At 38.7% G+C, this 72089-nt stretch overlaps 1 long non-coding RNA gene across 1 annotated transcript; it reads right to left on the bottom strand.

Annotated features, from left to right (window-relative positions):
• Nucleotides 1-23513: 23513 nt before the first annotated feature.
• On the bottom strand, nt 23514-45537 carry LOC117400096 (uncharacterized). Its single transcript, XR_004544177.2, has 3 exons — nt 45078-45537; nt 30541-30605; nt 23514-29585 (listed from the first exon to the last, which is right to left on the bottom strand). It is a non-coding gene; the product is annotated as an uncharacterized LOC117400096 (long non-coding RNA).
• Between the last annotated feature and the right edge of the window lie 26552 nt (nt 45538-72089).

The following is a 72089-nucleotide window of genomic DNA, read 5'->3' as shown; positions in this document are numbered from 1 at the left end:
GGCAAAACAAATTAACAGCTACTGAAACATGTGAACTGCTTTTTTGGTGATTGCTACATTTTTCAGTTGTCTTTTTCCAATTTCGAGCAAATACAGACAAACTGTATATGAAAAATACATCCTATTCAAAAAGACAATGTACAGCATTCTTATTTTTAACTCAAACATCTGTTCATAGTAAATAGTAATTATTGGACTAAAAAAATATTCTTTGAAGTACTGTAAGAGCTTTTCAGATTAAAGTGATCTTCTTCACTGTGTCTGCTAAGCATGTGTGTCTGATTGAGAAACCGGAACTTTAATTAAAATGGTGGAACTGTTGTTTGATGCATGAATATTAATATAATTGCTGTTGGTTTTCTGGACTTGTTTCCTTAAAATCAATGTCCTTCTTTAAGCCAGCCTTTAAATACATTAACAACCCATATTGTATTTTGTTGGTGTTTTTTTCTATTTCATTTGAATACCTATGTTGTTCTCTCTGTACCATAAAAACGTTTCCATAATTGTTTTGGTATGTCTGCTTTGCACTTGTGTTACTTAAAAATGTAATTTAAATCAATGTGCTTTACGTCACAGACTAATTTAATTTAAGCACAGAGGTCAGCACTTAAAACAGGAAGTCAAAGTTCCCAGCAGTGTAACTGTCTGTGACTACTCAAATGTTAATTGAGATGCTTAAAGTCAATCCTGGGTAGCCAGTCTTATTTCCAGATTTGAGCAGGCCATTCTTTTTCATTTCTTTTTTTTCTTTTTTTTTTTTAATTAAAAAATGTAGTGGTCGCCAATTATTTTGATTGTTTTCTCACCAATTTAGTAATGTCCAATTATTTTTTTTAGGATCAGCCCACCGCTACCACCCCTGCGCTGACTCGGGAGTGGCGAAGATGAGCACACCCTGTCCTCCGAAGCGTGTGCCGTCAGGCGACCGCTTTTTTACACACTGCAGACTCACCATGCAGCCACCCAGAGCTACAGCGGCGGAGGGCAACGCAGCCCTGGGCAGCTTACAGGCAAGCCCGCAGGCGCCTGGCCAGACTCAGGGGTTGCTGGTGCGCGGTGAGCCGAGGACACCCTGGCCAACCTAGCCCTCCCTTCCCTCGAGCGACGCTCGGCCAATTGAGCGCCGCCCCCTGGAAGCTCCTGTCCTCGGTCGGCAAAGGAATAGCCTGGACTCGAACTTGTGACGTCCAGACTATAGGGCACATCCTGCACTCCAAGCGGAGCACCTTTACTGGATGCGCCACTTGGGAGCCCCTTATTCTTTTTAATTTCTAATAATAATAGTCTTACTTAAGTTTCAAAGACAAGGTATTACTTTTATGGTATTGTGGCAAAGTGGGTTGCAGTGCGCAGGGGTAGAGGTGATGTGATTATGACACAGAAGTCAGACAAAGAAACGTTTATTTTATAATCCCAGTCAATGCACAGCAATGTGTACTGCACTGTTTCAAAACAACTGGTTACAGTCCCGAAAGAATAAACACAGTAGAACACACACAAAGACACACACACGATCACAACTCCAGAGTGAGGGCTACAGTGCAAGTGGTGAAATACAATTTATTAGTGTACAGTTGTGAAGTGTTGTCCGGGTTTGGTGCTAGCCTTAAACGACAGATCCGGATCGTGTTAGCCGTCTAACAAGAACAAACAAGTATAATTAGACAAGACAAACAAGCAAAACACTCACGGTACGTTTATAGTTTTTCCTTTACCGGTTTGCCCTTAACAATAACAAAGGAACAGATCACCTAGCCACATCCCCTTTTGTACTGTCAGTCACACCCCTTGGTTAGCGAGTGCAACCTTTTCTCCTCCAGTCCGCGGTTGCCACATCACTTCCCTTCTGGGGCGATGACTTGGTGTACTGTAGCTCTGCCACCTTTCTAGATGGCTGACATTCACCTTTCCCTTGGAATGAATTGTCAGACCATCCAGTCCGGGGCACTCTGTTGCCTTTACAAAGTGCCCTCACAGGTCGGGAGGGAGATTTATAACCAAGATTCATTCTTTCTCTGTCACAGGTATCTAGGTAGAAGAATACTAGCTACATCCTCCTGATACATTGGTTAAGCTGCAGTTTCTGAGTTTGCAAGGCCTAGGGCAGCAGTGTGGAGTAGTGGTTAGGGCTCTGGACTCTTGACCGGAGGGTTGTGGGTTCAATCCCCAGTGAGGGACACTGCTGTTGTACCCTTGAGCAAGGTACTTTACCTAGATTGCTCCAGTAAAAACCCAACTGTATAAATGGGTAATTGTATATAAAAATAATGTGATATCTGTATAATGTGAAATAATGTATAATGTATAATGTGATATCTTGTAACAATTGTAAGTCGCCCTGGATAAGGGCGTCTGCTAATAAATAAATAATAATAATATAATAACAACATATCACTTATGCATATGTGAAAATGTAAGACTGGACCAAGTACCTTCATTAGATTAGAGGTAAGAGATGATTATTATGTTAACTAGGAATAAATTGGGTCGAGCTATTTCTATTAAAACAACAGGTCTATTATACACGCAACATTTTCTCTATTCTCAGTGTAAAGAATTATGTATCTACTGTAGTTCTTCTCACACATTTAGGCTGTTCTTAAAGAAGGCAATAGAGCCAAAATTTTGACTTCTAGAGTAATCTATATTTAACTTTTTTGATTTACATCATGGATGAAACTATGTCTATTTCCAGCTTGCAGGCTGATGCAGCACCCCACCTTATAAAGTTATTTGCAAGTAACTGTATTTAGTTTTTAATCACTAGTCACTTCTTCCAAACAACATATTGTAATATTCTGCATTTATTCATGGCAGTTACACCCTAGGCAAGTAGTTAAGTACAAAAGCCTGATGCCAAATTGCAAGTGTACATTTTATGTACATCTGTGAAATTTCCTTTATGTACACAAAATAATTCCTTAATATTTTGAAACACAGTTCCTATTAGAATCCAAGCTATTATTATTATTATTATTATTATTATTTTTATTATTATTATTTATTTATTAGCAGACGCCCTTATCCAGGGCGACTTACAATCGTAAGCAAATACATTAAGTGTTACAATACAAGTAATACAATAAGAGCAAGAAATACAATAACTTTTGTTCAAGCAAAGTACAAGTGTGACACACTTGGCAGATTACAGTATTCTGAAGTACATGATTAAATGCAGTAAAATAGGGGGCAGATAAGAGCAAAATAAAGCACATTTAAATGAAGGGTGATAGTGTCCCAGGATACAAACAGAGGAGTTCTACAGGTGCTGTTTGAAGAGGTGAGTCTTAAGGAGGCACCGGAATGTGGTCAGCGACTGGGCAGTCCTGACATCTGTAGGAAGGTCATTCCACCACTGCGGAGCAATGGTGGAGAAGGAGCGGGCTCTGGAGGCAGGGTAGCATAGCGGAGGTAGAGCCAGTCTTCTAGTGCAGGCGGAGCGGAGAGGTCGAGTGGGGGTGTAGGGAGAGATGAGGGTCTGGAGGTAGCTGGGTGCAGTCTGGTCAAGGCATCTGTAGGCTAGTACAAGAGTCTTGAACTGGATGCGAGCGGTGATCGGGAGCCAGTGGAGTGAGCGGAGTAGTGGAGTAGCGTGGGCGAAGCGAGGCAGAGAGAACACCAGGCGGGCAGCAGAGTTCTGGATGAGCTGGAGCGGACGGGTGGCGGACACAGGGAGGCCGGCCAGGAGGGAGTTGCAGTAGTCTAGGCGGGAGAGTACCAGGGCCTGGACCAGGAGCTGGGTAGCGTAGTTGGTGAGGAAGGGTCGGATTCTTCAGATGTTGCTCAGGAAGAATCGGCAAGTGCGTGCCAGAGTGGAGATGTGCTGGGAATAAGAGAGGCAGGGGTCCAGGGTGACTCCGAGGTTCTTAGCGGAGGAAGAGGGAGAGAGTGTGGTAGATTCCAGAGGAACAGAGATAGAGGGATCAGAGGAGGGGGAGGAGGAGGGAAAGAAAAGGAGGTCAGATTTAGAGAGGTTGAGTTTGAGGTGATGCGAGTGCATCCAGGAGGAAATAGCAGACAGACAGGTAGAGATACGGGAGGAGATGGTGGGGTCAGAGGTGGGGAAGGAGAGGAAAATCTGAGCATCATCAGCATAGAAATGGTATGAGAAACCATAGGATGCGATGAGGGGGCCCAGGGAGCGGGTGTAGAGAGAGAACAGGAGAGGACCCAAGACTGACCCTTGGGGGACTCCAGTTAAGAGAGGGTGAGGTGTGGAGGTTGCTCCATGCCAGGTTACCTGGTAAGTGCGGTTGGAGAGGTAGGAGGAGAACCAGGCCAGAGCAGTGCCAGAGATCCCCAGGTCAGCGAGAGATGATAGTAGAATAGAGTGATCAACAGTGTCAAAGGCAGCAGAGAGGTCGAGGAGAATTAGGACAGAGGAGAGAGAGGCAGCTCGGGCACACTTTAGTGAGTTGGTGACAGACAGGAGGGTGGTTTCAGTGGAGTGAGCAGAGCAGAAGCCAGATTGGAGAGGGTCAAGCAGAGAGTGGTTGGACAGGAAAGCAGAGAGCTGGCGGTGTACAGTCCGGTCGAGGGTTTTGGAGAGGAAGGGTAGGAGGGAGACAGGACGGTAGCTCTGGAGGGAGGTGGGGTCGAGGGCAGGTTTTTTGAGGAGGGGAGTGATGGAGGCTTTTTTGAAGGCAGAGGGAAAGATACCAGAAAGTAGAGAGGTGTTGAGGAGGGAGGAGATGAAGGGGAGTAGAGCAGGAGCAGCAGCTTGAAAGAGGTGAGTGGGGAGGGGGTCCAAGGCACACGTGGTGGGTTTGTGACCCTGGAGCAGGGAGGAGAGGTCAGAGTCTGAGAGGGGCAAGAAGGTGGAGAAGGAGGGCGAGTTAGTAGGGGATGTAGTGGGTGTAGGGGTTGGAGCAGGAGGGGGTGCGGGGGAGGGAGAGGTGTTAAAGAGTTTGCGGAATTGTACTTGTACTTTTTAATGTTCAGATTTTTAACACTAGAACAGCCAGATTTTCAAACTACCTAGAACTGCCACGTGGGTCACTTTGACCCATACATTTTTTAATTGCTTTGTTATGAAAATGAAAGACATACTATCGGATACTGAAAACTGAAAAGTTTTATTCATGAACATCATATCTAACATTTGCATCACAGAAAAGGCCTTATTTTTAAAATGAGCTCATATACAGCATGACTACAAACAGTGAAAAAATATAATAAAATATACATTTCAAAAGAAACGTGTATGTACAGTACATATACCCGTGTATGGTGTAAACGGGTATATGCACATACAAAACTATAAAACCGAAATCATTTTTTCTAATACTACATAAAAGAAAATACAGCACTATTTCGGGTATGACGGCTGCATTGTTCTCTATGGAGGAGCGTACGCGTCTGCCAGCTGACTGTGCCTGCATCCAGGAGCTGTGTTGTAAACACAGACGCAGTTCCATTGAACGCTATTGTGTAAAAACGTGTAAACTGGTACATACAAACCTGTAAAACCTAAATGTATTTTTTTTCTAAAAGTAATATAAAAAAAGAATATATAACACACGTTTCATATTAGGCACGTAAGTTGTTATCCTATCCGTCATTTCAGTTTGCTGTGTGCATATGAGTGCAGCTTGCCGTATTTCAATCAAAATGACTACTTTCAAGAGTAAATATTTCCTTCTGATATATTCCCAGTTGCATTTGTGGAACAAAACGAAGGATTGTTGTCTCCAGGTACATTGAAAAATAAGCAACTAGGCTTTTACTGAGTTTGCATCTTGACAAATCCACAATCAATGCAATCTCTGTCTCATAGTCAGTCTACAAACAAAGAAAGGCTTGAAATAAAAAAAATAAGTGTGCTAGGAGGAGGCAGTGTGTCTTGTTTGCTGCATTTACAAAAAAATAGAATATTTTACGTTTTATATAAAAAAAGTCATGTATTGTAATGCATGGGTCACATTGACCTCGTGGCGGTTCTAAGTAGAACTGTTTAACTTTTATAATTTTTGTGATTCTGGCTATCAAACGCCGTCTGGGTATTTAATTTGTATATTTAGCAAAAATGGACATACACATACGATTTACAACGGAAGAGTAATTATCATTTTAATTGCAAAATGGGTAATTTAACAGCATATTTCACAGATCCTGTTTAGCATAAACCTACCTAACTATAAGTAAGTCCAAGAACAGTGCTGGGGTTTGTGAACCCAGCTGAACCCTCTTTCAGAAAAGTGATGAAAATTGTACTTTGGAGTGAAGATCTTGATAAATCAAGCCTAATGTTTTACACTTCACTTATAATTAGACTTGCTACTATTTTTTTGCCAAATCAAAGATTAAAATCTAAGTTTATTTTTGAAAGAATTTACCATTTGTTCCTATCTTTATTTTTCAATTCAAGGAGAGAATGGGTGAAATCGACCTTTATGCTTTCAAAAAAAACCCAGACTTTTCAAGTGTCTTTCTCTTGTGCCCCATTTTTAAAACTAAATAATTGCATCGTACACATTAAGAAAAAGCTTTTATTACACGTTTCATATGTTAACCTGCTAATTTCGCAGAAGGAGCTTTGAATGACAGGTGCTGTAGCTGGCCAATGAAAGTGCAGTCGGTGCAGGTCTTGATGATTGACAGATATTTAAATGAATGAGAGAGTTCTAGCGCTGATTTAGACAACAAGATCTGTCCGACCAGGGTGAAATTACTGACGGTGAAGCCATTAGTGCCCACAGCTGTACGCACTTTACGTACTGTGTGTACAGTTGATATGCAAAATGCCATCTTCATAAGTAGGGACTCGTACGTAGTGGGTCCAGATAAGCTGTGTACCTGCTGTTTTTACGCTTTAAAAAATCCCAAATATGCAATCCATTTTTATTTAATGCGCACAAATGTGCATAGCTTGTCTGCCTCTCCTAAAACTTGCAATGTCTTCAGTTACTAGGAAACTGTGTACAATAAAAACCTGCCCAATAAAACATTATCCAATAAGAATGTAATGCTAAAATAGAAGTTCTGTTTCAGTGCTCAAGTCCCTCATATTGGCTTGGTCAATAAAGTGAATAAGAATCGCTCTTGTCTTTGATTTTATTTTAATACAAAGTTTTTTTACAGTAGTTCAAAGTAACATTGCAGTTAAAATGGAAGGCTCTTTTTTAATGCCTGCATCATACTATTAAAGATTGTACAATATTTGGGGCTCCCGAGTGGCGCATCCAGTAAAGGCACTCCACGTGAGTGCAGGATGCGCTCTATAGCCTGCAAGTCGCGAGTTCGAATCCAGGCTATTCCTTTGCCGATCGAGGACGGGAGCTCCCAAGGGGCGGCGTACAATTGGCCGAGCGTCGCCCGGGGGGAGGGAGGGTTAGGTCGGTCAGGGTGTCCTCAGCTCACTGCACACTAGCGACCCCTGTAGTCTGGCCGGGCGCCTGCGGGCTTGCCTGTAGCTGCCCAAGAGCTGCGTTGTCCTCCGATGCTGTAGCTCTTGGGTGGCTGCATGGTGAGTCTGCAGTGTGAAAAAAAGCGTCGGCTTGATGGCACACGCTTCGGAGGACAGCGTGTGTTCATCTTCGCCCTCCCGAGTCAGCGCAGGGGTGGTAGTGGTGAGCCGACCGTAATAAATAATTGGCCATTCCAAATTGGGAGAAAATAATAAAAATAATTGGCAACGACTAAATTAAAAAAAAAAAAAAAAAAAAAAAGATTGTACAATATTTACCGAGATTACTCATGACTTCAAGGTAACGTTGCATTTTACCCCCTGAAAATACATTTTACTCTCTCAGTGTTAAAATTAGAGGGTAAATTACTCCCAGACCCAAAGTAACTTCACAACAGCACACAAACTGGCAGTTTATGAAAATGACAACCAGATTTCAAAACGTTACTGATGATAACAAAGACGTGCTTGTTGAAAATCAGGAAAACGCTGCCACAAGAAAAAAGACGTTGAGTGATATAAATTTACTAAAACTTTTAGTAAAAGTGTAACTGGAAGAGAATTGAGAAAACAGGAAAATGTATCAAGAACAACACTTTGACAATATTACGGTATGTTGGGAAGTAAAGACAGGTATTTAACGTGACACAAATATGAAATCTCAATTTACTACGGTAATTAGACTTCACAAAAACAAAACAAATAAGTTTAGTGGCAAGACAAAAGCATTATAAAAAACAATGCAATGGAAATGGCCATGTGTGCTACTTTCTCAAGCTATTGCAAACGGCTACAACTAATTATAGCAAATAAAGTACAAGAAAGCAATGAAAACCCTGTAATTGTATCTCTGGCTTCTGGTGACATGGATTATCCACCTTTGGTCTTGTCATTTTGAGAGTTTATTCCTTATATTATTATTATTGTTATTGATGTTTTATTGTTTGAACTGCATGTTTTGTCACGTGTAACAAAAAAAAAAAAAGTTTATTATACACCATGCTTTGAGGATGTGTCATGATTAGTTATAGTGATTGTGAAAGTAAAATAATTAGAAATGGAACCAGCATAAAAGATTTGTGAGCTAGTTTTTCCCCTAGTTTAAGCCTGTATTTCAAATAGGTTTATTTGTAGCTTGTATTGTTGTTGTGGACTATTTGACTGTCACTGTTTAGTTGCTGTTCTGTCTCAATGGCAGCGTGCTGTATTTTTTCATTTTTAGAAAGGGAAACGGTGATGCAATTTGATTGCAGTTTTCTAATGTGACAGTGTAGAACGTGCTGTGAAATTCAGGAAAGAACAAAAATGCAGAACTGTGACTGGCTGAAACACTTTATAGCATGGTGATGCAGAGTTGTTATTGGCATGAGATGGGATGTTGGTGTGCTTCAGTTGTGCGCACCAGGTGAAAGATTTCTGGGGGCGCGCCTGGGTGAAACTACAATTCTAAGAGACCACTCAGATGACTGACAGTGACTACTGGCTATTCACAGCAGAATGGAGATGGGACAGACAATAAGTGTAAAACAACACAAAGTAGACATCATTTCAAAGTTATTATTTTTGTAAGAAAATAAAAAAAAATAAGAGTTGTTTTACCAACGGTTATCCTGTGTACATTTATTTCAGTTGAATTAACAAGCTTTACCAATTCAAATCAAAAAGTAGCAAGCCTACTTATAATTTAATTATTCTCAGCCTAAGGGTAAAACAAGCTATATAATGAGATATTTGTCCTATATAGATTAACATAATATCATATGCTATATTCAAAAGAGTTTAGTTAATAGCTCATCTGGATACCAAAGGAAAAATCTGACTTTCTGCTCATATTGAAATGCCCTGAGTCAGTGAAATCATCCCATTACTGTCTCATTATGAGCTTGTATCAACTGACTGCTTTAAGGGTTTTCACATGGTGGTTCAAAACAGGTTTTAATGACTTACCCCAAATCCAGAACATTCAAGAACAGCAGACGTGCTGAAAAAGAGATTGTCTAGCTTGTGGGCCTTGCTGTCTCATGTGAAGTTTACCTAGAGGTGAAGAAGCTAAAAAGATTATGTCATCAGCTTGATTGCAAAAACCACAGAAGGTAAAAAGGTATGGAACCAATAACAAGCAGTTGGTTCCCAGTCAGCCTCGAGGCAACAGAGGAAAAGAGTATCAATTATAAATAATGATGTCACTCACAGTTAATTTGAACTTGTGCATTCCAATTACTGTACAGCTTCCTTTTCAAACATCAGACCACACAGCAACAGGCAGCCGCCTCGTGCGAGAATCAGGTACAGCATGACAGCGCAGCCAGGTTTTAAATGGAACAAATAGAAGGAGGAAAAAGCCGACTACTGTAATATAACCCTTACAAAAATATACAGCTGTACTTCTGCAGTTTTACTGCAAAAAAAAACAAAACAGTATAATTAAGTATTTTGGACAAAGTAATTTTGTAATACAGTAAAATTATGTTATGAGTACTTAAATAATCCTTTAATTAAAATGTAATGTTATTATGTTAGTGTCCAAAATCAGTGAGGTAATATATATATATATATATATATATATATATATATATATATATATATATATATATATATTTATATATATTTAAATGTTCATAGAGGAAGGCTGGTTACTAATACAGAAACATAAACGTGCATGTGTGTATAGTACACTGTACTACATACTAGTACAGTGTATGGCGTTGAGGACATAAATTAGTGTGTGATTTTGACATAGCAGTTTGATGAAGCACTGTAATAATGCAATACGTTAGATATCTTTGAGCTGTGAGGTTCTGATTTTGACTCCTGGCTCTAAGCAGCCTCAGTCTAGACTACAGTGTGACATGAATAGTCTTGGGCAGGCTGTTCAGAGGGTGCAAGCAAATTCTGCTTGGCAAGGAAGAAATATCGCCATGGAGACCAGATTTGGCAGCTCCATCTCAATGATTCCAAAGGAGAAGGCTGCCTCCAGCTTTGAAAAGCCCTTTGAAACTGAGCACGTAAGACTGCTGACTGAGGCCTTTCACCTGAATCCTCAATTTTCAATGGAAGCCCAGAATGTTGCAGTGGGATAATCTTCTCAGGCTTGTTGCCTGTTCACACATTTACATTTTGCCTGGACAGTGAGAATAGAACATCTTTCCTTTTGTCCATGGTGTTCAGCTGGAAGTTCTGGTCTCCAGAACCTTAAGTCGCTCACTACTCTACTGCTTGGTATTAATATTTAATTGTATATTTCAGATGCCACATGCTGATTAGATATTGACAGACTAATATCATGTATGTGTTTATAATATATATATATATATATATATATATATATATATATATATATATATATATATATATATGTATTCCGTGGCACAAAATAGTTGAATGCAAAAATACAGGTAGCTTAATTTACTGGTCACAGCCCACTAGATTAGCCTTGACTCGTCATCGTTCACTGATTACAATATCAAGGTTTTACCCATGCAAACATTGGCACAATCAAAAGCTTTTAATCAGTGAAGGTAAAATGTATCTTATGTGCAGTTGTCAAGATTTTTGCCTCTCAAGAATTCATCCTCTGTATTGAAACTCCGACAGAGAGGGATGCAGGAACTCTGTAAATGCTCACAGCTTTAACCTCATGGGTCACAAGATGAGCTGAATGTGTGTGTCTCTTCTAAATTAAAATTCAGTCAGTTAGGGCCCCAGATGATGTAACTAATAGTTAAGTATTTCCTGTCGCATTCCAGACACTGTCATCAGCAGTATTGCAGTTACATTGTTACTGTATCCAAAATATTGTATTGTATTGCTGTTTATGGTATTACTGCAGTTTATTTTTATAACGGCAACAAATCCCAAAATATTATACTGTGTAATACATGTGCTGGTCATAAGAATTCAGAAATATTACACAATATAATCTACTGTAACTAAAGCTGAAAGATTCAATACAATATTGGAAATAAAACTGAAGTGCTCCCATGAAGGTATAATTTCTAATCCTTTAGGCTCAGAACATTCAAAAACAGTTAAATACCCAACTGGATGAGGGAATTCCCCTTGCCTGGGCAGAACTCACATTCTTAAGTACTGTATGACTTTGCAAAACAATATATATTCAATGACATCATTGGTTGCACAGCTTCATAAATTACCATGAGACATAGAGGTTCAATAACATGTTTTCTCACTTACTACTTATGGGTTGCAGAGTAAATATCATGGTTCAAAAGGAGAGGCTTTTTTCTGTCAGCTTAACAAACAAATAATACCTGTACTCGAGTCACTAAATGTCAGCAACAGAACATTATGGATTTTAAATTTACATTTTTTACTTTCATATGGCAATATTAAATGTCATTGAGACACGTTATATCTCTATGTTGAATACAAGCAAGTTAGTTCCAAAGGAGCTTCAAGAAAGCTGACCTAGAACACATAATGATGGTTTTCCTAATCAATACAATTCCACACCACAATCTATGAATCCAAGTAAACTTATGTTCTAAAATTTGATTTTACCATATGCAAACATGTCACTCCTTTTACAGAATAGCACCCTTTTATATTTAACTTCAGCTTCTACTATATATCCCTCTAGACACACATAACAGGATAAGATAGGGGTAGGTGCCAGGATTGTCCAACAGGGTCCTGCACAAATTGCACATCTGCATTGATGTAAAAAAATGTAAGTGTGACATATAGACGCACAGACAAACAGATAACTATACCCAGATTCTGAATACCCTTAACAAGTTTAATAGTAATTAGATAAGCAGTTCTCTAGATATATGTAAACCTCAAAAGTGTGACTTACATGCACATGGGTGCCTCCATTATCTCACTGTGGGCAGGGGGAAATAAGAGAAATAAAAGGATTTTAAAACTTGGTTAACATTCCTTAAAAGCCTTGGTCATCACACTTTCAAAAATGAAGTATGTGGGCATCATACATAGATATATATCTATAAATATTTAAAATAGCCTTTTGAGAAAAACAAGCTCATTTCAGATCATCAAGAGGCTGTGCAAACGCCCGTATGATATGTTCCTTTTCACAGGAGTGTTCTTTCTTGTAGATTTCACCTCTGTTTTAAATCGGGCACTCTGGCAGTTGCTGACTCAGCTGACAGAGAAATGAAAGCTCTTGGTTATTGGTGCATGTCTGGGTTAGATTTAACTGGTATCCAACTTGCAATATACAGTTCCTCTTCAATTTCTCCCTTGAATGTATGTGCAATGCTGAAATGCCACCTCCTTGGTAATAATATACAGTATAGTATATTTAAAATTAATTAATTAATTCATTCATTCATTACTTTTAGTCATATGTGTTTACCCCTAATTAAACATTCATTTTCTTGTGTGCATACACGTTATATGAACTGTGAGGCTAATTACCTCAAGTCATTAAACAACACAGCTTTATGTAATTGTATTAACAAGGTGTGCACAACAATCCCAGCAGTCACATGAAAAAGTGATGACCAAGACATAAACTCCTTGAGCCTGAGGATGTTCTCCACCACTGAGTTATCACTTTAATTCCACCGAATGGTACCATCGTGTGGGTTTGGGCTTACGTTTTTTTCTTTACCCTACCTCATATCAGTATTATCTTTACCCTGCCGAATTGCTGCCCTTGTTACATTTTAAATAAAGTCCATAATCCTTATTAGAAACCTCAGAACTTTCATCCATTAATCAGGAAGCAGCATTCCAGAGCACTTCCACAGAAGTGAACACAGAACTTTAATATAGAATGTCTAGCTTAAAAAAGGTGATATTGAAGGAAAGCAAAAAATGTAAATTGTAAATCAACCTGTAAAAAAAACAAAAAAACAATAAAATACATTGATTACCACTTTCTAATCACAATAAAATATATAAGCACATTCATTATTCTAATAACATAACCTGGGGCAGCAGTGTGGAGTAGTGGTTAGGGCTCTGGACTCTTGACCGGAGGGTTGTGGGTTCAATCCCAAGTGGGGGACACTGCTGCTGTACCCTTGAGCAAGGTACTTTACCTAGATTGCTCCAGTAAAAACCCAACTGTATAAATGGGTAATTGTATGTAAAAATAACACTGTGTAACAATTTTTTTTTTTTTTTTTTGTTCCTGGGTAGTAAGTGTTATTTCCTAATTGCTTATGCCTCCAAAGTATAGAAAATGGCTATTATTCCCCACAAACTTTGCTTTTGTGACCAGGACAGTGATATTTTGAAATTTACCTATTTTCCAGAACATTCCAGATAGATTCAGTGCTGAGTAAACTTGGAGTAACTTCTAGAACTTTCTAGAACTTTCCAGTAATATAAATAGTAGTATAAATACAGGGGCCTTAAGCCTACCAGTTCAGTTTAGTTCCAGCTGCCTAAGTGGACACATATCTGCATTTTTCTGAGATGGCAACAAGGTCATAGGAGACTTCAAAATGGTGGCATTTCTGATGGGTCTCCAAGGCGGTTTTACCAAGTTTCCCTGCTATCTTTGCCTTTGGGACAGCAGGGACACCAAGGCACACTACCACAGGCGGGACTGGCCACAGCGGACCGAGTTCTCTGTGGGGAGGAACAACGTCAAGTGGGAGCCACTGGTGGACCCCCGGAAGGTGCTGATGCCACCACTGCACATCAAATTGGGCCTTATGAAACAATTTGTCAGAGCTCTAGATAAGGAGTCGGCAGCCTTCAAGTGCCTTCAAGACTTCTTCCCTAAGCTGTCTGAGGCAAAGGTCAAAGCCGGTGTCTTCGTCGGACCACAGATAAAGAAGATCCTGGAGTACAATGAATTCCCCAAGAAGCTCACTAGTAAGGAGAAAGCGGCTTGGAACAGCTTTGTCGCAGTGGTTCGGGGCTTCCTGGGCAATCACAAGGCCGAAAACTATGTGGAGCTGGTTGAGACTCTGGTGAAGAACTACGGCACAATGGGCTGTAGGATGTCCCTCAAAGTCCATATCCTTGATGCTCATCTTGATAAATTCAGGGAGAACATGGGAGCGTACTCGGAGGAGCAAGGCGAGCGCTTCCACCAGGATATACTGGACTTTGAACGCCGCTACCAAGGACAGTATAACGAGAACATGATGGGAGACTACATTTGGGGGCTGATTCGTGAAAGTGATTTACAGTATAATCGTAAATCTCGAAAAACTTCTCACTTCTAAATCTTTTGTAGTCATTTTTGTATTACTTTAGTATAAATACATGTTAATTTGGATTCATATGTTGTTTTTTTCTGACTTTATGTGAACGAAAAGACACAAATTCGCCCTTTTTCTCATTGGAAATAGGTAAATTTCAAAATATCACTGTCCTGGTCACAAAAGCAAAGTTTGTGGGGAATAATAGCCATTTTCTATACTTTTGGGGCATAAGCAATTAGGAAATAACACTTACTACCCAGGAACAAAAATTGTGTTACATAGTGTAATGTGCAAAAAAAAATAATGTAATTGTATGTAAAAAAATAATGTGATATCTTGTAACAATTGTAAGTCGCCCTGCATAAGGGCATCTAATAAGAAATAAATAATAATAATAATAACCTTAATACTTCTCCACTAGAAACTGGACTGAAACAGCAGAGATAATTTTTACATAGGCTTGTAAAATGGAGAACTCTGTCACTGGTTCTTGCACGGATGAGTGCAGCTGAGACGCGTTGCTAGACATCCAACTGAGCAGGTAGGGTCGCCTAGCACTGAGCTGATCGAGAGGTCCAGATTGGCTGAGGGCAGCGTAAAAAGCTTGGTCATTGCTACACAGACGGGCGCTGAGCAAAAGCTTGCCTTGTTGACATTCAGGAGAAGAGCGTCCGCTCTGCAGGATAACTACTTCAACTGCAAGATAGAGCCTGTGAAGGCCCTGCCCAGCCAGGACCGTTGGAAAGACCCAGAGTCGCTGGGAGGCCGGGACTTCAGGAGCAACAGCAATAGGTTAGTTTAGGGGATGTTGATCACAACCAGTATAGCAAGGGTTTCGTAGTGTAGTAGGTTCCTGGAGCAGGACATTAGTGGTACCCTAGTGGCAGCACCTGTGTGTTTATTAAATCTGCGCGCCTGTGCAGCATGTCAACACCCAATGCTCTGTGTCTGACTCATTATTATTCAGTGATGACCCATGCAGGTATCAACCCCCTGATACACCTCCCCAAAGTAGCCATCACATGGGAACAGTTCAATCATCAAGAGAGAGAGATGAAAACCTTCATATCCTAAGAGACACACAAACTCTAACCCCACAACAAATCTAACTCTAACACAGACATGCTTCATTCTCTTGTGCAGGAATAAGTTGAGACAAGCCAGTGCTCAAAAGTTATTGGAGGAAATAATCTTTGTATTGACCTGGATGACCAAGATCCTGCTAGTCATTATTATTATTATTATTATTATTATTATTATTATTATTATTATTATTATTTATTTCTTAGCAGACGCCCTTATCCAGGGCGACTTACAATCGTAAGCAAATACATTTCAAGTATCACAGTACAAGTAATAATACAATTAAGAGCAAGATATTGTTTCAAGTATTGTTCTAAGAAGAAAAAAAAGCAAATTCATTAGTGCCGTGGGAATTCATCAAAGTAAAACAAGAGTCTTAGCCTAGTGTGATACAGCCTGTAGCTACACATCTACACAGCAATAACACTCCAGGCACTAGGTCAGCATATACCACACACTCAAGTGGCAAACATAAATTACTCAGTATGAGCTAATATTAAATTATGCTTTGTGTGCCATAAACTTCGGATATGAGTAACACCCCACTTGGACGTCAATCCTTCCTCTCTCTCAAGGACCAAGCATGTTACATCTGGATCCAGCAACACACGTTGTGACACCCGTCTATGCAATGAATGTCAGTGATGAAAGCAAATAGAAGATAGAGAAGAAAGGACTCCGTTAGCCATCATTTCCAGGATATTATTGCTTGTTATATATTAGTTTCCACCTTAATCTTTTAATGATTGCAACTTAGCTCAGAAATAACCAGTTAAACAGCTTAAGCTCTCATTGCAATTGCCCATTTTACAGGGAAAAACAATAAATTCAAGATTACACTGTTTAGGCTGCAACCCAACCCTCCACCCTTGTCTGTTTGATATTCAATACCAAGGTGATAATTATTGCTATAACCCTTCACGGGCCCATCAATATCTGTCAGCCTTACAGGATTACAGGAGTGTTTTAACAGCAGTAAGCCGGTAATTTAAAACCCATGCCTCCTAGTACTAAACCATGTTTTTGTGAATACAAGCAAATGTGCTTGGTTCTTCCCATACTTCACTGATAGATAATGCAGCCTGAACCCACATACTTAGTTTAAACATGTTCCCAGAGAATTACACAGTCAGACACCCACTTGCTTAGGCTCTACCCAGTCACCTGGCTCGTGTATGAAAGGGCAGGATGTTGACTGTGGGAAAGAAGCCATTTTACCAGCTCAGTCAGATGGCTGCAGCCTTTGATCTCATCTCCACTAGATGTTGTTGTTTCATGCTACTAAATGTTATTTGCACACAGAAAACTTTATTAAGGATTTCCTGACTTTATTATCACAAATAATTAAAGGAATCTCTGCAATCTGTTTAGTTTTTACCCTTTTATGGATGAACAAGGCCAATTATAGTAGCTATACTGACATTCCTCTTATGTAATGCAATGTATCACTGAATCCCTGGATTTTTATAATATTACCATATCAGAGTCATCCTAATCAAGGCCCTTAATCTAACATGGTACTAATATAGATCTATATAGAATCAATGTAGGGTCATTTTTCTGTTTAAGCTTGTTCTCAGTAAAACATGTTCATTTTATTCCCTTATTTTCATTTATTTTTTTTCCCCTGGTTGTAGTACTTATGCAACAAGGTTTGCTGTGACCAGAGTAGTATGTCCGGTGTCTAATATGTATAACACAACGACAGTGATGAAGCCGCTGATGTGGCAAAAGACTATTGGAATAGAAGGTCACAAGCTGGTTTGTGGTTGTTTCTGTGTTTCCTGTTCTGTTTATAAACAAAATGTTGTGTATTACCACCTTGCCAGAACTTGCGTGAAAATGGCAGATGAAATACTAGCTCTGTCTGATGTCTGGGATTAATATGTATACGACATACAAAACAGGATCAACACAGCTGCCCTTGACCCCTATTGAAAAGGTTTTGGCAGCAAGAAGTAAACAGTCTAGATTTGGATGCACACGCACCCCAAGCTGCCAAATAGTGATCTCTAACAGATAAAGTCTGAGTTTCAGATTTGGGAAGCGAGTCATAACCAGGGGGTACAGATGTAGGTATGTCACACCACATGCTTTCTAACACTGGCCCAACTTGCAAGGGAAAAGTTATGTATCATGATTAACATTTAATTTTTGTTTTATGTTGTGATTATATATTCTGTATGTGGAATGTAATAAATGAGAACCAAAACACTGAGTTTATTTTTCATTGTACAACGCCCCCTTTTCCACATTCATTTTATGAAATGTTTATTTGGGTTCAATTTGACAGTTTACACTTACTTTTTCAGCTAAAAATGCACAAGTAAACCTCAGTAATGCTATTACTTGAAAATGTGTTGTGAAGAAACTACAATGGCAGGGATTTAAAAAGAAAAAACACAGTTTTTACATCTGTACTATATTACATAATTTGCTTTGTAGTTAATTCAGTGGGGCTTTGTAATGAACATTTCATATTTGAGTAAAGTGCCATAAAAAATAAAAATGGATGTAATAATCTGTGATAAACATTTAATACTTGCCATGTCTTTCTGTACGTCTGATGCAAAGAGTGTAATTCAGTGTAAAGGTGTGATATTCTTTGTCAAAATAAAACAACAATCTGTCTGCTTCATTATTTTATTCACACATTGTGTTATTTTCCAAATTTACTTTGATTAATTTTAGGTTCACTTAGAAAATGTAGGACCATCAAAATCTCTGATGGACCACAAGGTTTTCTTGACTGATGGTCTAAGTGGTTACCTCCTCAAAAAGTTAATTTCTAACCCTGAATCTGAATTCTTGGCAAATTTGATCTGTTTATTACACTTTCAAAGGGTGCAGCTGCACAACTTAGTTGTCAGAGAGGCAGTTGATTTAAATGAGTTTGCATGTGTTTGCGCAACGTGCATATGCTTCTGGGATTAACTGAAATTTGAATGGAGCAGGGTTTGGCCAGCAGGAATTTCACTCATGACCGAAGTCTAAAGAATTAAACATTTCTAAACTTAAGCTATACTAGTTGCCTGACAACAAACATGAATACTTGCAAAGCTAAACCCATTCCATTTTACCACATATAGTGCAGGTAAACTCTATAGATTTAAACACCTGCAATGTTCCATAGAATCTGCAATGTACAAATAATTAAATTATCTCTACCCTGTCAAAGGGTGTCAACCTTGTCCTTCTTTTCAGTTTAAAGTTTTCATGAACGAGTTTAAGGAAAGTAGAGTGCTGTGCTTTTGCATGTAGATATTGGGCTTGGTGCTCTGACAAAACAGAGATCTGTTTGAACTGCTGTCACAGGAAAGCAGGATATGCCACTTGAAGGTGTACATTTCAAAGTTCACACTAATGATGAAAACTTATATAAATATATAAACAAAAAGATAAAATCTTCTTTAAAAAAACATCTCTAGCTGAAACGTTTTAGCTTTGAGGGGTAAATGAGTTGTGAGGTAAATCGTTTTGATGGGCCTGTGACAGCTTGAGGCTTCCACTGCGTTGTATGTTTTAGCGAGTCAGAAGACAAGAGAAACAAATGCATCTTTTTTTTTTTTTTTTTTTTTTTTGGCCGGATCAACCCACCACTTTACTGTAACAATAACAATAGAGGAATGAGCTTAGAAGAGGAGGGAACTGTACAGTGTGAGGTTTTGAGCTCCCGAATTAGGACATGGGAAAGTCAAATGGTGAAAAAACAAGCAGAGGGTGGGAAATTACTGGTTCCGATGCTGGCTGTAAATAATGCCAACTTTCCCATAACATGTTCCGTTGCCTCTATCAGAAATATCAGTTATTCCAGGAGCATGAACCACCACAATAAATTATCCCTCATCGTTGTGAACCTTGCAGCTCTGATCAGATAAGAAACTCCTTAGCCTTCGGTGTCGGTGTCTGCCAGAGTTTAAATACATACAGTGAAGTAATTCAAAAGTTTTAGCACTCCTCCATGTGCTTATTTATTCTGTCATTTCCTGCCTAATAATATCCCAAAGTGGGTCCTCTAATATTTGTTTTGGTCTCTGTATTTGTCACCTCCCGTTCCCCCTTTTTCAAACATCCTCCTCGAGATGGAAAAAGCAAACCTCTGACAGAAAAATCATGAACAGGACAAGTCCACCCAACTACAATCAGTATGTTGGGATCTGCATCTTCCGCAGAAGGGACTGATCATACGAGGAGAAGGAAGCAAATCAGACTGCAGGAATCCAGGTTCACTGGAAAGTTTACTAGGTCAGTTCAGCTGTGGAACGGAGCCAGCCAATTAAATACTGCTATGGTGTCTGGATGTACCAGTCTCTGCAAGGCAGTGTGAACTGCACTGAGACAACCTTCATGTGCCTGCCTGCCTGTGTATGAAAAAAGAGAGAGAGAGAGAGAGAGAGAGAGAGAGAGAGAGAGAGAGAGAGAGAGAGAGAGAGAGAGAGAGAGAGAGAGAGAGAGAGAGATGGCATGGAGGTACTCCCTAGCTTACTATCTGGGTGATTCTTTTAGATGTCACTTAAGGAACGCTGCAACAACATAAAAAAGCTAGATTGCAGAGCTTGATGCGTACACTACAGTACTTGTTCACAGTAATATTTACACTGTTCGTAAATATTTATGATGAGAAGGCTTCATAAAAGAAATATTTTTTTTATGTAGCAATTTGTTTAATCCATGTGTTTACTTGCTTTTAAGATGTGGATATCTGATTTATCAACACTACTCATACATATTTAGTTATAATACACCAGTGTCTGTTTTTATAAATAAAATAAAGCCTGATATGACTGTTCTTCTGTTAAAGAAATTGAAATAGTTCAGTCAAGTTGAAAGCAGTCCTCCTGTAATTTATTAATTCAAACTTGTTGGTGTCCACAAAGGAAAGATGAAGAAAGTTATGTTTCTTAATTGTTGTTGCTATTAACACCTTATGATGGGGACATGACTTATTACATTCATCCAGAACTTAATAAACATTAAAATCACAGGGTCACTAGTAAAAACTACAAATTGGGCAACATGGCCAGACTTTCACCACCCTTAGCAGATAACAATAGAAGTGAAGCAGTGAGATACTAGAAGACACACACACACACACACGGAAGAACCTCGTAAGATGAAACTTCTCAATTTAAAGAGTTTATAGTGATGTCAGCTGCAGTTTTTGTTTCACACATCCACCCCCTTGTGAATTATATAATGTGTTTGTCTGTAGAGTGAAGTTATATCCTTATACTCCCACATACATTTCACATCAATTCACATAATGTGAGCACAGGGAAAGCACAGCTATGCCTGGGGAACAAATGAGCTTCTGGAAAAAGAATCATTTTCGATCCAAGGCCCACAATTTCATTGATCTAAGTGCACTATTTTTTTCATTATCACAACCCACTTGCATATACTGCAAGTCTGGGGAATGTTCGTAGCACATGATTGATTTAAAGATTAGCATTACCCCCATTATCTTTCTGGATGTGTAAGAACGTGTGTTTATATTTGAAACTGTACTAGATACTGGCTGGTTCGATGTGAGATTAAAAAGAAAGAAAAAAATGTTATTTTTGTTCGTTCTTTTGTTTTTACAAAACATGTAGTGACACATGTTATGCAGTAAATCATGTTATATCATCAAGAGATTTGATACAATTGCATGTAGCCATTGGTACTATTGTATTGTCATAATGAAGAAACAGCCACTTTACCATTGTTTATTTCTTAGCAGATGCCCTTATCCAGGGTGACTTACAGTTGTTACAAAATATCACATTATAGAATATCACATTACAGATAAGAGCAGTTATAAAGTGCAGTAAAATCAGTAGAAAATAAGATCAATTTCAAATAAGAGCAAAATAAGGAATACAGTAAATACATTTAAGAGCGAGTTCGACTAAAAGCAGTTGAACCTATAGTAAAAATATTTGCTTATGCAAGTAAAGTCCAGTAAGAGCACATAGTAAATATGACAGTACATATTATAGTGGATATAATCATTTTGTTATTCGTATGCTGTATTAAAAAAGAAAGATTGTTCTGATTGTACTGTATTTCCACAATTGGAGATAACAGAATGTATCACACTAATACAAGATTTTATGGAGCATGTTAATGTGTATCTATATGTGTGTGTTTGTATGCAGGTTGTCACTGCTTTAAAAAACATTTTTAAAAAATTGTCTAGTGATTCTAAACATTTGATTGGTGTTATTTCATGTTACTTTGATCAATGTCTGGTATACTCCTTTTTTAAACATTTGGGCAACTTGAGTTACTTAACCTCCATTTTTGTGTTTGCAGTATAGCAGTCAATCTTGTACAAACATTACTTTTCTGAATCAGATACAAATACAATTTAAAATATGAAAACAAAAGCACCTAATGTAACCTAAGCACTAAACAAACAGACAGACAGTAAGTGTGTTAAAGCACCAAGTTGTTGGTGTGCACATGCAGTCATTGCCCCCCTACTGTATAGAGGGAATGACGGGCACACTCTAATTGGAGGACTGGAGATGTTATGTGATAATATGGTCCAGGACACTAAGAAACTAAGAAGTTGAATTCAAGGTTTGGAGCTCCAAATGTAGTTAACTATTATGTTAGAGTTCTATACATTTTGAAATTAGACACCTGCTAAACCAGTATATTACTAATTTTAAAGCCAGAAGGGGGGGGGGGGGGGATCACTGCAGTATTCAGAAACCTTACTAAATAATAAAATAAACAATTGCAGTGTTTGTTAAAAAAAAAGTGGCTTTCTCCTTTGAAAGTCACCATTAAGTAAGTAGCAGTCAAATTGCAGTTAAAACAGTATGTCTGTATGAATCCTGGTGTTTCCTCGTTTTAGGTAATGCCTATTTTTTAACTTTACTTGCATTTTAGGTTTACTTAAACCATGAAGTTCCATTGAATTCCTGGCTCATAGATTTATAGAAAAAGCAAATGGATGCTGTGTACTTTTCTACGATAGCAAGGCTGTGCCTGTTGGTTCTTTAATAATCATTCTTTAAAAAGTGCTGGATTAAGGCATTGACATGCATTCTAAGACTGCTCACAAGCACTCCAAGATCAAACAGGTTAATTGTTATTATTTATTTCTTAGCAGACACCTTTATCCAGGGTGACTTTTACAAGATATCACTTTTTTTTTTTTTTTTACATACAATTACCCATTTATACAGTTGGGTTTTTACTGGAGCAATCTAGGTAAAGTACCTTGCTCAAGGGTACAGCAGCAGTGTCCCCCACCTGGGATTGAACCCATAACCCTCCGGTCAAGAGTCCAGAGCCCTAACCACTACTCCACACTACTGCCCATATGGTGACCTAATATTGGCTTATAAAGCTGGCTGCACCTTTTCTGTTACACCACCTTTCGGGCATAAGGTGGTCAGTGTCCATTTTTTATGTAGCAAAAAAAAAACAATTAAATCAATTACAGGATTTGCTTTGTGATAAAAGTCTGGATTAGCCAGCTATTAAAACAATGAAAAATGCAGATTAACAAACTTGTAAGAATCACACTCATTAAGCAGGCTTTTTGTTAAGCTTTGATCAGAATGTGAAAGTACTGCCTGTTGATTAATTCTCTGCATGGAAGACACATTTGCTGATGCATTGATTTTCTTTAAACAGATTTCCTGAAAGAAATGCATGAGAAGGTCCCAGGGATTCTTCAGGTTAACAGAAACAGCAGTTCATTATGGTACCACGTGTGCATGTGTTGGGGCTGGCTGAATTAACAAAGGTGTCACAGCAAACGACTGATAGGGTTATCACAGCACTTCAGTGCTTATTCTAATGACACATCGACCATGGCTTCCTGTCACTTTAATTTCTTGAAAAATATGGAGCTGTACAGTTTTAACCCATTAACAGTACTACACTGCAGTGAAGCCGCAAGCAGTTGATTTAACACAGATAACAGGGAAAAATGTGCCTGGAACGGCTTAGTGGTCCAGTGGTTAAAGAAAGGGGGCTTGTTACCAGGAAGTTTCCCAGCTCAATCCCAGCTCAGCCACTGACTCACTGTATGTGACCTTGAGCAAGTCACTTAACTTCCTTGTGCTCCTTCCTTCGGATGAGATGTAAATCCGAGGTCCTATTGTAAGTGACTCTGCAGCACAAGTTATGATGCATAGTTCACCCCCTAGTCTCTGTAAGTCGCTTTGGATGAAATGACTAATTAATAATAATAATAATAATAATAATAATAATAATAATAATAATAATACCTTAGGCTGTTTCTCTGCAAATGTCTTGAACATAAACAAATATAAAATCTTTCACCTGATTAAGATGGTTGTGAGACCACTGGTCTTGTATTTTGCTGTATTGATATGCTTTTCTTTGCATACCAGCAGACCGTTGTTAGTGGTTTGTTAACAGTCTACAGCAGTGGTTCTCATCTTTTCCTGGTCGTGGGACCCCTTCTCAGCACAACCCATACATAAGAACATAAGAAAGTTTACAAACGAGAGGATGCCATTCAGCCCATCTTGCTCGTTTGGATGTTATTAGCTTATTGATCCCAGAATCTCATCAAGCAGCTTCTTGAAGGATCCCAGGGTGTCAGGGTGCCCATATGGACTGCCAGTTTAATCTGACACAAAAGTGGAATTGCAGTACCAGAATAATAAGGCTACTTTTCATAAAGCATATTAAACAGTCGTGCTGTCCACAGATGAACAAAACTGCTCAATGCATTTCCAATAATGAAAGCAGAATTGATTATACAGTAATAATGGACCCTTCCATCTCTTTGGGCACTAAATAAATATGCAACTCCTTTTTACTGTTAAATCTGGAACCGGTTGTAATTTATTTGGTTATTTGTATCAGGCTTCCTTTTGAAAAAATGGATAGAATATCACATGCTAATTTCAACATTTCAAACGTTGCAGCCTTACAGAGATTGATAAACTTTTTTTGTTGTTTCTGAAATGTGATACTACAGTATAAAATACTCTAAATGATTATTACTTGACAACTGGACCAATATTCTGACCTTGGACATGGTATTCTAAGTGAATGACAAAATCGTCAGCATTGGCAAGAATGAATTGGGATAATTTGTTTAAAAATGTATGGGATTTTAATAACCTGAGAATGCAAAACACACCGACAGATGGACAGGCAAATAGAAAGAAGCACTGACCACTGACCCAAAAACAAAGGTCAATTAAACTATTTAACTATTGGGCAAACTCATTTAGCGCATCCAGCAAGGTTCAATGGAATTGCATGACTATCATTTCAGAAAATCCTTTAGCAACCTTTTTCCTGAATGATCTGATTAAAAATATTTGATGGATTTGGGAGAGAACAATTAAAGATTAAATATTGATTTGATCTCTGATTTGTATCAAAGGTCACCATAGCTCAATACAACTGTGTAAAATGTGCACAGTGTTAAATACAAAATCTGAATGACAGCTGAATGGATGTTATTTAAGCCATCAACAGCTTGCATGCTCATGGTCTTCATCCAAGATCAAACTTTTAATCAAATGTTTATGCCAACCAATAAAATGACAACTGGGTGGAATTCATCACTAGAATAAGATTGCATTGTATTGCACTGTATGTAAAATATAAGGAGATTTGGCCTTAAAGTACAACAGAACATCAGTGATTAAAAAAAAAGTGGCTACATACCATGCCTGAGCATATTTGTGTGGTATACTTCATTCAGATTTGTAATTTCATTTTAAATTAAAACTGCTTTTGGTAGAAATTTTTTGTAGCAAAAGCAAGAGAGGTTACTGAATTACTATAGCATGAGCATATTACACATTCCAAACCGGTTCATGTTAAAGGCTAAGCCTTTATATTATCAAACAAACAAAAAACATGTAAACCACCTGCAGTAAACTGAACAGCAAAGAATAAATGACAGGTGGGGCCATCTTCAAAAAAAAACCAAATATACAGTATACATCTAACAATTAGATTAAAAAGTGATTACTATTTGGTCAGCTGGAAAGATCACCTATTTAGGTAAATATTTCTGGTAGACACACATGGCTAATTTAAATACAATGTGATGTTAAACGGAACCAAAACAAAGCCTTCCGGGTTCTTCTCATTGTATATGAACATTAATGGTCTCGGTAAAACATGACTGATTGACATCAGAATTTGTTTGCATGTAGCGGGCTCCAGGCTGCTCAGCATCAGGAACATTTGTTTTTTTTAAATATCTCTATGATATTACAACACAACCATAACATACATTACTGTAGGTCATTTCATGACAAGTGGACCAATTTTCTGACCTTCAATAAAAAAGAAAAGACCGATCTGTTGACACGTTTGAAGTTAAAGAATGGTGTTAATTGTTCACATCTAGACCAATACCTATTTCAAAAAAATTGTATCCATGCATATGAACAGTGAGTGTGACAAAATACAAATAAAATGTAGGCTTCATATTAAAATGTAGGGACTCTATTTAAAGTACAAGAAGGGTCATATCACAATGACAAAAAAATACATCAAAAAAATCAGTATAGTGCAAATCCTTCCTATTTAAGCACATTACCTTAGCAAGTTGGTGCTGATTTGTTGCCACACTTTAAACAGAGTTTTCGTCTGGGTAACTGGTGGGTGCACTGCTTTATTTATTTAAACTCAGACACTGCTGAGAATTTCTAGCTAAATCTTGCATTCAATCAGCATTAAGTTATCTCAGTTTGAAATCAGGTTACAGAGTTTCCCACCACACATACCCTGGTTGACCCTATGTGTATAATCTAAGAAAGTTAATAAAATCAATGTGAATCAATATAACCTACTTTGCAAAATATAAGCACAAGTACAATTTAATCTACAAGAACTTCCTGCTTTGCCATAGACACACTCTGTTTTGTGCGAGGGCTGACATTATCCTTTCATAAATCCCTGTCAACACAGAAGTCTTTGTATGACTCAAGCAGCAAACTCAATGACCTGGCAGGCTGCCTGCAGGCTTCCGAAGGTGTTGTTCTATTCCCAAGCTGACTGAAGTGCAGACACTACTGACAGGCACTTCCTTTGAGGGAGGTAACTAGGCTGGGCAATGAACTCCCTCATAAGAAACACTGCCAGGCAGACAGACGTACCTCTACCAAAACACAGACAAACCTTTCAAACAAAAGGCTTAATATTATTTAATTGCTTAAGTTTTAACAACAATTGGATATGTGGTTCACTATATATAAGCAAAAATGTGTGAAGTGCAACATACATAAGGTAAGACCTTGTGGTATAGTATTGCAAAAATAGAAAACCCAGACATGAAATTGCAGTCGAAAGGGTTGAACAAAAACCCTACAAACTATTCAAAACAAATAACCCCCCAAAACAACACCCAAGCTACGGTTACCACAGGGTTTTCCGCTCTCTCCGACATGCTCTCTCTGCTCCACTGCACTCTCACCAAACAAACACCAATTTGTTCCCTTTTATATGTGGCCAGGGGCTTGATTGATTTAATCAATCATCCAATCCCCACCTGGCCACATTCCACAGTTTTCCATTTGAACATCAATCAAACAATTAATCAGTCAATGCCATGTGGCTGTGCAAAGGGTGGCCATCTTGGTTCCAGCCTCCTTCATCAAGATGGCCGCCAGCCACCAAACTCTCACCCACACACCCATGTGCCGAGCCTCTGCTCTGTCACATATCCTCCCTCTTGTGTCTTGCACACTTGGCCATTCCAAGGCCAACTCTTCACCCCCAACATCATTTTAACTTCTTGCGGGTGGGTAGGAGGGCGGGTCGTTCCACATTCCGGCGCCTCCAGTAAGGGACCAAGAACCAGTAACAGGCGACCCAAGCAAAGTTGACAGGGCTCCAGGAGTGCAGGACGGTGACTGGGTGGCTGCAGCAGCCGGCAGAGATGAGAGGCCCCGGCGACTGTGCAGAGACGCCTGGTTCACCAGGGGGAGCGGAACAGGAGATGAGGCAAACCACTGTGACTTGTTGTGCAGCAACCTGGGAACTTGGCCTAGTGACCACAGGTCTAGACACATGGCAGTGGCTCCTCCCTCTTTAGCTCTGTCACAGACCTCCTCCACTATATGCCCTTCGCAGGGAATTTCATCCCCAGCGGTGGATAAAAAAAGATGGTTTGACAAAATAGTGACAAAAGTTTTTGGTATTTTTTTTTCTTTTCTACTGTCTAACAGCAATAATCTAAGTATGTCTAATTGTAGCTGCCTTGAGATATTGAGTTATTCACTTTCAGTGTGGTACTGGTGTGCATGAGTAAACTAATTTGCTGCTAAAAAAAAGTATTCAGTTGCATGTACAAGATTGAACAACATGTGAAGCTGGAGTCATAAATTAAGATACCAGTCTGGAAATGAAAGTGAATTAATCTATTAGATAAAGTCTAGCTGCATCACATCATAAACTAACCTAGATAGCCTGTTCAAATCTATTATCCTGTTAGCTCATGCACAAAGCTGTTTGTAGTACAAATGTGCAGGGCTGCAGAGTTTCAATAAACATGACAAAGATTAATTATGGCAAAGAGCAAAGTTCTACATTACACTGTGAGAGTCTCAAGAAACATTAGAGCTTAAAGTAAACTGAAGGAGGGAAAAAACATGTGCTGTATAGGATAGTGGAGGAAATTCCAGTGCACCAAACAAGAGAGAGACCTTCTTCTAAACATGGGTCTTTCAGTTTGTAACAGGATTTTGTGAATGTGCAATGGTTAAAATAACAGACAATGGCAGCACAAACGCAGCAACAATGAGTCACTGGTAAAATGCCAGCACAGTGGTAGCCTTCTTAATATACAATGTTATGAACCAATAATAACGATAATCAATATTAGTACAACTGTGCAATATTTGTTCCTTATCCCTTTTGCTGTGGTCTGACTACACGGGTATCTAAATGGTATGTTATTGTTAAAGCCTGGAGAACTGTGGAGGCAGAGTGACCTTGGGGTTAGATGAGAGGTGTGGGAGCTGAAGAATTCTGGCTTCAAACTCTACTGCACCCACTTAGACTAGTATGAGACCCTGTCGAAAGTTATTTCACATCTGTACGCCTCAGTCCCTCCCAGCTGCAAAACTGAAGAGTATCTCCTGGGAGACAGGAGAGAAGAGAACAGGGTCCAGTATGAGTTGCCCATACCATTTATTTTCAAAAAGACATAGACCACTTCCACGAGAGCTACAATCTACTATTGCAAATCCAGCATTAAAATTTAATTAAGGATCTGTCATTCAAAAGTTGCTACTGAACAGTGTAAAAAATGTTAAGTGTTGAATGGCAGAAGTTACTTATTTGCTGTCCACAACAATTTGTACTTTTCTCAAGTCACAGTTAACACTAAAAAGAGGCACAATCCAAATTCTAACAGATTTAAAACAAATGAAACAATGGCAGCATTTCAGAAAGCAATGCAATGTATACTGCACATCGTATTATATTGTTAACAGTCTACAATTAGTTTAGCCTTATGTATCTTAGCATGCTGACCATTAATCCATATTTTACACTTTGACAAATAAAACCTGTACCTGGGCTTTCGAGTGGCGCATCCAGTAAAGGCATTCCGCGTGGAGTGCAGGATGCACCCTGTAGCCTGGAGGTCGCCGGTTTGGGTCCAAGCTATTCCACTGCTGGCTGTGGATGGGAGTTCCCAGGGGGCAGCGTACAATTGGCCAAGCGCCACCCGGGGTGGGGAGGGCTTAGGTCGGCCAGGGTGTCCTCGGCTCACCACGCACCAGCAACCCCTGTAGACTGGCCAGCCGCCTGCGGGCCTGCCTGCAAACGGCCCAGAGCTGAGTGGTCCTCTGATGCTGCAGCTCTGAAGGTAGCTGCATGGCAGGCCTGCAGATTGAAAAGAAGTGGACGGCTGACAGCACACGTTTCGGAGGATGTGTGTGCTCGTCTTCGTATCTCCCGAGTCAGCGTGGAGGTTGCAGCAGTGAGTCAGGCTTAAAAAAATAAATAAAAATTGGGCATTTCAAATTGGGAAGAAAAAAAAAAAGGTGATTCCAAATTAAAAAAAAATAATAAAACTCGTAGCTGTTATATGGCACAGTACTACCACAGGCCTCTACACAATTGTTTTATCTGGTGTGCCATGCCAACATACTGCAGGGGGACTACGGACTAAGACAGTACTCCCTGCTAGACATTGAACAACACAATAGAAAAGACATGTAATGGCCACCATGGGCAGCCGACACAGCTCTAATTCAAAGTGACCAGTCTGCAAGGTGTTGAAAATTGAAACGTGACCTTTAGGGAAGTGGGGGATGTAAATCTGAGTTAGGAATCAGTAATTTGTGCATTCTTGGATACAGAAGCTCCTGTCAGTCAAGCACCTACTACAGAAGCACCTTCAAACAAAGTAACTACCATCAGTCTATCAAAGTCAGTCAGATCTGTCATCTTGCCAACCATGACTAAAAATTGCTATAGGAAGATACAATATTTTCATAACAGATGAATCATTCATATGCATTTTGTATGGCAGTTTTTTTCTAATTATATGTTCACCCCTATACATAATAGGAGTTAACTTGTATGTCTATAACCCCAATGACAGTATGTAATTATAAATAAAAAATACATTTTATAAACTGCATGCACAAACAACAGGGGAACCAATGATTTTCTATGATATGTGAAATCTGGTACAAACTGTTGTTTGTTTGGCCTACACTTGATAAAATGAAATATTTTGGAAAAAGTGAAACCCCCACATACAACACTAAAGGGCCAGGAAAAATTATCTTATGCAGTTCTTCCTGAGGCTTTCCATCTTACTGTTTTGACTATTGCTCAAGTGAATAACAAACAAAGGCGTAAAAATAATATACTTTCTCGTCCAATCTCAGGGGGAAGGAAGATTACCACATTGCGAACACAGAGACAGACACTTACTGTGAAGCATGAGTCCTGTCAACAAATATCCCTTCAGGTTTCTGGTACTTGATTCAGATCATCATCTGAAACAGAACAGAACATGAAACATTAGCCACGTAAAAACATGAAGTACTACAACAAACTGCACAGTGCTAATAGGGCCGCACACAGGCACTGATATAGTGCAATGGGTCATCAGTGTGTACTGTTTCATACTAAAGACTCTGATAAGGTTTAAAAAAATAATAATAATAAAGTTACCACTGTGGTATCATTCCACCAATGGTTTTGTAGCTGCCCTTTTGTTACCAATGCATTGTCATTATAGTGGCACTGTCATTATAATCACAGGACCCATGTTAAAACAAGGAAACACTTTAATACAGTTTACTCAATGCAGTGAAATCTCAATTGTCCAAACTAATTGGAGTCAGTGGGTGATTGTAAAAATGACTTGTTAAAATTACAAGCAATGTAAAATTGTTCATGACTGTGGCAAAGTGGTTTGTAGTGCACAGGTGTAGAGGTGATGCAGTGCTTAGAAAACAGCAGTCCAACAACAGTTCAATGGTAAATAACAAAGCTTTATTAATGGTATTTAAATAATAACACTAACTATACACAATTATGTGTAAAGCCAGTAAAACCACAGGGTTCAGTCCTGAAATGATAATAATAATAAACACACACTTTAAAACCCCTACACGATCACTAGTCCAACAGTGAGCGCTCCGGGTGCAAGCGGTGTTGTGAATGTGAAACAAGTGCTTAACTGTGGTGCAGTGCAGTCCGGGTTTAATGCTGGCTTAATAGCGGCAGCTCCCGGATCTTTAGCTGTCTACAATGACAAACAAGAACAGTTACCAGACAGACAGTACAACACTCACGGTTTCTTTTACTCCTCACGGTCAGTCCTTAACCATAACAGAGGAACAGACCGCTTGGCCACATCTCCTGATATACCTTCAGTCCCGCCCCCTTCGGTAGCGAGTGCAATCACGTCTCCTCCAATCCATGACCGACACATCGCCTACCGTATTAGGGCGATGATTTCTGGATAGGCAACTTCCAACTGACCCTGGAATGAACTGTCAAATCATCCAGTCCGGGGCACAGTGTTCCTGTTACACAGCGCCCTCACAGGTCGGGAGGGAGATTGTTGACTCATTTACTCTCTGTCACAATTACATTCTTAATTCGTTTTTAAATTATTATATATATATAATAATATATTGTACTTGAGAAACAACAATTGCCTTTTAAATGTTTAAATGTTATAATAACATACCTTCTAGGTGTCATAACCTAGTCTAACTGTCTGGCTTTTAGAAGGACTGTGGAAAGGAAGCTTTAAAAGTATGTAATGTAAACAAGGTCTGCCTTCTGGTAAGTGCACAGAAGGCTGAACTTAGAAACAATGATGCTAAACAGACATCAAAAGAAATAACTGCAGGACTCTCCAGCTTTAAATGTACATTTTGTATACAGTTTCTTTATGAACTGATAAGCCCCCCACAGCTTCTTAATCACACTGGCCAAATGGGTGTATTCTACCCACTGTTTCTTGGCCTTCAAATAGATTATGTCTTATCACATCTTTAAAACCCATTTCACTTAACCCACAAAAGCCCACACATTATTCTTACCAAACTGCACTTAGACAAGCAACTTAAGGGTATTATAACAAATATTCAAATTTAAAGGATTACTTCAAGCCTCCTGTATGTGTTTTAAATAATTGTGTATTAATGTTCCAGCACTCATGCATATTTGTCATATCTAATAAACTCACCACCTTTGAGACAGTCTAAAAGGAACAAAAGGAGGCTAGCAGAACGTGGAGAAGCAATCTAATCACTATAGTTGTCCACAATTAGGACAGTGGTTGTAATAGGTTAATACAACATAATTATACTGTGGCTAAAAGTAAAAGTCAGAGGTAGAAGCTGAAAACCTAAAGAGAAAAACTGATTTGTTTTCCAATTACTGTAGTTCAAACCAGACCTTACTGTGGCCTGAAAACAATAAAATAATTAAATTGTTGGTTTTACTGTCTGAGTGAGACCCCGTTGTGGAGTCTGGTAAATATGTTTTCAAATTACTTCAAAATTGTTGGTGTGTTTCTGGTATTGTTAGCAGTACCGTAGCTCAGTAATTAGAAAGTATATGCCACAGTTTAATTCAAAATATATAACTAGTTTTGGCTTGAAAGCAATTTTTACACAAAACTTGTATTATATTTTTTAAAGATTGTTTTGAATTTAACAAGTTGAAAATTGAAATAGTCATACAGTATTTAAGATGCTGATGTTTTGAAATGTTTATGATTGGTGTAAGTAGCGAATTTAATGTTGTATTTTTACATTGCAATAGCATACTTTGCATTGAATTCCATTGAGGGTTATGAGAATATTTGCTGGTGACTTAGTTTAAATGTTAAAGTCTGAGAACTGCACATTTACAGCCAACCAAGAATGTAATGCAACAACAATTTACAGGTGCCTGTACCATGAAGAAGCTATATCTCCAGCTATATGAAACATGTGAAGTGTGACATAAATACTGTACATGCAGCCATACAACCACTTCCACTATATTCCCTTGCAATAATGTGCATGCATAGTTCTCATGAGCATGACTGGAACACCAGAGGTTTAAATAAGATGACAATCTAAAACTGGACCTCATATTGAACACTTTTACACCCGACAAAAATATAATTTATAAACACACACACAGTGTTTTAATTGTATTATAAATAGCTCAAAAATACAGAGTTAAAAAGTGTATACTCCAGTTTGGTGATACAAACCTTAACATATATTTTTTTGAAAAGTACAGTTTGTACCAAGTTCTGCTGTTGAGTCATTTTACCCATCAAATTCGTAAACACCAACACACATACTCACCGAGGACTGAGGTACTCTCCAGGTATAGTTGTGGAAAACACTGTTCTGGAAAGGGAATTTTACAGTAAGCTGGAATGCGATGAGGTGACATTTAAAATGGTCAGTCTTGTAAAAGTTTATTTGACTGTGCAAACCCCTCACCTGTACTTAACGTCACAACAGTCTGCTGCACTGCACATCCATTTCATTGCTTGTTACCCCCCCCCCCCCCCCCCCTTACATTACAACAAACTACAGGATCCATTAAATACAATTTTAAGGTGTACTGTTTATAAAACTAATATCAGCTCAATTACGCTTTTTGTCATTTAAGAAATTCCAAACATTAAAGTACTAAAACATGTTTTATATCCATTCTTTACTTTGCTTTACATATTCTTTATTGTGTGGGTTGTCAGTTCAACAAACCTATGAACAATTAACAATGCAATACTTCACGCTCGCTACATGGGGAGTTCCTCCATATTTTTATTATATATTTATTTGGCAGACATCTATCTGAGCCATAACACTGTTTGATACCATGAACCTCGAAAAAAATGACTAACTCTTCACATGACTTTGCAAGCGTGTGACGCAAACAATTGAATCACAACATACTTTCGGTTGTTTCAGTTTTACAGTCATTTCCAGTTGAGGTACGTGCAATGTGCTTGTTAAAACCACAAACATTGATAAACAACAAAAGGAGTTTCAATTTAAGCATAGAATGTCTCATAAGAATAAAGTATACATGGCACCATTATAAACTCTGATTTTATTCAAGCTGCTGTCAACTACTGTAATAGCACGCTTCAAAAGAAGTATAATGTAGCCTCTGGGTTTAGACCGGTCCCCCACATTACCTTCCAGGTCTCTAATACTATCTAACAAATCTAGATCAATGGCAGCAGGTAAAATAAAATGTGCTTCTCCATAGAAATATAATTAAGCATGCATGTATGTAGGCGTTCAGCTCAGTGCATTGTAGTAGCCTAATAATTGCAGGTTTATTGGCATCACTTAGAAAGATTACATAATAAACTGATATACATTTTGCTTTAAATGATTTGCCAGATTATTTTTCAAATGATACAGCTATATTGTCATCTATCAGGTGTTTGTATTTTTATGAATTAAAATATTAAGAAAAAAGGTGACAAAAACATGCCAATATACCTCTTCACACTACTCATTGAAGTGAAACTCACCATTTGTTTCTTGCTCTCAAACGGCTCCATTTTCTTTGACAAAATGACATTTTACATTTCTGAGATAAGGAGAGTGTGCATCTTCCATATCTCGTTTCATTTCACTTTTGGAAAATTTGAGCTTTGAAATGTTAATTTTATTTTATTTTGTGAAATAGAATACATTGTCAGCACTATAGACTAAAGTCCTTCATTTATTCAGTGTGTGAACACACAGAGCTATACTGAGCTTTCTCATACTACATTCCAAATGGCCATAATATGAATTCTGACCCCTGCAGCTGAGACAATGTTGAAAGCTCTGTAACTACTCCTGCAAGATCGCGTAAGTCTGCATAGTCACGGGTTGTCACCCAGTCCCTGCCCTGTTACACACACAAAAAGTTAGTGTCACTAGCCAAGTTTAAAATGTAAAATGTGTATTTTATGCCCCTTTCCCTTTCCAGCATTGCTAGAACAATCCTGTGATGGGACAGGTAAAACCAGGAAACACAGGAATAAGAGAATAAAGTGAATCACTTCTGCACACTTTTATTGTATACAAAGATACACAAAATAAACAGGTTGTGGTCTTCAGGCTTTTAAACAGAGACAGACAAGTTCTCTGTCTTATCTCAACACACAGCACTATAAACAGTCTCCCATCTGAACCAGCTTACATTGTTCCTACTTTATATCACCCAGCATTCTGCAGCCATGTATCTACCTGCCTATGCAGGTGGCCCTCAGTTAACTAAATTGATTAACTGATTGGCCAATTGGTCAGCCAATCAGGGTCCCAGGTTTGACAGACCCATTTATGAAAAACAATGCTGGTAGTAGTGTAGACTCACATTGTTTAAAAATCATTAGGCATCTCTATTATTAAATCAAAATCCCATTAGGAATTAATCTTAGAAGCCATTTTTTTTTTTTCTCAAGCTGCTCACTGGATAATTTTTGCAAGAATTTACCAGCATTTTAACAACAGAGCCCATTCTCTGTGCAAGTAGACCCCGGAGACAGTTGATTTTAGGTTTGTGATTGATTTGAAGAAATTGTGACTGGCTAACGTGTTTCTCAAAAGCAACTTTAACCTAACCAGCATTTTCAAACCAACTGCACTGTTTCCCGAATACCATCATAACTCCAGTCGCTCTTATGACTACTTGAATTCACAAGTGATCTGGCGTAACCTTGACATGTTCGTGGAGGTTGTAATGCACTGTGGGAACATAAAGACATAACTTAGCAAGGACCGCTTTTCAGAAGATAGTTGCTTTAAATTGTCAGCCACACCGTAGAGGCCCTCGTAGTCGGCTCATTGCAATAAACATTTACATAAAAGAAATCCTGCCATTTCTTGATGAACCTCTTTGCCTCATGGAGGACCAGTGTTTGAAGCTTTTACTTTCATTGCCATGTCTTCCCACTTCTTTTTGTTTGATTCGTTACGTTATTTTTTAGTTTACAGAATAATATATCCTTTTTTATTTTCTACTTCATTAATTAATATTTCTACCTCATTTTGGGTCAATATATTTCATTTTGTCACTTAATCTGCCTGCATTTTCAACCAGTGCTGCATTTTGTTTGATTTACAAACTATCATTTATATATAGGCTACTCCATAAGTTCGTTTCAAATGCGTTTCCCAACAAAGCCCTGAAGAAGCTATTCAAAGCTTAACGATGCATGTGAACATCAGGAACAAGCTGCACTTTCACGTGGGGTTTTGGGAAATGCACGTCAAGAGAGACTGAAAGCAGCCGCACACTCATTGTGACAATGATTGTGAACTCCAAGTACTTCTGTTATCGGGAAACGAAACTATTCAGTTGTGTGTGATCTAACCCTGTTTTGATATTAGCACAACCTGAAACTTCTGTGCTTCCGACCTTCCCAAGATGCCTGCCACAACCAGACCCTATGCGTAAGGCATGCTCCATCTTGGTTAGATTGCATGAGTACCTCCCTTTAGTGCCTTAACCTGTCGGGAAACCAGATTTCTCTCCTTTTACCAGCCTTCATCCTGCCACAGCATATTAATTAATATACATGAAAGTAGCTGTTATTTACTTCATGCCAATATTAGACTCGACTTTCGCCAAGATAAAGTGATATAGTAGTTGTGGGCAGCAACCAAGACATATCTTCGCTGTAATATATGAGCCTTCAGCGCTTTCCCTCTGCCAGGTAATGTGGATTTCCCATTGGCCCAATGATGATGGCTGAAGTGTCATGCTGGACACACCTGAGTTTGTTACCTATACTGTACAGCAGGGGTCTACAACCCTGGTTCTGGAGATCCCCAATCCTGCTGGTTTTAAATATTGACAGTCTTTCAATATTAATCAATAGAACACACTACACATTCACTTATTTTGCTTTTTAAGGTCTGTTTTTGAAATTTAAAGTTATAACAAACTAAGGGGGGCATGTATCAAAATCGACAATTCAGAGCTAAATTGGCGGAGTGTAAAGTAGCGTTCTGCCGCGGCACAAATTTTACCCCATCCTGAATGTATTAGGATCAAAGATTGGTGTCATAAGCCATGGTTTTAACAGATACCCACTGTCCCCTATAAAGAGAAATAATAATTACAATGGTAAAATGGTTAGAACGAACTTGTGTTGTCTGTATTACTTTTATATCCAAATAAATGTTGGGATATTTAATAATGAAAATAATGGTTACCAAGAAGTAAAGCACTGCCTAGTGGCAGGCTCTCCGTTACAGAGTGGACTGAGGATTGCTCCAAAATGTAAGAATCATGACAAGAAATTCGATATAACATTAGTAATGTAATATTTGGCATTGCACGATATCTGAACATTTATGGAATGAGAATTCTTGCTATTTCTGTAAGCAGGTTCATCCTCTGATGGTGGTGAGATGAGAACATGGGTGCAATCTATTGCACCATTGACTCTAGGGAATCTACTTATGTAAAAAAAATCTTGTTTGATTTCTTGTAGTTGTTGCTCGGTGTGTGGAAAACATATATATTTATCGGTTCTTTTCAGGAGAGCTTCAGACACCAGCTCAATAACCCTTGAGAACGAAGGTTGACTCATGCCAGCTAATCGCCCACTATCCATTTGCACGTTGCCAGTTGCAAAGAATCAGGCAGCTGCTGCCACTTTGGTTTTCACTGGCAAAGCATGACTTCTTTTTGTTTGGCTTTGTAAATCATCTGCTAATTCTAAAATAGAATGCATAAATCTAAAATAGATTGCCTATTTAATCTGTAATTCGCTATGATTTCATTGTTCTATATAATCAAAAGGGCTAATTCTAGACAAACAGACCCTTGGTAAAGGTGCACGGTGATGTCGCTGTAGTAGCTGACGTCGTCTTCTGATACGGTACACTAGGGCCATGGTATTGTAGCATAGGTGAAATCTCAGTTTCACCTGATTTAAATACTATGTGAATAAGGAGAAATCAAGTTTTAATTATTCATGAGCCACTTGTAATGAGTAATCGCACAACATTCCAATATACCCAAAAGCGCTTTGAAATTGACGTTGACAGCTATTGGTGAATAAGGCTGTTGCTAAATATGTGCTTAATTCAACTAAAAGAAACGAAAAGTAGATGTTAGTGTCTTTAAAACCCCTTTTGATTTTGACCTTTCCTCTCCGGTACCGGTTTCACATATATTTTCTAAGTGCTGCACTATGACATTGTAGATCGTAGCATAAATTCAGTTGCTCTGCGTTTATGTTCCAGCCATCTTGTACCATGAACACGACTGGGTTTTTCAACCTGTTTCTAAAATGTCACCTAATTCTTTCAGCTCTCTTGAGTTTTTTGGGGCTCCTTTGGTACAGATAGAAGAGGGCTGTCAAAACATCGATTACTTCATGAAAGTATGTCCCCCTGAGTTCATCTTTAACAGCAAGCTGTAATCTGTAAAACACAAATTTAAAACATAACTGTCAGGAAGAGTTCCCGAATGCCACTGTCTATACTATCTGTCTTGTATGAAAAACACGTACCGATAATTAAGACAATGAATTGCTACAAGCCATGGAATATCCTCTCTTAGACAAGCAGCAAGACCTTTCTTTACACCCAGATTCACAGTGGCACCGTCAGCGCACAAGCCCACTAACTTGCTCGCCAACTGCCCTTCCGCGGTAGCAGATTTTATGTCCTTTAGTCTGTAAATAAGTATGAAGGACAAGTATCTGATCAGCCAGACATCATATACAGTGCTTGACTGCGAGGCTGTATAATTTAAAATAAATATTACATAATCCCTTTTCTATAATAAAAACCACATTGTAATTAGGGCATCTGATTTTCGGATTTTACCCAATTTAACCCGATTTCTCCCCCCCAAATGTTTTTTTCTGCATTCGGGTTAAAAATGAAAACCCCCTGAATAGGCCCAACTGTATATGAATAAACGCATGTGCAGTTGTCTGTGATTCAAATGCAACAGAGCACAACTGGCGGCGATGACGGTAAGCTGATTTACCTATTAGAAAAATGTGCCTTCTTAGTGTATTATATATATATATATATATATATATATATATATATTATATATAAATCTAATATATATATATATATATATATATATATATATATATATATATATATATATATATATATTAGATTTTTCAAAATTACAACAATATAGATTTAAGGTTTTTGCTTTTTTTTAACACTTTTCTGCCCAGTTATTTGTTTTATGAGTGTGTGTTTAAGCTAAGAGCATTTAGATGTAACAGTCGATCGTTTCTCTTTGTAAAACAGCATGGAGTAAAGTTGTTTAGTTTTCCCGTATGTTCTGTGTGCAATTATACTTGCAACTCCACTACAAAATAAAACTTGATTCAGAATGGAGAAATGCATCCATACAGCGTGTGTGTGTGTGTGTGAGAGAGAGAGAGAGAAAGAGAGATAGATGAAAAAAATAGATAAAAAAAATTAAAAACATCAGGAATGCATCGAAATGATTGCGTTTGGTAGTCCTAGCTGTACTTCTAATTTTGTTGAACACAGAACAGTTTCATAGCATGCGACGCAGCAGTAGTTTTATATGCATTTTAATATAGTGGTTAAAAAGACATCTTCAGTAATTCTAGGTATTTATGTACGTCCGGTAGTTTTAGTGTTAAGACACTCAAAAGCTATACATTTTTGCAAATTTTAGAAAACAAGAAGCCTGTGCACCTGGTTGGTGCCCATGGTGACATCGAGACAAAAACATATTTATATAGCACCGTATTAACACACACAGCCACAAAGTGCTTCATAAACGCTGTACAACAGAATCAATGAGCAACTGCATGGTGGAACGTGACACACATTTTGCGCATGCACACCACACAACAGCTTACATTTGTTTTTTTGACACTTGTTATTGGCCGCAATTTTATTTTTCTAATGGAATGCGGATGGGGTAAAAATCCATCCAAGGGAGGTAGGCTGAGACCTCCATATCTCATTTTACGTGTCTCCGGGTGAAAGGCAATGTTCTCTAACCACCAAATACACCACATACGTCACCCACCGCATCCTCCTCAGTTCTAAGTAACAAATGAATGGCATACAAACTGATCAAGAACTTTGAACTACAGTGGTTTCCAGGTGAACCATTGTTTGAGAACCACAGGAACACATATTTTAAAGCTTATAACTTAGCGAACAGTTGAACTGTAGCTAAAATTTCTATTTTCTATTATACTCAGTGTGGCTTCTGTAAATCCCCACTCAAATTCCCACTCCAAGATTACAAACGCAACCACTAATTAAAGTAAATTTGACCCGTAGTGCAAGGAACAAAGTTAAACTTCTTTTACGTTTTTCTGAAAGCGGTGAACAACGATAAACGTCAAGGAGAATTACAGATTTTCAGTTCCCAAGTCAAAAATAAGGAAAGCCTATGGGATGGAAAAGACTGCTTGGCTCTAAAATATTGGTTAAAAGTTGTTTTTTTGGTTAAAGTGAAAAAATTATGGATGGCAATAATGTGAGCCGATAATGGTTTAACATACTAGTTTATATTTAGTTTGGTTTAAAACACGGTATTCACACACTACTCTGTCCAAGCAAAGGCCAGTTGCCAGATTTTGAAATACTGCCATCCAGTTTTATTAAAGGTTGATCTCCACAGTAATAAAACGGCTTGCATGACATTTGCTGTACTTTCTGGAACAGACAGAAGCAAGAAGGGATGTCACTGTTCTGTTGATTTTAAGTCTTAAGCAGTGGTCCTGGGAATGTCAACAAGCTCGGGAGACTTACAATAATAAAAAAAAATAAAAAAAATCACTACTTTTTTATTGATTTACTGTTTTCAATTTCTCAAGGGTGGAAAGTGGAACAAATCTTCACCTTATGTGACTTTGTTCAATCTTTATAACAACAAGAACATCCACTTTACTTCTTATTTTAAATATATTAATAATATATGATGTATCTCAGACAGTCTGTTTTGCAAATTACAAGAATGTTAGTTTTTAACTTTAAACACAAAAATATAAAGTAGAACCCTGCTGGCCAGGCTCCCAGTGAGCTCAGAGCGGACACCTGCAGGCCTGGCCTTTGTCCTCCAGAGGTCGGTAACTTGCTAACATCCTAGTACTTTCCAAAACAGCTCACATTTCTTTCTGGAGTAAGGTTTAAGAGATATTTTGAAGTACATTACTAACTGTACAATGCCCTTAGCAGGAATATTTACATGGGTTAAAATAACTGGACTGGTGGTCTGCATGGGGGCCTGGTTTTTCCAGAGTGGCGCATCCAGTAAAGGCGCTCCACGTGGAATGCAGGATGTGCCCTATAGCCTGGAGATCGCAGGTTCGAATCCAGGCTATGTCATTGCCTACTGTGACCAGGGGTTCCTAGGGGGCAGCGCACAATTGGATTGGCAAGAACACATTTCGGAGGATGCGTGTTTCAGCCTCCGTTTCCCGAGTCACCGGGGATAAAAATAATAATTGATCATTCCAAATTGGGGAGAAAACCGGGGTAAAAACCATTGGCGACGACTAAATTAAAAAAAGAAAATTAGAAAAAAAATAGCAAATTTGACAACATGAAAACACACTTTTTTATATACAATAGACATTGAGGGCATTTTATGACAAGCTTTTTAAGGACAGGTCAATTTTAAAGATTTTTTTATTTTTCATCTTACTCTGTACCAGGACTTATTTTGAGGGCGGTACTGAGTACCGGGACATATTTAATCTGCTTTTCATCCAATGTGGATGCATATCATCCACTCACACAGTCCACTAGCGCAACGTTTCTCAACGCTTCATTCAACACAGTTCGTGCTGCTTGCATTCTGTTTCCTCATACTGCTTCTGTTTCTGTTAGCTGCTACTGGCCACCATTAACGTCAGTATAATCACTCCATGTTGATTGGCCGAGCTTTCGAAACGAACATTGCTTCAGAAATATTCGAAACGAACATTGCTACACATGAATTTATAGTCAAAAGCCACATCAGTGTTCTCAATAAATGACATATTTTTTTGACAAGAAAAAAGAAACAAGGACCAGGGGTCACAAAATGGAGATTAGATAAAGGGGCATTCAGAACAGAAGATAGGACGCACTTTTTTACACAGAGAATTGTGAGGGTCTGGAATGAACTCCCCAGTAATGTTGTTGAAGCTGACACCCTGAGATCCTTCAAGAAGCTGCTTGATGAGATTCTGGGATCAATAAGCTACTAACAACCAAACGAGCAAGATGGGCTGAATGGCCTCTTCTCGTTTGTAAACTTTCTTATGTTCTTATGTTCTTAAATAATTATCATAACGTGTTTTGCCTTGCACCGATTTACCACATTGCCAGAATTTGCATGAAAGTTTCTAAAATGGCAAGTGATATGTGGGATTAACATTAAAAAAAATAGGATCAAGAAAGTGCTGCTTCAGATTTTGGTAAGCGAGTCAGAATCGGGATACAGATGTAGGTGTGCTTCACGCTTTTCAAACACGGGCCCAACTTACAAGGTACATGTTAAGTATAGTGATCAACATTTTGTGATCCTAGTATTTTCTATTATGAGGACTGTAATAAATGAAAAGCAAAACAGTGAGGTGTTATTCTTTGTACAATGCCCCCTTTTCTAAAACATTTTGAAGAGTTTATTTAAGTTAAACATAAGTTTTCACTTGTCTGTACATCTGAAAAAAAGGCATAAGTAAACCACAGCAATGATATTAATTTATGAAAATGTGTCTTTTGCCACTTTGTTTATTGTGCAGAAACCATAGTAGCAGGGATCTTTTTTTTTTTTAAAGTCTACTTTTACACAGTTTCTGCCTGGAAAATATTTTTATGGAATAGATCATGGTAATTAATCTACGCAGAAACCCAACAGAGCAACACACATAGCACAGTTGTTTTTTTAATACCATTTTGTATAACGTCATCCCTTTTTTAGGATATCTTGAAACAAAACTCCCTCTCTACAGCAGTTACAGCATCGTGTAATATTTCTTAATGCTTGTCAGTTAAGATTTAACTTAAGTGTTATATTACAGTACATGACTGAGTGATACAACAGATACAGATGATACAATGCTTTCAGTATTTTCAGCTTCCTTGTTTATGGCGAATTGGTTATAATTGATCAGTTATTTTTAAGGCTTATTTTGTATTCATAAATGTATCATGTACCGCTATGTATACATTTTTTAAGTATTTATTCATTGGCATTCACTTGTTTGTTGAGAATTTCACCACTGCTTCTGAAGACCATTTTACAATAATTCTTCAGCAAACACTGGGATGAGTAAAGCAATTAAAATATTATATATATATATGTCATGGGCAGGGCTATCATACCCACTTTACTGTGGAATTCTCCTCTCTATACTAGATTAGATTCACGACTACACCATTTACATTCTTCTCTAAACAGTTCATCCATAAACACTTGCAACTGCAGGAACAGAAAAAAAAAAAACCTTTAATTTACAAGTTTTGCTTTTAATACTGGTTTACAGAGATATGGTATATTGCTTTTTTCATCTGGTCAGCATTGCTTTCCTTGAGGTACCTGCAGGCCTGTGACTATCTGCAGTGCAAGAGCTGTATTGCTGAGATTAAACACCAACATATGGCGAATTCTGATAGTGTAAATCCCAGCAAGTTTAGTCAGAGTCCCCACTGTAATGTTGAGATTAAACAGCACTATGTGCATGTGGTGTACATGTAAAAGAGCTACTTTGAAATAATACCAAATAGACCACCTTAAAGAGTAAGAAAAATAGAGAAAAATATAGTTACCATTCCCTACAACTGTTTAATTTTAATTTTTATTGTTAACATCCTGACAACTTTTTACACTTATAACTTTAAAGTCTGTTTCAAAGCTCTTTTCAAATGGCCATTCTAATGTGCTGCTAGTGTAAGGATTAGTGCCCACCTTGTCAAACAGGTAGCACAGCAATAACAATCCATGATGTGGTATGGTATGAAGATGCCACCCCTGAAGTGCTGCAGTGAAAATGCTGTGTTTTGTTTATAATGATGGAAACCTTCCTTAAGACAAGTACTGTAGTTCCCACATTAAGCATTTACTTTTTAGCTACAGTGCACTTTATGAGCCATGGTTATGGTAGTGCTTGTTATTTATCATGTTAGAAATAATATCCTCTTCATAACCTAATATTACGAAAATCCATTTTATAGCGCTGTACATTCACATGAGAGTATCTGGAAATTACTGTACAGTGACACTCTATATAAATGATTGTTATTTTAATGTTCTTGTAATGTGTGTGTTTGCACATCTGTAAATTATTATTATTTATTTCTTAGCAGACGCCCTTATCCAGGGCGACTTACAATTGTTACAAGATATCACATTATACAGATATCACATTATTTTACATACAATTACCCATTTATACAGTTGGGTTTTTACTGGAGCAATCTAGGTAAAGTACCTTGCTCAAGGGTACAACAGCAGTGTCCCTCACTGGGGATTGAACCCACAACCCTCCGGTCCAGAGTCCAGAGCCCTAACCACTACTCCACACTGCTGCCCTGAATAATTTCATTGTAAATGAATAATTTAATTTATATCAGTGTCATAAGGAGATTCTAGAATGGTAAACAAGGAACTAAGAGAAAGCGACAGTACAGGCTGAGTAAGCAGACAGACAAGAGAGCTTATTTAAGAACTATCCCACAAGATAACCACTGGCAAACAGACTTCAGTAGCTGACAGCAGATTTAGCATATTAAGGGTGCTTTTATGCTTGCATGAACACACAAGGCACCAGAATAATTACAATGGTTTCTGTTAGTCTGCAGTACAAAAGACTTGGGTTTTTGGTTTCTCTCTCCAACTAAGTTAATTAGTGCATTTATCTTGACTTGTGGTACTGACTGCTGTAATGCAACACAATGACTGCGATGCTCTGTCTGAGGCCCCTGTTGCACTCCTTTTATTCGGGGCTGTAATTTAAGAAAGCATTGCTTACTCACCTGGTGATGGATAGAGATTACAATTGTTGTAGCAAAAGCTTTTATGGCTAAAAACCCCAAAGCTCTCCAAACATTATTTTCTCACTCATTTATCTCTCCTCCTTTGCTGCGGTTTGTGGAGCTCAGGACTGGCTGCCCTTGCACACAGACAGGCCCTGAGGTTTCTGTTTATACATCTTGACATGAAAGAGGCTGGCTTTACTGCAAGACGAAGGGCAGTACTTGTGTCTCTTGCTGCTGTCCTTCTTTAAAGAAAAACTATATAAAACCGCCAGACTGTCTAGAGTTTAGAGTCAGACCTTTTGAAGAAAAAAGAGCTGTGTGATGTACAGATTAATTTACAGGTGAATGTTAGTTTTGTTTTGAATTAAGCTGACAAAGCCTACACAGGTTTTCTTAACTGGCATTATGTACTGCTCCTTAACATTCGCTCAATGAAAATCACAAGCTTTGAAGTAAGGCCACGCACAAGCATTCAGGTTGAAAGTCTCAAAGATTGAATGCTTGTTTACTTTTACTTTGAATCACTCTTGCTTTTTTGTTTTGAATAGCCAGTGTGTTTAAAATAAGCTATCAAGAGAAACCAAAAAGATAGGAAGGGGACGGGAGAAAAAAAAAAATCTTAACAATTAGATATACTCTCCTTTTCCTCTAGAGTGCTATATATGAATGTATATATTTCATAATTACTTAGTCCATATGCCCCTGAGTGAGGGTTGTTATCAGCCCTGTACTGTACAGGCTAAACCTTAACAGCACAACCGAGTACTATATATGTGTAGACTTGCACTAATGTCAAAAAGGTCAACCTACGGTATGTTAAAAATCAGATATTCACAGCTGTAGCAATATTTTACTTTGTGTTCATTGATGTATGCTTTCAGATCAGCATGCTAGGTTATGCCTGCCATCATGGTCTTAGATGTCTAAAAAAAAGTATCTTGCTGTTTGTTATAATCCGAAGAGTAATCAAAGAAAAGAAAGGATATCATTGACACAATTAATTACAGCTTTGCATGACCATTTATGGGAAGTGTCTACATGCCGAAACTCGTAATTATCTTTAAGAAATCTGAAGTTGTTAGGTACTAATGAAATGGAATAGAACGTGTTAATTACTCAACACAAAACAATGCAGCTCCTCGGTTTCTCTTGTTTATACAGTTATTGAGTACTAAACAATAACAATCTAACAATGTTATTTAATATAGAACCTGTTGTGACTAACTAAAACTCATTTATATTTTATAAGTGATTATTTGTCTTATCCTTTTGATAAGAAATCTTTTTTTTCACCTTATTTAGTTTCCTTAGAAATGTGTCATCTCTGCAGTGAATTGTAGGATTGTAGTCCTGGGCTGGATCTCTGATTAAACTTGACAAACTGCTACATATCCCAGTTTCCACAGCGGCGTATCGAGTTAGACTTAACGAAAGGTAACATTGACGTGATCAATTAATTGTATTTGCTAGTCTTGCAACATATTGCCATTGTCAGTTTACAGCCTCAGCACGGCAGCAGTAAAAATATCATGAGAGGAAAAATTGCTTACAATCGTCTTTCAAAACACTAAATATGGAAGCTAATTGCCATCGATCAGTGCTCAATTGTAAAAATTGAAAAGTAATCAGAACATGACACTGAAAATATCAGCACACCCCATTTATGTACTGGCAGAAATAACAACTGGTTAACTGCAAAGAGAGTTAGACTCCGATAATATTTGGAAAAATAAAACTGATTTGGGGGTGGAAAAGGAGACAAACTAAAGATAACTATGTATTTAATATTACTGAAGAGAATCAATAAATTATAACTGCAGAAAAGTTGTAATATTTTGTTTTCGATAAAGAACAGAACACCACCACTCCAGCCATGAGTAATTATTTAACTGTTAAAATCTATTGTAGTTATTCTAAAATGTATAAACTGACGTAATGTGTTATTTTCAATAATGTGCATGTGCACATGAGGCATCCGTTTCTGTGTTTCAAAAGTTAAAGCAGACAGGAAAATGTCAGCTTCCTTTTACCAGTGTATAGCTTACAGTAACAATGACGCCACATAAGCCCAGTGATATCCAGCAGCTGCCTTGACATAGTATCCATAGTCCTGATTGAAACCTAATACAACAGGTTCAGGGGCACCTTCATAAGAAGTGAAAAGTCAGGAAGCAAGAAACTTACCTGTATGAAGCAGGTGCAAAATGTAAAGATTGTCCCTAGCTATCCCCACAAAAATACAGTGTTTAAATTTGGTTGGACATTTTTTGGTAGCATCTCCTTGATGGGAACATATGGTTCTATCACCTTTCTGGGACTACGATGCCTAATTTAGGTGTACTGTCCCCCAATGAAAACAAACAGAAAGCTAGTCGTGTGTTTTTTAATGACATTCCAGGACGGAAGCCATTTTAAGGCAGACATTTGCATTTTCTATACCAGCTTTTATAATGACCTTTAAAAAAAAAAAAAAAAAAAAACGAATAGTAATTTCATGTGTAATGGTTCCTAGATTCTCTATCACACACATTTCTGAAAAAGGTACAATTTTTGTAACCCCTAAGTAATTGTAGCCACGATTATTTTCAGGTGCTTCTATTTGGTTAACTTACCATGAGTTAACCAAATAGATGCTGGTAAATTTCAGTTTACACTTGAACTGGGAGGTTTTGTATCCCTGGTAGCATAACATTTAGTCAAAAAGCTCAGTGCCCTGTCTCAACATAAAATCTACTCTTTTGTATTGTTATTATTATGACACACATGGTGGAACCTGACAGAGAGAATCACAGAATACATATGTGTTCCAATATTTTAAGATATCTCTAAATGATAATTTGACCTGCCATAAAGTCCTTACAAAGATGTTTAATAAACAGAACAGGAAGGAGAAAAATAGTGATAGGCAGATAAACTACAAAAAGCAAATGTCTAAAACACATTGCACTCTTTGAAAAGGTTTTAGGTAAAATCACAGTAGGTTCTCCAAAAGCCTTCAGCAGATTTTACTTTTCTAAAATCCTTCCTGGCACCTCAGTGTGCAATAATTTCAAAACAAGCTTTATTTTACTGGTAAGAGATCTGCCACTGGCAGCTCCTTGAAATTCCTTAGAGTGACATAAGTTCCACTTCCATCTCAGCACGTTCCCAAGCCCTATCACAGCGCACAGTGGTCTGTTTGAGGTCTCATGCTGGCATTATCCTGACCCTTCACTCTATTTATTTCACAACAATTTTAGGATGTGGAGATTCAATTCTTGTTGCTCCTTCCAGGCCCCTCAACAGTGACAACCACCTTCTAGCTCGCTATCCTTTACCATCTGCCTGGTATGGGGCCTTTCATGCAACTGATACATCAGACTCACATAGGCATGTAACACTATCAGGAACATGCTTCAGAGTTCCTGCACAGAAGGAATTAGGTTTTGGAGCTCATGTATCCAGATACAGATGCAAACACAGAGCGCAGTGTACTGGAGCTTAAGAGGTCCAGGTCAGGTATTGCAATTGACCATCGAGTGAGACATGATAAAGCAAAATCTAGCAAAAGTTTCATTCTCACCTACTCTGGTCACAGCAAAAACAAGAACTGGGTCTTTTTAATACTTTTGTACAGGTGTGCTATGATACATAGAGTAAACTAAATAGATCCATCACTTAAAACGACCTAGATGATGACATTGGCTAGAAGAGAATGCGGCCCATTTTTTCCATTGATGGTCCTGATGGGTTCTCAGTAGGTGGTCTGCATTGATAAATAATACCGCCTGACAGCTTTGTTTGCAGTTACAAGGTTGTACCATTGTATTTTGTTGACTTTGGTATACACAATTATTGGTTTTTCGTCAAAGTGCAGTTTGGCCAAGAATTGGGAGACCAGAGTCCCTGATGTGAAACAAACAACAAAGGCATTGTTTACAATGGATGTCAAATGGGGTAACTTTAGTACAACAAAGTACCTGATTGTGTTCTTCCCATATGAAACTAGTTACAAAACATGAAAATGCTACTTTAGTAATGTGCACAAATTAGGGATGGGCATTTCTGTATATTTTAATAACTGAATACACAAAATGTACTAAACGATTACACTATTATACTTTACAAAATACATCAATGTGCCGCTGGTTAAAAATAATTCTTACTGTACATAATACCAAAATTGAAGTAATATGTAAAAAAATAACAATTGCGGTACTTTTTTTATTAACAGTCAGTGTAACAAAAGTACAATATGCATAAAGCCCAACATATGCATAATTTTGAAACAGCAATTAAAGGTAACATAATAACATACAGATTATAATGAATCAATACATTATGTCTTCACATAAAGTAACAAATCATATTGTAGCGAAAGGGACGGAAATGAAGCAGGCTCTCACAGGTATTGCAGGTTCTCGAATTCAACGCCTAACGCTTGAACCCTATCCTTCGTGCCAATACTCTCACTCCCTTATATGCCCTTGTCCAATCCACACCCCCCAGCACATCTCGCTTCTGGCATCACTGAATGCCTGCAGTAGAAACTAACTTGGCTCTGGGCCAAAGAACATTCCGTAACTCTGTGAACACACAATTATGTCCCATTGTAGTAAAGCATTATTTAATTTATTTATTTAACCCTGTTCTTCAACAGTGCTTATAGTCAATGTATCGTTATTGAACATTATCAGGAGCCAGGCCTGCGTAAAGGGACTACTAGAATAAAGAGACTAAGTGTTTGTGACTTTAACAACAGAATAGCGTTTTCCCCTTGACTACTCGGAGAACCGCCCTCACTGAGGTGAGGCCGAACCGATCGACCTCCAAGGCTGGGAAGTGAGGTAACTTCCCCCAATGAGAAACTAAGGAAGGATAGAGGATGAATTGAGGTCTCCCTGGCTTACTGAGACGTTTAATTGAGAGAGGTCAGACTCGGCTGACGCTCCAAGGCTGCAGGAGAGTCTCGCGATCTATGCAGGGAAAATAAAAGCGCTGGCAAAGAGAATAAAGAAACAAACACATAAAGAGAGCCAGGGGTCTCTCCCCGGCTCTAAGAGCCACCTTTGATAAATTGAGTTAATGACTAACTCAAAAGTTGGGAGGAAGCTTTGCTCTCTGGCACAGCTGCAAATGAATAGATTTAAGCAAGAGAATGGAAAACAAAATGTAGTTAGAAAAGTTTTGGCCGGGGTCCCCTCTGACCAGCGGGAACCTTCCTCTCAGAGGACAAAACAATGTTGTCGGCCTCTAAGGTTGGGAAGTGAACTTCACTTCTCCCCGCAACTGCGCCACCAATGCAAAGAAGGGAGAGAAATGTGTTAGTTAGAAATGTTAGTTAGTGATTAATTACAATTTTTTTTTATACTAATCTAACCGCTCGGTTGAGAGGAAAACCCTCCTGGCAGACAGATGGTCCCCACACTGGGCATGCTAGCAATACTTTGCTGAGCAGAAATAATATCAAGGAGAGAAGAGCGAATGTATGATTCCACTGCAGAGGAAGACCAATGCCCCATTTTTTTAATTAACCCTTTGCGGTCCTATGTCCGACCAGGTCCGACATTACAATTTTCTCTTTCCGGTCCAATGTCGGACCCTGTCCGACATCATCAAAAAGACGTAAACCACTCTTCGTCGTTTTTTGTCCGGAAGAAGCCGAGAAAACTATTCAATGGTCGAGTGAGACCGATAAGAGACGAAAAAAAGGGGCAGATCTGAGCAATACACATAGCCCCGGCACCACAGAGATAACACGGCCATAAACAAACAAGATAGCTGCTTCCGCATCCAGCGCGCAAAGAATATCACAGACATTTCAGAGCTTTTTGAGATATTACAGTAATAAAATAATGACTTGGATCGCATTATTGAGGAGTTTGGTGATAAAACGAGTGATCATGAGATAATTTATCAGTATCAGTACGACTATGAAGAGGTATGTGAAAAATAAAGTGAACAAGGGGTGGGGTGGGGCTGGAGATGCAGTATTGAGTGTCCTGTTGATAGGCAGTACCTTTTAAACCTGTTTCACTGTGAAAAAAATACTTTTAAACAGCACATCTAAAATAAACTGCTCGTGTGAAAATAAATTGGACCTGACGCGCCTGAGATGCGCTGAATAAATGGACCGCAAAGGGTTAAGGACTGGTTGGTTTTAACTTTGGCTGCTGATGTTGCTGCGCCTATGCAAAATGAATGGGGGGAATACAATTTGGGAAATGAGTGAAAGCTGACCTGGACCATGAGTTGATAAAGAGAGGATTGGAGGGGTTAGAGGGGTTGTGACAGGAAAGGTAGTGGGATAAAGAGGAATAAGGGCAAAGAGGTGAGTTGAGTTTGCAATACTGAACAAATTGCCCGTCGTAGCTGATCTGTTTTAGAAAAAGGAGATAGTGAGAGCCAGGAATGAGAGAGAGGTCACAAGAATGGAAAGGCCCAGGGATGGAAAACTTGAGGGGAGGGGACAGCGAAGAAAAACAAAGAATGCAGAAAAACAAAGGGATTCCATGACTAGATCGTCAAAAGGAGAAAAGCAATCTTGGCGCAGAATTGAGATGAGGTGATAGAGAATATATGAAGTGATAGGGAGACAGGAAGGAGAAGGAGGAGGGAAACTTTTTGCCATTCCCTTAAATAGAAGGCAAACAGTAGGGATAGATGAGAGAGGAGGACAGGAAATGCACAATAGGCGATAATTGTATTGAACTAAACAAGTTTTGATAGTTCCCAGGGAGAGATGCAGCTTCCCTTTTGCATCACAGAGAAAAGAAAGAATGAAATCCTGGTTGCAGGGAGAAGGGGATATGTTGCAGAAGGTTGTGAAAGTTGACCAGAAGGTTGAATAGGACGAGCGGGTAGAAGGAGCAAGGGCATCAGCCATATAATCTTGAGCTGAAGTCAGAAGATTTCAAATGGATGAATTTAGTTGAAAACCAGTTCGCTGAATGGAGGAATGGGTAGAGGGAAAGGTTGACATCTGAATTGATCAATCTCAAGTAAGGCTGTGGATTTAAGCTGTGGAGGAAAATTTTAGATTTTTTTTTTTTATATAAATTTAATGGTCGCCAATTATTTTTATTATTTTAGTAATGTCTAATTATTTTTTAGGCTCAGCCCACCGCTACCACCCCCGCGCTGACTCGGGAGCGGCGAAGACGAACACACGCTGTCCTCCGAAGCGTGTGCCGTCAGCTGACCACTTTTTTACACACTGCAGACTCACCATGCAGCCACCCAGAGCTGCAGCGTTGGAGGACAACGCAGCCCTGGGCAGCTTACAGGCAAGCCCGCAGGCGCCCGGTCAGACCACAGGGGTCGCTAGTGCACGCTGAGCCGAGGACACCCTGGCCGACCTAACCCTCCCTCCCCCCGGGCGGCGCACGGCCAATTGAGCGCCACCCCCTGGAAACTCCTGTCCTCGGTCGACAAAGGAATAGCCTGGACTCGAAATCGCGACGTCCAGACTATAGGGCGCATCCTGCACTCCACAAGCAGCGCCTTTACTGGATGCGCCACTCGGGAGCCCAGATTTTTGATTTCTGGAGGCCAGACATCTGAGAACCATTGATTAAGAAAAATTCCACCAAAACTGATATAAGAAGGATCCGTATGAAGTGAGAAGTCTTGGGAGGTAGAAATGTAAAACAGTCATTGTAAAACAGAGAAATGTCATTCCAGTGCTGTAGGGACCACATCCTAATGTTTTTCCAAGCTTCAGCTTGAGGAATGATGCGAATTAGAAAATTGAAATGTCCCAGGAGTAAAAGAAGGTTCTGTTTAGACATGGAATTGTCAGTCTCAAAGGATTGAATGAGAGAGTGAATATGTTCCAGTTTATCAGGAGGCAGTCAGGCTTCGAATTGGAAAGTATTCAATGTTATTCCTAGGAACTCAAGGGAGTGGACTGGACCGATGGTTTTCTCCTCTGAGAGGGGGACGCCAACTGCTGGGAAGAGATCTTTGAGGGGGGAGGGATTGATGAAAGAGTTGTCGATTTCTGGTTCCTTTATAGCAGATTGGAGGGTTTTTTTGTACAAACCATGAAGAAGGGATGGATTTTCTAAGCATTGCCAGAGAAACTGCACATATGTAAAAAAACAGCATCCTTTGGAAATACAGAATGAGGAATTGAAATTATTGCACAGCTGTCTGCCACCAGAATATTTGATAGGTCTTCCATGGGACTCTTTGCTTGTTGAAAAAGCAGGCGGAGCTGAAGAATGAATAGGAGAAACTGCAGATGCACGATTCCTAAAAAAAGGAGTGTTGTTGAGAGCAGGGGAAGAATAAGTTGAGGCTGATGAGGAGGTTGCTTTTGGACACAGGGAGGCATCCAGGCGATCAGATACTGTAGAAATTGAGGTGGAAAGAGGATGAATGAGCTGCTTGATATTAAAAATCTGATAATGCAAATCAGAGGAAGGATCAGATGAATTTGAAAACTGATGAGTTGTAGTGCCGGGATCTGAAGCGAGTGAAACTTGCACAGCAGAGGCTGAGCGTGAACTGACAAGTGTGGATCTCTGCTGTGACTTTTGAGGGGGAAAAACAGGCTTAACCAATATGGAATTGCAGTATGAAATGAATAAAGCAGCTTGATCGCTCCCTACGTCAATGGGCAATCCTATTGCGCTGGAGAATCATGCTGAGGTTTAATGCGTTTAGCGTGGTGAAGAGTCAACAGAGCCCAAGGCTTGCAGCTGGGCCTCTCTCTGCAGGTCGGTGGACACATCCTGACCTTGTATCATCTGTGGTTTATCTGTCCCTATGCTGTTCATGTAGATCAGTATTTTATACAAAGGGTGAATTTTATTGTTATAATGTCTACTTTGGTAAAATGTCCCCAAAAAAAATTTTTTTAAATGGTATTTTTTCAAATCAGACTGGAATTTTTGAAAAATATATTGGCTGCAATTTCGTTCGTGTTCCGTTTGGTATCGGCTTACTTATTAATATTAACCACCACGGTTTAAGTATACATAATTATATCATGAACGCTGACAATACCGCATTGTATGACATCTCTTTTTTTAAACTCTATTTTTTAGTATCTTGTATTAATTCAATTGAATAATTAAATGTAGTTTTAATTAGGTGCAATGGTGCACTCAAACCACCTTTGTTACCCATAGCTACAGTATTTGTATCACCCTGAACTTTTTTTTTTATCTTGAGTAATTTAGAGTCATAGAAAGAAATAATGATTTATTGAATATTTATTTATAGTAATTGGTTGTGCTGCAGCAGCAGGCTTAGCGTGGTTAATGGGTTTGTTCAGACGATTTATATTTGTTGCAATTCAAGATACATGCATGATTAGTAATTTTCTAAACAATTAACAATTTTCGAATCAATTATTTGAATAAATGATTACATGTGCCTATCTCTAGCACAAATCGATAGCAAACTAAAACTAAATCCGCTTGGTTCCATAAGTGTAAAATGCACTTCAGATGCATAATCTGTGGAGGCAGCACATAGTTCATTATTATTATTTTTCTTTTACTCAACTAACTCCTTGACATGGAACATCTCATTCTTGAGTAAAATTAATGAAATAAGTAGCGTTTTAAAAACAAGGTTTAGAAAAGCTGAAAGATTGTAATCACTCTACGGAAAAGGTATGACAGACCAGTGATAAATTGGAATGTCTCCAAAGTGGGTCTAATTGCATGCCTTGTTTCAAGAGAGCTTCTGTTCAGTGACAGCAGGTGAAAGCAGATTTGTGCTTTTTGAGAATTCATTTCTCGGTTTATGCCTGGATAGGTCCCTATTCAAATCAAGGTGCTCTTTGTTTCTTTTTGCAGGAGCTAATATAGTATTTACAGAAGCTGCCTGTCCCTGACACTTTTCTGTCAGCAAGTGGGGTAGTTACTGTACTGTATTTGTAAAGAAGCTGGGTTGATTTGTATTTATTTAAAAACTCTTTGCATAAGTCCTTGAGATTTAACATTTTCTCATTTTTCAAGGGCGTCCCTCAGAAGGCAAAATGATAATGACCCACATTCTGGAATCATCCTATATCATCATTTAAATTTACAACAAATACAAAACCACAAGAAAGTCAATAAACCTAAATATAAAGAGTCAAGATGTGTAGTTTTACTAGATTGTCCATGAAGGTGTAATGAGTGTGTCAGGGAAAGGACATTTTCACGATATGGCTGACTATAAAATAGTTAAAAAAATAAAAAAAACATGAAATCATGATATTAAGAAATTGATAGACTATGCAAACATGTTACATGACTTACTGTGTTTTATTATATTGTTAATTTAATTATCTATATTAAAAGTACAGTATACAAAATACTGTAACATGAAACCGTGTCCTCTTTCTGCTTTGTGGTCCTCATTTAAAGGGACCACATTGCAACTACAAAAATGTTGGGGTCCACAGGGTGAGACTAATATCATTACATTGTTTACACTTTCCCATTACAGAAGTTGAATCTTGCATCAAATCTTCCATTTCAGCAGTTCTGTAGATCTTTGTTTTGGTGTAGCAGTGTGCCCCACCCCTGTGTGTATTTTGTGTTTTATGTTGTCAGTTATATGTGGATATAGTGGTGCATGGGATATAAATGGGTCTGTGTATTATGAGTGATTTAAAATATACAGTTGTATTTAGGCACAGGAATTGCACATGCAGATAAAATGTGTATTAATATGTGAGCACGGGGAGTGCACAAATTAGTTCAGGTGCTGGGATTCAAGTGAATAATTAATTAGTAATTGAATCCCAGCCCAGCTGTATAAATACTTGCACAATTCACTCACTCGGGGTTGGGTGTTCATGGAGAGAGAGAGAGAGAGAGAGAGAGAGAGAGAGAGAGAGAGAGAGAGAGAGAGAGAGAGAGAGACACACAATTGTTTGACTACTGTGCCATTTTTATTTTACAAAGTGTTTTTGTTTTGTTCAACCTTTTTATTTATAATAAACCGGTGCAACAGCGCAATTCAATTTACCATTCTGTTTTTGGTTTCATTTCCTGGTCTGACGACTCCACTACAGCCAGCTTGTCACATCTGGGTTACCCTTTTATTATTTTTTTTAATCAGGTCCTTCAACTGAAAACAGAGAAAAAGACAAGAAAAAAATACTTGAACTGCAATGTAAGTAAATGTTTAATGTACCATGTATGTAAAAAACACAATGACTGTCTTTCACCACAACATTAAAATGTGTTGTTTTACAAAAGGTAAGTTACTAGAGATTTCTGGAGACCCCTAGGCAACCTAGTTTAAGAACCACTGATGCAGGTAACAAATGCTTCCCATTTGTAAACTGGAGAGGATTTGCAAACTAGACAGGACACCAAATGTAGTGGCACTGGAGAGAGCAGGTGGGCGCACCTTGGGTCCCCAAATGCTGCATGTGGCCCACAGGTTGCTATTCTGAGGCCATCTGTTTAGGATAAATCAGTTAGTTCCCAAATGGTTGTTACTCTAAGGACATTATATATAACTTTTTTGACAAAAAGCCTGAATAGGCCCAACCCTAAGCCATAGTTAATTCAACACAGATCACAAAGGCAGCATTTATTTGTTATCATGGCATATTAAACAGCTGCTATTGCTATAGAGAGAGTTTCATCTGACCAGAAATGGTTCAAAGATGTTGAAATGTACACATTTTAAGAAAGCTGAATAAAAACAAAATCTGCTTTAAGGTTCATCCAGCTGATGCTATAACCATGTTTTTGTGTCCAGCCAGGAAAAACAATTCATAATTCATCACTGTATGTCTGATCCACAGAAACAACCTGTATTTATTATTCATTGGATACATCCCACGTGGTGAATTATAAAGCAAACAGATTTTTGTTCTCAGCTTTTATTTTTTTGACTGTATGGAATTCTACCATTTCTTTATGATTTTACAAGATTTAATGAGTATGCTCACATTTCACACTAGCTCAAACAGTATGATATGTTGTTATGTTGTCTGGGTACAGCACCGAGTATATTGAAATGTACTTCTGCATGCATAGGATTAGAGAAGAGGTTTTCAAACTGGGGGTCCTGACAAGGGGGGCGCAAGACCTGATTGGTAAATATTTGTTTCTGACTTCTTGGCAATTGTAAAACAAGGCGCATCGTACCGAAGCTTCATTGAACAATATTCCGACACACGTCATCGCCCCTGTGGCAATGTGCTCCACCCCTGTGTGCATTTCTGTGTTGTATGTTGCGTGTGTTAATGTTGGTGTATAGAGATTGGTACACGGGATATAAACGGGTCTGTGTTTCACGTGTATTTAAAAATGTAGATTTGTATTTAGGCACGAGGATGGCACAGATCACTTCACGTGCTGGTTAAAATGTAATGGGTGGTCACGGGAGTACACTTAATTAATTCACGTGCAGTTGTACCGAGATTCCAATTGAATGATTGACTAGCAATCGACTCTCGGTACAACTGCATAAAAGCAGCATGTTTTCACTCACTCGGGGTTGGGTGTTCGAGAGTGGAGAACGGGTGAGAGAGAAGGAGAAATAAGTTTAAATATCAATTGCTATTACGTGCTGGTAGGACCAGCACGATACTTGTTAATTGGCTATCAGGGGCAATGTATAAAATACTGACTGACCTGCCTGTCCTTGTATGAAATATGGGAGGGACACCTCTGTAGACAACTGTTTCATTTATGATTTTTCCTGCCAAGCACGTGCTGTCACCACTTGGCTGTGATTGTTTAATCCACCGACGGTACGGTGCGGCAGCCAGAAACAATCGCTCTGGATTCGATTTGATCACCACAGCTGATCTGTCCAACACCATATGAAAGCAATGGCAGATTACAAATTTTAGATTACAAATACACATTACAAATTTTCAAAAAAATAAAAATATATCCTAATTTCCATTGTAAAGTTATTTAAAGGTGTCAGTTGCATTGAAAAAAGGATGTAAAGTAAAAATATATACATATATGTATAATGAGCAAAATTACACTAGCTGGCCTAAATAGGATTTGAGATAGACCAGTTCATTTCTATAAATAGACCCTATAGTAGTTCCATTAAAAGTGAAAACTTCCATAGTAAATATTTCATTTTTGGCCATCATTTGTAGGCAAAATTCCCACCTTGTAGACCGTTGTCTTTTCGCAAACTCCAAAGATTTGGTTGTAATGTGAAGTAAGATTACAGAGTACTAGAGGATTTGCCTTCTTTTCCAATGTTTTTTTTTTTTGTTTGTTTAAATCTAAGACCAACTGGGAAAAGGACTTTTGCCAGAGTGCAAAGACCTGTATCAAAAAAAGGCTGCCATCATGTGCCTAATTGAAAACAATTAATGATAGTGAATAGAATAATTTGATAGTCTTCCTTGAAAGGCAATACATTTAGCAAAAGGTGTATTTAAAAACACACACACACACACACACACACACACACACACACACACACACACATACACAGAAATAGTGTTGTACAGTGTGACAGAAATATAATCAATCTTGGTTGTAAATCTCCCGGCCTGTGAGGGCGCTAAGCAGCAAAAGTAGGGCTGGCCTGACAGTTCTTTCCCAGGTTCGGGAAGTCGGTCAGTCTGGAAGAAAGTGAGACTCCGTTGCAGGAACGTATTGATCTGGAAGGGCAACGATGTAGCAGCTGCAGATTGTAGAGACAGCTGCACTTGTTTACCAAGGGGTCATGCGTGATAGCATAAAAGGGGAGGGAGAATCGCAATCTACTCCTTCGCTTGGTTTTTTGTATAGAGAACTGGAAGGACCGTGAGAGACGCAGTGAAAGCGGAAAGATATATTTGTGAGTGTTTTTGTTTGTTTGTCGTTAGTAATTGTCTTTGTTTGTGAACCACCAGATGGCTAACACGTATCCGGAGCTGTCGCCTTGGGCCAGAACAAAGCCGGAACAAAACTACAGCACACTTAATACTTAATAAATTAATAAATTGTTATCACCCACCACAAGCACTACTGCACTACTGTACACACCCGGATTATAATAGTATTATTGTGGGGCAGATAACGTGTATTTATTGTTTGGGCTGCAACCCATTATTATTGTTACCTCCGTGCATTACACATTGGTGTATATTGCCAGAGGTTATTGTTTGGTCGCCAGACCGGGATTTAAAAATTTAAAAAGACCCCTTTTTCCAAACGGATTACAGTTTCTGTCTGTGATTATTCCTGCACTGCATCACCTCTGCACCTGTTCTCACTCAGCAGTCACTTTGCCACAACAGTCATAACTTGTTTTCATTATGAACAAAGTTTAGTGTTATGTTTTTGTTTTACCTTGATTTTATCATTTCCTACAGTATATTGGAGATGACTTGATGGTGGTTTACCTGAACAGTTACTAACTCGGTTGCAGATCACACAGAAATAGTAGCACAACCCTTGTGGTCACTTATAAAACCACCTCACTTCATAACAGTCTTGTAAATGTAGGCAACTATACACAGAGTAACTGCAGCAAATTTCCAATTACATTGTACCCTGTTTTAAAATTAAAAAGTTTCCTCTTTCAGGTTGGGTTTATATGAGCTTTTACTCCCTGAGTACTTTGTAAAACCATAGACATGTACAACAAAGTGACTAATTTGTCACATCTCTGTATTTTCTAGCTTAGTACATTTTACAAGGGCACTTTTGTCTACATCCCTTTTGATAGGTTATGAGCAAATTGGAAATGAACATTATTTCAAATAAAAAAAAAAGTGAGACTAATGATGGAGATCTCAACAGACCATAACAATATGTGGGTTTTTTTCACGGCATACTGAGTTTTTATTTGCATATTTTATTGTTGTTAATTTACCAGGATTGTCTACAGGGATCTTGCTTCAAGTTGAGTGCCGAGGCAAGAGGCTCAGTTAAGTCATAGAGATAAAACACTGCATTAGGCTCTTGCGGTCCTATTGCAGGGTCTGGTTTATTGGGGTTATATTTACAGACTCTAGTTCCTGAAACTGTCCCTGGTGAAACAAAATCTGTATTTCTGCTGTCTTAGAAATGGTAGCAGTGCCAAACATTCTGAGTGAAACTGACATATGAGGGATAAACCATTTACACAAAAGTGGGTGCTACTGTACAAATGGCAAATGTTTATCAATTTTCATCCAACCCCGTAGACTAAAAGCTAAATTCCTCCTTCTCACACTGTCAAAATTAAAGATGAATCATAACTGCAGCAGACCAACATTTCCACCAAAATCTGCTTAAGTACTTTAACTGGCAAAAACAACCCGACACATTTACAGCAGTTAACAGCACAAAATTATTATGGTATTATCATTTATTATTCTATGGTACGGTTATACTGTATTATTATTTATTTATTTATTTATTTATTTCTTAGCAGACACCCTTATCCAGGGCGACTTACAGTTGTAAACAAAAATACATTTCAAGAATCACAGTACAAGTATTAATACAATTAAGTAGCTACGGGAGTCCATTAGCTAAAAGGAAGTGAGAAAAAGTTTCAATTAGTTAAAAAAATGTATCATTTAGGCCTTCACTAGAAAATGCTTTCATACTACAGAAAGATTTTCTCTAACTACGGAACTTGTACAGAGATTCTGGGACCCTGAATGGAATAAAGTTGCGTTCTCTAACCCAGGTTTTGTTTTTTTTTCTTTTAAAAACGAAGCCTATGAATTAAAAAGCATGCCTACTCTAGTTCATTTACCTTATGTAACTCCTACATAAAAAAAATTCAAATAATAATAAGGAGTACGCAAAGCAGCTCCAGAATTACATTTCAAAGATGAACTACTTAAAATACTCCTACAATGAGCTTGTAACATTTGTAGTTTCCAGGCCTAAGTGGCTGTTGTGCACCCACAAACATCCTTTAAATATACAGCACAGTAGTGCTGTTATAAATACAGGTTTTCAGAAGCTTAACCGTCTCCATTAGGCTAAAAATAAGGCTTCACTTAGGTGTGTAACCCTTACTCATTAGTTCGCATAAAATGGTGAATTGCATGCAAACATATAACTTGAGATTAGGAGGCATGGCTGCTCAGTGACAGACGCATTATTTTTTTGTAGAATCTTTCAACCAGTACAACATATGTTTTGCTTTATTTTTTAATTTAACAGATTTTTTTTAGCTGGGCTTTAGTGCAGTTCAAACTATATATTGGAGAGCCAAGAACTACATCTTCACTGGCAAAATGTATGGATCTTTGGTAAAACTAATACTCTGATAAAAGTAAAATATACCAGATTCGGTTAATGTTACAACATGCTAAATTACATAAGACAAAACATTTATGCCTAATACTAATTGTTTTACCATCAACGTGGTGGTATAGTTTACACAGCTTCTGTACAGAATAGATCTGTGTACACATTACCCTACCTGTTTGTCTTTTCCTCTTATGTCACTGTGACAGAAATACAGTGATTCTTGGTGGTAAATCTCCCTCCTGACCTGTGAGGGTGCTAAGTAGCGACAACAGAGTACCATGGACAGGTTAGCCCGACAGTTCTTTCCCAGGGTTCAAGGGAAGTCGGCCAGCTAGAAAGGGGGCGGAACTCCGGTGCATTAACTCATCGACCCGGAAGGGAAACGATGTGGCAGTTGCGGATTGGAGGGGCGGCTGTACTCATTTACCAAGGTGTCATGTGTGACGGCATAAAAGGGGACAGAGAGACGCAATCTGTTCCTTCGCTTTGGTTTGAAAATAGAACCTGGAAGGACCTGTGAGAGTACCTGTGAAAACGTATCGTGAGTGTTTGTTTGTTTTGTCACTAATTGTTGTTGTTTGTTATTAGTACTTAGTTAACATGTTCCGGAGCTGTCGCCAAAGGCCAGCACAAAACCAGGAACAACACTGCACTATTGTCATGTATAAACCTGTATCATCCACCACGAGCACTACAGCATGCACCCAGGACTGGTGAACGTGTTAGTACATTGTGGGAAGGATATGAGTGTTTATTATTTGGGACTGCAACCCTGTTATTTACCCTGTGCACTACAAATTGTTGTGTATTGCCAGTGATTATTATTTGGTCACCAGACCTGGATTGAAAATAAACATTTGTTCCAACTGGATTATAACCTCTCTGTCCTGCACCTGTACACAGTAAACCACTTTGCCACAGTCACCCAAATGTTGCCAGAAAGTCTTCTGAGTGAGCGAGGCACAGAATTAGTGCCAAGAGTAAGACGGAGATGCCCATTGAGAGGTGAAATGGGGAACCATCAGAACTCATTTAACCTTATGTGCTTCTAAGCTTCCAGAAATAATGACTTTCAGTAACTCTGACCTAGACCGGATTGAAACCCAGCTCCCTGTGGAGAAAGGTGAGTGTTATAAGAGAAGATTTGTTGATCACTTCAAATTCAAAAGCCTGCACTACTCCAGGCCCCTTTCTTCATGTGCACCCTATGATATAACATAGCATGGTCTTAAAGAGACTACCACACATCTAGAAGTATTCTCAAATCCCGCTGCTTTGTAGAAGCCTGTACAACAAAATGTCATTCAATGTCAGGATAATGACTGTTTGTATGGGTTTTTGGACTAAACGGTAATAAAACACCTCAGTAATAATGAATGTGTTGCTACCGATTCTGGAGCCTGGACCGGTCAGCGGGGCCGAGGCGACAGGCTTGGGACTGTACAAACAAGTAAAAGCACAACAAAACACAGAGCACAGCGGAACATCAGCGGTGCTGTAAAGCCGAGAGGGACATGAGCCCCCCAAACAAAATGTGGATAAACAAACCGGGGCGAACCGCTACTACTAAGTTTCTCGCAACCAAAGCACAGAAAATTGTAAGAATGTAAGCAAAAGCCTGGCGATCCATGGAAAAGCACAGACTGCATTACTACATTACTTTTTCTGTAGTTATTAATAATCTGAACTACACTGGTGACAATGTTTTTTATATCAACCCAACTCTCAATCCCAAACTTTTCTACCCTGCACACGATAGTCTGTTGCTCCACAAAATTGTTGGCTCTTCGCAAGCTCTGTGCACATATATGTGCCAGCCAACAGTGAAAAAAACACACCTCTGTCTGTGAACTCTACTGAGAGTTAGACCAAATAATCTTCAACTAGAGCATTCACGAATTTCTAGTTACAATGTAAACTGCTTAAAAATGTATGTATTCAGTTTTACAAAATGTGTATTTGCATAATTAATTAAATTATCTGATAAGCCAGGCAACAATGCATTTGACACAAGACATTACCAAGTAATTATATATTTTATGTTAATTATAACCCCAATCCCAGCATTAGCCTAAACAATAAGTTACTTATGAGAAAAAAAAAAAAAAACATTTGCAATGAAATACAACCCTTTTTTAAAATTTAGTAGTCGCCAATTTATTTATTTTTAATCATTTTCTCCCAATTTAGAATAACCAATTATTTTTAGGTTCAGCTCACCGCTACCACCCCTGCACTAATTCGGGAGCGGCGAAGACGAACACACACTGTCCTCTGAAGCATGTGCCATCAGTCGACTGCTTCTTTTCACACTGCAGAACCACCATACAGCCACCTCAGAGCTACAGCGCAGGAGGACAACGCAGCTCTGGGCAGCTTACAGACAAGCCCGCAAGCACCCGGCCAGACTACAGGGGTCGCTGGTGCGGGGTGAGCTGAGGACACCCTGGCCAACCTCAGCCCTCCCCTCACAGGCGGCGCTCGGCCAATTGTGCACCACCCCCTGGGAGCTCCAGACCATGGTTGGCAGTGGAATAGCCTGGACTCGAACCAGCGATCTCCAGGCTATAGGGCGCATCCTGCACTCCACGCGGAGCGCCTTTACCGGATACGCCACTCGGGAGCCCCCCGAAATACGACCCTTTTAATTAGTTGACCGCAACATCTCTATTGGAAAGTAACACACTTTGGAGGGCATGTATCAAGCGTTTGCGACGGCGTTAAGGTCATACTTCCGAGTTTATGTCGGCCTTAAAATTGCCCCGTATGTATCACTTTTGGCAAGTTAAGGCCGTGTTAGCAGCGCCAAAATGCCCTCCGCCGTTCATTAGCATTTTAAGGCGTGTCAAGCCTTAATTATATGCATGGGCAAATTGTAGGTGGGGCTCATTTGTAAATGAAGTCTGTGATATTAAAATGAGATTTATGAAGCAGCAGAACAGCAGCACCGGCCCTAAAAGGGTCCACAAATAAGATTGATTTCAAATTTGTCTTATTTGGGCACAAAGAAAAAGTCAAAAAGCAGCTGATAGGGAAGAGCATTATGGCAGCAGTCATAGGGGCTTGGAAAATGAACTGTATTTTTAAAAGAAATTCACGAATTTCACAGAATGTCACGAAACTGACATTTTATAAAAAAAATTTAATAAAAAACACATTTGCTATTTACATTATATTCTACTGATGTAAGTTGCCTATCATGTGTTATCATTGCTAGTTTATCAAGAACATCACCCAAAAACCAAGGCTGAAACATTTTAACATTTAGCCTAGCTACTGAGTCAGCTCTTTAAAAATGTACATTGTAACTCGACTCACTATTGAAACAATCTTTAAAAATGTAACAAACTTCTGCTGGAAACAAGATGTTTAAAATGATCTTTGTTGGCAGCAAAAAAAAAAAAGAAAAAGCAGACAAAATAGATTTTTTTAAAACAACCTTGAATAACAAATTCAGCAACATTTCTGAGTTTTGTAAACCTTTAAAACTTATGTTGACACATCAATTAAATGATTGTGTAATGTATAGCCTATTTTGCTGCCTCTAATCCCAAAATACGAAACACAGGAGAAACGTTAACTGCAAACCTAAAATGACAAAACCAACACTTTTGTGTTTTTCTTTATACACACTGTACATTAGTAGTATGTAGAAATGTTAGTGTACAGTATGTGGAATTCACCAATCATGAAGCCGGTATTTGTTTGACCCTGTTGCCGTAGTAACCAAATGCATGGCTTTGAGCCAGACCTTGTAAAGCTAATGTAGCGCTGCTTCTACTTGATAAAACTATGAAATCAACAAGGGATGGAAGAGTACAGTAATGTGAAATACCGTAAGGAAAATAAAAAGCATATTTTTCATGGTAGGCAGTTAAATACACGATTTCTGTGAAATTAGTGATATCGTGAATGTACAGGGGCATTTCTTACGACGGAGAGTTCAGGCTCCTAACCTTCCTGAACAAACCCAGGAACAGAGGGAGAGTACTGAGAAGGGAGAGTATTTAGGGACTGTATTACCCTTTTTGATCTCCCTAGTTCCATACCAGCTATTTCATCATGTACAATTGTATGTACTGCTTGTAAAATAAACTTGGTTCATTATATCCTTTTTATTATGTATATCTGGTTTTATCCGTCGTATAATAATAATATAATATACATTCAAGACACTTAGTCAACATGGGTCATTGTCTCTCTAAATGACCTACTTATTGTTCAATTGAGGTAGTCCATTTGAAGAGGAGGCGCTATTTTTCAGATTAGTCTGTTAATCTGTGCTAACAAGTCCATTTTTAGGGTTTCAGAACACCGGCACTGCAGAATTTTCGCATTTAAATGTGCCAGCTTACGCCACGCCTCATTAATTTTGGGCCAGTTAATACATTCAGGATGGGGTATAATTTGTGCTGCGGCAGAGCGCTACTTTACACTCTAACAATTTAGCGCTGTGTCGGTTGATCTTTATGTTTCTCTGTTACTGTGGAAAGTTTTTAAAAATAATAATAATTGACTTACATTTATAAAGAATTTGTTTGTTTTCATAAACATGTTAATTGCATACTGTTTCTTCCATGCAAGGCCTGTTACACTCACTTGCTTTTATGTGCATTAGGTGTATATTGCAGCATACACAGGAAACATCTACTCAATTCATCTTTATCCTTAAACTATTCTGTATCAGTGGGATAGATTACAACTCCATATGTCCAGAAAGTGTGATATTTGAACGTTTATAGTAGTGACAATGAGTAAACCGGCACAGGAATCTACAGCAGCAGCATCTACGGACCTTTTAGGGTGTGAAGTGTTAAGTTCTGTTGAGGCTAATTCTTATTATATAATAGTTATACTTCAGCAGTCTTTCAATACAGTGAAATACTTAGGAGCACCAGCTTTGTTTTGTTGCTGTGCAAAGCAAGTTCTTGATTGCCTGTTTCACAACAAAGCTGCTCTTTTGTTGCCCTTAACACAACTACATCACCTTCCGTTTCACAATTTGTCCTCCCAATCAATTAAACAATAAGGGGAAAACAAGCAAGAACTAAAGTAGAACGAAGCAATCTGCTTCCTGCAAACATGGGGATAAACCCATTGCTTCTAATGACACTCTGCGGCCATAATTACCACAGACATAAACAAAAACTCATTTAAACACTGAAGGCCAAGAGAAAAAGGTCAAGGTTTAAACTGTTAAACAATCAGCAGTTTCCCCCCCAGGTTGCTATTTTAAACTGTCTGGATTAACAAGACGCATAGCCCTGTGCCTTTCTTTTCAATTTGTGCTTGCAAGAGACCAGCCATCACTCATTGCCAGGATATGCAGAGCAGCCCAAGTGCAGTTTCATTAGCTTATTCAGTCTCAAGGTCACGCCTAAACAGACAGCCATGGGTGGAAACAGAACAGAACGGTCCAAATATAGAACTGCTCTTTAAATAAAATAAAAAGATGTGGTTCTCTCTAAGTTCGTGAAAAATAACCTGAGTTGAACTGCACTGTGTTAGCAGCATGATTCATCTATCCACAGTGACAAACTGAAACTAAGAGCGGACAGCAAAAGAATGTGCTGTAGTAAGCTGAGTGAGCAGGTCTTTGAGGGCTCCGGGTCTTGAGTTGTTCTCTATATTCAAGTAAACTCTACATAAAAAAATATTTGTCTAATGTGCAAAGTATAACAGCAAAACTTGTTGTCCCTCACACAAATCTTAATTTCTGGACTGGGAATGTCAACAAATGATGGTAACAGGCAAAATTTGGTTAATTCATGCGAGCAAGCAAAAAAAAAAATGTTCGATAGGGGTGGATAAAAATGTATCCTGTATGATAAATGATGATGATGATTATTATTATTATGTGGAGTAGTGGTTAGGGCTCTGGACTCTTGACCAGAGGGTTGTGGGTTCAATCCCAGATGGGGGACACTGCTGCTGTACCCTTGAGCAAGGTACTTTACCTAGATTGCTCTAGTAAAAACCCAACTGTATAAATGGGTAATTGTATGTAAAAATAATGTGATATCTTGTAACAATTGTAAGTCGCCCTGGATAAGGGCATCTGCTAAGAAATAAATAATAATATTATTATTATTATTATTATTATTATTATTATTATTATAACGATTACTTAAATTACATATGAGGGGCACAGTACAGCTTCCCAAAAATAAGTTGTAATTCTTTTTAATCCCCTGTCAGGTCAGCACAACACACACGCATTATATATATATATATATATATATATATATATATATATATATATATATATATATATATCAACATTTGTCAATTAACAATAGTTAATTCTTGAAAATATGCTGTTCCTTCTTGGTCAGTCCAGCTACGCATTACATATAACCAGAATGTTCATCGGGGCTGGTTATTTATTTTAACCGTTCATTATCACGAGAGCCAGAGAACATCTTGTCATGAACTGTCTTGGGTCGCTATCTTTTTTTTTTCTCTCCCCTGACTTCCTGTCTATAAACGGCCAAAATACTATGCATAAAATTATTGTATTGAAATATACTGCTTACATTTCTCAAGTTTTTTTAATTCTAATTAAGTTGGCCATTGTTTTTGACGTTTCTAGTGGAACACGTGGCAAAGAAGTGGATCATGCTGCTGTTTGTGAGCGATGTCTGTCTGCGTGTTTCCAAATAGTTTGACAAGTGAAACATCTGAACAAACCCTATTGATATCAGAGGATGATGTTGATTTCTCCCGGGTATCCACTGGTAATGAATGCATCATTGGGTCAGATGTAGGTGTTTCTGGTGTTGAAGGTCGTCGAGACAACAAATCAGCATTACTGTGGTCCTTGCCTCATCGGAACTGAATTTCTTACTGGAACAGGTCAAGTTCAACAGCCCATCTCCCACGTCGACCTGTGGGCTCATCTTCTACGGGCAGTTTCTTGAGGTTCATGAGGGGTTTGTGATCGGTGATAATTACAAACATGTTCCCTCGCAGATAATGCTGAAAGTGGCGGACCGATCAGACGATAACCCACAGCTCTCTATCATAAGGTCACAAGTTGCGTTTTGCTTGTGTTAGGATGAGTAAGCAGATGGCTTGAAGTGATGCGTCTGTATAAAGGGTAAATTGCTGTTGGAAGTCTGGAAAAGCCATAATAGGAGCACTGGTCAGAGCAGTTTTAAAGTACTTAAAGGCTTCTTCACATTCAGCAGACCACTTAAATGAAACATTCTTCTGAGTGAGCTGGTGGAGTGGGGCAGCATGATGTGCAAAGCTGAGCACAAACCATCTGTAATATGAGCAAAGGCCTAGAAAGGCACGGACTTCTGTTACTGATTTAGGTGTAGGCCAATCTTGAACACGTGCTGTTGATTTGGGATCCAGCTGGATGCCTTCAGCTGACACTTGGTGTCCTAAAAACACAACAGAGCCAAGGAAAAACTGGCACTTCTCTGATTTTAATATTAATCCTGCCTCTCAGAAGCGGTTGAAGAGCTCCCTGAGGTTGGAAATGTGCTCAGTGAAGTTACGTCCAAAAGCAATAACATCATCTAAATACACAACACATTTTTGCCAGTGCATACCTCTCAAGACAAGCTCCACGAGCCTCTGAAATGTGAGTGGTGCATTAAAGAGTCCCATAGGCATCACTTTTAAGTGATACAGGCCATCTCCAGTGGTAAAGGCGGTCTTTTCCTGATCTTTTTCGGACACCTGGTCTTGCCAATAACCACTAAAAAGGTCAATGGTGCTGAAGTGTGGCTCCTGCTAGCGCATCCAAGGTGTCATCCACCTGTGGCAATTGGTGAGAATCTCTGATGGTAACCGCGTTGAGTTTGTGGTAATCAACGCAAAATCGATAACTCCCACCCTTTTTGCAAACAAGAACTATTGGAGAAGGCCAAGAACTGCAGCTGGGCTCGATGACATCTTGGGCTATGAGCTGCTCAACTTGCTGCTGGATCTCTTTCCGGAGGGCTGGTGGTGTTCTGTAGGCTCTTTGCCTAATGGGAGGTACATCACGTGTCCGTATAGAATGTTTTACTAGGCTGGTCCTTCCTAAGTCACCAGGGTGTTTACTGAAGAGGTCCTAATATTGAGAAAGAAGCTGTTTAGCTAACTGCTGCTGTTCCACAGTAAGTGGGGTCTGGCTCAGGTCAACTGGAACATGTAGGTTAGCTGGTCCATCTGTGTGAATATGATTGACAGGTGCTTCAATGATCTCATATTCTCCTACAGGATAGAACTGTCCCAGGGAATAAGTGGGCTGGAGCTCCAAATCAGCTCTTGTAGAATTAAGGATTCGGATCACGGTTAGTCCATTATCTACAGCAGACATAGTTCTGGCTACCATCATCCCATCTGGAAGTGAAGCTGAGGGTTCTAGTATCCCAAAGTAACCATGTGGAATGACATTATACTGGTCACAGTTCTCAATCTTGGCAGTGCTGAGGCCGGCACTATTACAGGTGAGTAAATAGAAAGGTTACAGTAAGCTGACACAAGCTGTCGAGATCGCTGTAATGGTATGGCTTGGTCTCCCAGTCAAATTTGACCCATATAGGCATCAATAGTGAGCCCATGTGTTTCAATAAAGTCCCATCCAAGCAGTACAGGTTTGTTAACGTTGCGAAAAAAACAGAAATTGTGCTGTGTGGTAATATTTCCAAGTCTAAGCTGCTACTGAACAGAGCCTTGGGTGTCAGTTGAATCTCCTGTTACAGCCCGAACAATAATATAATCTTTAAGCAGAGGTCTGTCTAAGTGCTGGCACCTCTTTCTGAAAGGTTTCACTAATTAATGAAACGGTAGCGCCTGTATCAGTCATTGCACTTACTTCTTTGCCTTCAATGATCAGCTGCACAAAAGTAGTTGGTGGATCTTCAACCAAGTCCTTCATGTCCTCCACTTCTCCATCTCTCTTTGGGACCAATGTTGAAAGCGTGGGAGCTGAGGAGTGGCCCTCCTTCTCAGCTCCTAATAGTTTCCCTGAAGCTCTGGGCTAGCGAAGTGAACTCGGTTTTGATGTCCTCAGGAACAGCTCGGGAATCATGAAGATAGTAAAAAGTAAGTAATGGGCTTCGTTATTTATTTATGTATTTATTGCAATGGGCATTTTTATTTGAAGTAATTTCAGTATTTTATAACCTTGCTATAAAACATTAGGAAGATATGTTAAACAAAACACCAAAGCTGACATGCTATGTTAATAAAATACCAACAAATGTATGCGAAGGTACCAGTACTTCAGAAAATACATTGGAGAAAAAGAGGAGGAAAAGACCTAAGCTGATATGGATTACAGTGGGGCAATTTCCATGGAAAAAAAAAAAAAAAAAAATCAAAGTCACCTTTTTCTCACTCTTTTGGTAGTAGTTTCGGGTTGTGTGTGTTTCCATGTAGTTTTCTTTTAGCCTGAGAAATTCTCGTTTCAAATGCAAACAACCTAACTAATATTAAAATACGTGAGGGTATAGTTAATGCTTGTGCCCGAGTTCCAATTTAGCCTTGCACGACTTACTGATATCGTACAGCTTTCTTAAACCAGGTTTCCATTAAGTTTTTAGGTTATATATGTTTTAATTCTGCTGTTTTTAATCCTACAATAGTTTCCTAGATTCTACCATGGGTTCCATCAGCATGTCGTAGACATGTGGTCTTGTGGCATCATCAATGTCAAACCAAAAGCCAGGGAACCAGTCTGATGTTGCAAGCACAACCCAATCCCTACATTCCATTCTATTTTGATCTAATTTTTGGAACCAGCTTGGTGCTTTTTTCCTCCAATATATTTTCAGTATTTCTATAATAAACTACAATTATACTGAGCTTCTTTTTCCCCCAATAGATTTACTCAGCAAGACTGTTATTATTGCAAAGTTATTAACTCTACATATCGCCAGGTCCAACAACCATATGAAACAGTCAATCTTTAGCCTTTTGCAGTTTTAGTTACACAATGCATAATGCTACTGAGTGAGAGGCTATTTCAGTAATTTTTAGGCTGTGTTCGAAGGTTTGTTCACTAGCCAGGATTTCAAAGGTAGTTTTAAACCTTCGAAGGTTTGTCAGGTGGCATTCACACACTATGTTTTTTTTTTTTTTGCTTTTTATCTCTGTTAACAGAAACCGTTTGACAATGTGTGAATACATTAAATGTCACTCACATGCAAAATTCGATATTTTGACTTATATAATACATAATGCATATTACTTAAACAAATCGTTTTACGTAGGAACTCTATGGTGCCGTTGCCGTGTATTGGAACAGGGTATAATATGCCAAAGCACTGGGGGGAGGGTATCTATAGCAGTTGTAGTGCTTCAGTAAAATATGTACTGAAACCTAGACAGAGACCTGCATCAGGTTGTGTACCCCGCAGGTGTCCCACAAAAGCGGGTCAGGTTCGGGTCGGAATGTGAACTTCTGTTTGCGGTTCGGGTGCAGGGCCAGAAAATTAAATTTTCAGGTCTGAAGTTGAATCACCAAAACCTTTTTCTGTCCTTTCAGCGTACTCGTCTGTAACCCTTTCCCAAATAACATATTAGAAGGTCAAAGTACCGATATTTCCTGCATTAAAGCAGGAGGCGATTAGGGAGGAGTCGGCTGACAGCAGTGCTCTCGCTTGTTTTGATACGTCGCAAGATCCTTTTATCAGGTCTGCTTGGTGATATTAAAAATGTTTGTGAACGAGGTGAAATAAAAGACAGCGCACGGTTTATATCATGTAGTGGATAATAGTTTGAGAAATGTGGAATTCTTTTGGAATCACAGCGAATGAAAATAATGATCATCTGATTGGATTCACTGCTAAAACCTGTCATTATGTTTTTGTGAACGACAGCCACGAAACTAGTACATCTCTGCGAAAGC

The sequence above is a fragment of the Acipenser ruthenus genome, chromosome 4 (genome assembly GCF_902713425.1).
Source record: "Acipenser ruthenus chromosome 4, fAciRut3.2 maternal haplotype, whole genome shotgun sequence".
NCBI classification, from domain to species: Eukaryota; Metazoa; Chordata; class Actinopteri; order Acipenseriformes; family Acipenseridae; genus Acipenser; species Acipenser ruthenus.
The sequence above is the reverse complement of the archived record's forward strand: the minus strand, read 5'-3'. Positions and strand labels throughout refer to the sequence as shown.